At 39.4% G+C, this 60,948-nt stretch overlaps 1 protein-coding gene across 2 annotated transcripts; it reads left to right on the plus strand.

Annotated features, from left to right (window-relative positions):
• The first annotated feature begins 2,974 nt into the window (after positions 1-2,974).
• LOC134340424 (glucocorticoid-induced transcript 1 protein-like) lies at positions 2,975-49,163 on the plus strand. Of its 2 annotated transcripts, XM_063037641.1 has the most exons (8): positions 2,975-3,835; positions 12,769-12,917; positions 30,318-30,407; positions 37,996-38,112; positions 38,886-39,029; positions 40,226-40,445; positions 43,112-43,232; positions 44,683-49,163. In XM_063037641.1, the coding sequence occupies exons 1-8, from the start codon at positions 3,484-3,486 to the stop codon at positions 45,041-45,043; spliced, it is 1,554 nt and encodes a 517-aa protein (XP_062893711.1). In that variant the 5' UTR covers positions 2,975-3,483; the 3' UTR covers positions 45,044-49,163. The 2 variants fall into 2 exon arrangements, with proteins under 2 accessions (XP_062893711.1, XP_062893712.1); XM_063037642.1 differs by lacking the exon at positions 30,318-30,407.
• The last annotated feature ends 11,785 nt before the right edge of the window (positions 49,164-60,948 follow it).

Genomic DNA, 60,948 nt, shown 5'->3' on the forward strand with positions numbered 1-60,948 from the left:
AGTCCTGGTTTTGTGACCACTAATGCTAGGCAGTCAATCTCTGAAGAGTATTGATAATTGCTGGGGTCGCCTGTCTTGCAAAGACACTGTCCAGAAGAAGGCAATAGCAAACCACTTCTATGGAGCAACTTGCCAAAAATAATCATGGTCATGGAAAGACCTTGACTGCACACGTCATACGACACATCATGAACAAACAAACTGACTTTTCATCAGTTACATGTACCCTGTAGCAAAACAGTAACTTTGGGAGTATACTTGCTACATTGTGAATATTTGCATGTGTGTATTCATCTTTTGAATCCAAATATACTTCCTGGTTAATTATTATTTATTACAACAAGAGAAAATCTGCAGATGCTGGAAATTCAAGCAACACACACAAAATGCTGGAGGAGCTTAGCAGGCCAGGTAGCACCTATGGAAAAGAAGTACAGTCGACATTTCTGGATGAGACCATTCAGTGGGAGTAGAGAAAAAAAAGATGAGGAATAGATTGAAAAGATGGGGGGGAGGGAGAACCACAAGGTGATAGGTGAAACTGGGAGGGGGAGGGATGAAGTAAAGAACTGGGAAGTTGATTGGTGAAAGAGATACAGGGCTAGAGAAGGGGGAGTCTGGCAGGAGAGAACAGAAGGCCATGGAAGAAAGAAAAGGAGAAGGAATACCAGAGGGAGGTAATGGTTCTTTGTTATATAGTTTGGCTTCATCTTGATGACTGAACAATGTAAAATGTATATCGGGACTTTGTTTGAGAAAAACAAGTACAGACTTGGAAGTAAGATGATCAACTACTTACCTTCTGGGTAGGAGCTATGTATGGATGCTAGCTAGTGATGAAATAAAGCAATCACAGGGATTGCTGGCCTTTGACCAAGGAGTGCTCTGACCTGCACTCTGAACACAAACTCCTGCCCTGCCTCCCATTAACTTCCCCTAACCTGGCCCCCTAACTATCCACATTGTCCCCAAAACCTATATAATACCAATGATAACACTCTACAAAACTTCAGTTTGGTCAAACTTTAAGGTTCTCATTTGACTGTAGAGTTGAGTTTTCCCTTTCTTTGGTTGCTTTGGAGTGCCATTCTGTATAGCTCTACCAAATTCATTGTCACAGGGATAGAGTTCTAATCAGTATATCAATTGGAATAAATGTTCTATTAAGATTGGACTCAAATTATCCTTGCAGCTTTTGAACCAATGACCTTGAGCGTGTCATCTGCAGGCATCATCTGTCTGCAAAATAGCTCCGTCATCAGGTACCAGATATTTGGGCCATGCAACTTGTTCATCTTAGCTCAACTACTTTAATTGTGCTACCTTTAAATTACCATGAGCTTTTTGAGACAGACCAAGTTTTCTGATGTGAAGACTGTTCCAGGGATTACATTAGCACAATATGGATCAGAATCACTTTATTGGCAGTGTGTGAAACATACCAGAATTGATTGTGGTTCAGTGCCCAGTGTAAAACACAGGACAATCCCAAATCACAATAGCAAACCAACAATTTACAAGACAATAGCACAAACAGCCATGAACAATTAGCAGAATGGCCACATGTGCAAATGTCAATAATCAAATTTAAATAAATATGAACAGATTAAATAATTATCAACAGAACAGAACAAGGAGAGCAGGAAGGACTATGTAACAGATGTTGTGCAGGCACGGTTAGCTTATTACACCTGAGTGAGTTTGTTGAGAAGCTGGATAGCAACAGGAAAGAAGCTTCAGATATTACATGAAGTCCTGGTGGTGATGGATTTGTAATGTCTCCCTGATGGCAATTCGGTGAATCAGAATCAGGTTTATTATCGTGTAATGTGAAATTTGTTAATTTAGCAGCAGCAATTCAATGCAATGCATAATCTAGCAAAGAGAGAGAGAAAAAATAAAATAAAACATAATAATAAATAAACAAGTAAACCAATTATGTATATTGAATTGATTATTTAAAAATGTGCAAAAATAGTAATACTGTATACTAAAAAAAGTGAGGTAGTGTCTAAAGCTTCAATGTCCATTTATGAATCGGATGGCAGAGAGGAAGAAGCTGTTCCTGAATCACTGAGTGTGTGCCTTCAGGCTTCTGTATCTCCTGTTTGACAGTAACAGTGAGAAAAGGGCATGCCCTGGGTGCTGGGGGTCTTTAATAATGGACGCTGCCTTTCTAAGCCTATACCAATTGTTCATCGGAGCTATTCCCTGAAAAATGTCACTTTTATTCTATAACATCACAATGAATCTTAACCTCTTTTTGGGGTCACTTCTTTACCAAGATAACGAGTATTTTCGAGGTCAGTCAAATTGTTTATCATAGGGAACATGCATCCTTTATCATTAATGATAACTGGAACATGTTATTCCATTAACTAGCTACTAAATTCTGTAAAAACTAAATATTGTAGATACTGGAAATCTGAAATAAAAAAAATCTCGGATATACTCACCAGACCAGGCATCTAAGGAAAGAGAAACAAAATCAGGCGAGTGATATTTCATCAGAACTAGATATTTTCTGCAAAAGGAGGCTACGTGTCTCACAGATTTCTTGTCAGAAACCTTCACAATGACGTGATCCAAATGGCTCTGAAGGCCAGGGTTATCAGAAAACAGGGCCTGCAACCCGTGTATTTTTTTTGCAATGCAGAACAGATAAACAAGATGGGAACCCTGGGACTTCCACACAGCAAAAGGTGGCGACTGAAAAGCGTTTCAACTGGGTTTATACCCTGTACTAATAGTGACCTAACCATCAATTTATTGTACCTGTACTCCTTGGCAGCATTAGAACAATTTATTTGCTAATGTCAGCTAAGATGAATGTAAAGGAGAAAAACACAAATGCACTAACTGCATTCAAATTTATAGCAAATTGGCTTTTTGAACTACAATAAGCAAATAACAATGATTTCAGTCATTGAGCAAGAGAAAATATTTTTCATTATTTTTATTATGGTGATGACGTCAAAGTTGGTAGTAAAACACGTTGAGAAACAATCATGTGACTGATTTTGATTGTGACCTCACTCATTAACGTTGCTATGGAGCATTTTGTGACGCTCATCCAATCAAAACCAAAGTTTGACGACAACCGCCTGGAGCAGCGTCGACACATCCAGTAGCAGTAGAGCAAATGAAAGACGTTCCACCTCATGTCAATCAGCCAATAGGTGCTTGCAATCTTTGGCACCGTTCCAGAGACGGGCCACTACCCTCTTGTCATTGGCTATACTGGTTTCGAGCTGCGGGGAGGGTAGCCAATAGGAAATAGGAAAGTTGGACGCGCGCCCAGTGAGAGAGCGTGAAGGGCTGGTGGAGGCGGCCTTACCGTAGCTGAAGGAAAGTTAGAGCGAATGTGAACTGTAGTATCAGGCAGTGGGGAGTAGTGAGGGGAGCAGAGTTTCGTCTGTGCAGCTGGTTGCTGCCGCCATTTATTGTTCTTTAAATCCCACTCCCGAGTTCGGTCGATCGGCAATGTCATCGCAAGTGGCACAGCGAGTGCGGCCCAGTGGCTCCCCGACCTCCAGCCGCCCCCAGCCGCTTCGAGCCACCGTCCCCTTCCAGCTGCGAGCTGCTGCCAGCAACAATGCTCCAAGCGCCGTCGCCGGCTCCAGGCTGGCCGTCGGCTCCTCGTGCTCGCCGCCGGCTCCGGCCACCTCCGTGTCTGTATCTCCGCCGGCAAGCCGCAGCGCTTTTCACACCGTGGCCACTTCCACTAGCATTGCCCCCGGGCCGGGCGAGCAAGAGATGGCTTGGAGAGCGGTGCCGTCCGTCGAGAGGAAAGCCAGTCACTCTGCCTCCTGCTGCACCTCTCCCGTTAGTAAAGGTACTGCACCTGCTGCCAGGCACAACGGTGCGAGCCCTGCTCCGGTAGAGCCGTAGAGGCACTAACCCAGCCGTTTCAAACCGTCAATAAGTTGTGCTAACGGTGTTTAAATTTGTTATTTTTTTTCCCGGCATAACCATCTTGGGTCAACAGCTTAATTTATTTCTTCCCAATTTCACCTCTTCCTTTCTTTGTAAACATTGCAGTTTTTGCTTAGAAATCTCTGCCTGCATGATGTTTGATTTTTCCATTTATGTTTTTGTGCACTATCTTCGCAGAAGAGACTCCCCTTAATGACAAAGCTTGGCATTGCAATCTGCTGTCAGAAGTAGCTGCAAGTTCTGGAACAAATTGCACGCTTTTTTGGCGAATTTTCTTTTTCGGACTCTTAATATTCGTAATGAAAAGTCTGATCGATATCTTTAATTTAATAATATGTAAAGCTGTCATTTGAATCTCAGATTTAAACGTCTCTTATGGCTGCAGTCTACTGGAAGTATGGATGAAGAGAGCCAGAAAGGGGAAATTCATTTCATGTCAGAAATAAATTGTAATCTTACGTTAGATTTTGCGCTATTATGCAACAACTGTTTAAAGCTGCTGCTCTTTTGATAGCACATTTTGTGGCTCTGGAGGCTATGATATTTATTAAATTATACTCAACAGTAAGTTTTTAAACCTACAATCCAGTGTTGTGCAGTAATAGATCTGCCAATACAAATAATACAACTATCACTGCTTCATTTTTGAAATTCATTTAACCAGAGCAAAATCTAAATATTATTCCCTTAATGGTTTGGACCTTGTTTGCTCATTAAACTGTGTGTCAGATAAATGGGTATGAGTTTTTTTGTATTTTGGAAAATGATTTCAGATGGCATTTGAAAATTTTGATCAGTAGATTATAACTTGAGATGTAAATAGGTTGCACAAGTAATGTGCTTCCAACTATTAGAATCTGGATTTCACCATTTGCATCACTCGATGTGCACAGCTGTAGGTTTTCATAACTCTAGTGATCATCTTTCGAAATGATACTACGGGGTTCACTTTTTGTACATGCCTACCTAAAAGAGGCAAAATATTGGAGAGGATGTGGCCAGTTTAACTTTGGGCAAAAACTGATATTTCAGCTTGGTATTCCCTCAGTGCAGCAGAGAAGTATTGGCTATAACACTTGTGTTCCAGTCTCTGGAGTGGGATATAACTTGTAAACACTTGATTCAAATTTGCAGTTACTTTACAGCTAAAGTGAACTTAATTCTATTTCTCCATCTCTCACTATCTGACTGGAATTTGCATGTTCTTCCTGTGCCTGTGGGTTAATCTCCAGATGCTGTGGTTTCTCTATCCTAAAGATGTGCTGGTTATTAAATTACCAAAACTATGGGTGGCAGAAGAGTTGGAGATAAGCATGAGAAAGAAAGTAAGTGGTGAATGGTGTTGATGGAATTGCGCAGAGCCTGCATAAACTTGATGGGCTAAATCAACAATTTATTTTAACTTGGTTAACTAGATTATCATTAAAAGCAATCTGGGCATTGCTGGCAATTCTTAATATTGCTTATCTATTGCTGATTGGTCTTTTGGAAGATTGGGGTGAGATAGTGCTTTAAGCTGTATGGTCTTTTTTGGTGAGGGTGTTGTTAGGTCAGGAGTTTTGGTATCTTGACCCAGCAACAGAGTGGAATACACTTCCAAATCAAAATGTATGACCAGAGAAATGTAGTATTCCCATGTCCTTTTTGATGGAAACCATCCATGTGAAGGTTTCATTGTAGTGACCAAGGCAAGGAATTGCAGTGCATTTAGTAGATGGTACCACTGCAGTCAAGGCATATGCTGGATGGTATAAGCACCAACGATGCTGTATGGTGTTACCAATTAAACAGTTGCTTTTTCCTGGATGAGGTTTGTATTCGCTCTTTTAACAGGATGACAAGTGGAGCATACTTGAGCACACAACTGATTTGTGTTTTGTAGATGGTGGAAAGGCTTTGGAGCGTGTTTTGTTTTAAATGAGTCACTTACTGAAAGATATCTAGTCTGATTTGCTTCTACAGCCCTGGTGTACATGTTGATCCAGCTGACCTTGCAGTCAATGGTATCTCTTGGAATATTAAATGATTATGTAATTGAATGACATAACTTGTGTGGTTAAATGATATCCATTCCAGTTTTGGAGCTTTAATAATCTCACTATATCTGTACTATGACCAGATTTTCCTGTTTTGTGGCTTATAAATTCTGATTGTCTGCATTCCAAATACCTTTATAGATATAATTAGTCTTTAAACAAAACCCTGTACAGTTTACAAAACATTCTAATGACAGTGGGTAAATGATCTTTACTTGCAATGCTGCAAAAAGAGGAAACCAATCGTTTTTTGTTGCAGGTTTGTTTCACATCCAAAATCTAATGAACAGAAAAGTAGTGCTATCGGAATAGAAACTTGCAACTTCTATACTTTATTTTTTGCCAAAGTAACTAATTTGAGCACTTAGTTACAATCTTACTTGCAGGATATGAGATTAACCATCAACTTGTTTCTTGGTGGAGATTGGCTCATACCACTGAGGTGCACATGGGTAGGCTCGGGTTGTGAATGGCACACAGATGTTTCCATTTAGTAGCACAGTTCCATGCAAGGGGTGCCACCCTTCCTCATGAATTTGGCCACCATCTACTATAGTTTGTTTTACCGTACTAAATATTTGGTTATAATGCTTTGTTCTTTGTTCCCATGCATGTTTGCCACAGCTGTTAAGAAGCTGAAGGGCTGGGTTTTATGGAGATGAAATAGTCTGCCTATTGTGTTTATTGTAATATGACTTAATAAAATTAGGATGGCCAACAATTATGCTAATAATTTCTCTTAAGGGTAAGATGAGACCTCAAGTCAATATTATTCATAATTCTGGAATACAAAATTGGCCTTGAATGTATTCTGTAGAGTTGGCCTAAATAACAAATTTATTTTTAAATGAGGCTTTTCACAAAATGTATCTGAAGGTAAAATTATCTAGTTAGTTGTCATATAATCTCATTTAAGCTGCAAGTATAGAGATTGATGCTGCTTAAAGTGAGGCTGAGAGAAGGAATTAGCTGTGGAGGTTGAAGGAACGGTTCCAAATAGATAAGCAAAGAATTTAGAAGTGAAAGAACACAAAGGTCCCCTCTTCTCCTCATTGCTACATTCCCAAAGAGAAGGCTTGTTAGGAATTCATAACTTTGTCAACTTGTCATTTTAATGTTTCATCAGCTGATACGATATTTTTGTGCATTTTCTTTTGCAGGTAAGTGATCTTGTTTTAAATTGTGAATATACTAAAATGGAGGGCATACAATACATTTCTTCCAGCAATTCATTAGTTACCAACAGTTCCTATTGAAAAGATTTATATCAGCTGTCTAATCGCTGCAAACTCATTTCTGATGCTGGATAGCAACGTGAAACAATGTCCATCTCTTTCCCTCCATTTTGAAAGTAATGCATACACACATCTGTCAGTGATTTTTGCTACTTTTCTTTTTACCAATTGTGACTACTTTTTAGTTTAATTGACTGAAATTTTGATTTGGGGGGAGCGGAGCAAGAAAGCGTGGCAGGTATGAGTCAAGTGAGTCTTTAATAGAGGATGTAGAAGAAAACAAAGAAATTAGGAGTGCAAAATGAAGCAGAAACATTCTTGGCCCAAGATTAAGGAGTATCCTAAGACATAAAATCAGGAAAAGACTGGGTCCCATTAGGAATTGAAAAGTAAACAATGTGTACCATGGAAGTGTGGTGCTAATTAATTCTTTTCATCCATGTTAATCAAGACAGGCAGGGAAGATGGTGAGTTCCGGAAGGGGTACATGGATAATCGGGAAGAGGTCACTATTAAGGAGATATTGGATGTTATGGGACATAAAAGGTGTTAAATCTCCCAAGATCAAATGAGACCTATCACTGGTTTTATGAGAATAGAGGACATAACTGTGGCCTTGATAGGGCTGTGCTTAGCTTGTCACAGGTGAGGTGTTAAAAGACTGGAGGATAGCAGTGTTCTTTTATTTAAGTAGCAGTAAGTGCGGGCTTGGTGAGTCTTGCTGCAATGGTAGAGGAAGTTATTGAGGGAAATCCCAAAGGATAAATTTGTGTACATTTGGAAGGGCAGGGCATGAGTAGAACACTAAGGAATGGTGGTGAATAAGGGGATGTTGGAGTTCACATTTGTATTCCAGGATAGTCAGCATGGTTTTGTGTGGTGGAAATCCTGCCACACTAATTTAACCACTTTTGAAGAGGTAACGAAGGACATTGAAGACAAGGTGGTGGGAGGTGTGCGTGTGGACTTCAGTAAGGCATTTGACACAGTGAGCTGGTCCAGTAGGTTAAAGCACATGGGATCCAAAAATCTGGAAGGAGGCAGAGTTATGACTGAAGGATGATTTGGTACAGTGGTTCTTGGTGATGTATATTAACAAGTTGGATGTGAAAATTGGATACAATTCCTAAGTTTGTGGATGATAATTATTAAGGATAGCAAGAGTTGTTTGAGATGAGAACAGGACATACAGTGGATCAAATGGAATGTTTGCCATCTGTTGGCAGATGAATTTAATCCTGGCAATGCATTTTAAAAATCCAAGTAGAAGTCACAGTTTGAGGATAGAGGGGAAGCCTTTTAGGACCGAGATTAGGAAAAACTTCTTCACACAGAGAGTGGTGAATCTGTGGAATTCTCTGCCACAGCAAACTGTTGAGGCCAGTTCATTGGCTATGTTTAAGAGGGAGTTAGATATGGCCCTTGTGGCTACAGGGGTCAGGGGGTATGGAGGGAAGGCTGGGGCGGGGTTCTGAGTTGGATGATCAGCCATGATCATAATAAATGGCGGTGCAGGCTCGAAGGGCCGAATGGCCTACTCCTGCACCTATTTTCTATGTTTCTAAGTAGGACTAAAAGTTGTAAAAAGTAGAGCACTAAGGAATGTTGAATAGAGGGGGCTGTTGAGAGTTCAAATTTATAGTTCCAGCAAAGTGGCCACATGTAAAATAGGATGATACGTTTGGCTTTATGGGTCATGCCAATGAATAAGTTGAGATGCTCTGCAACTTTATGAAACACTAATTAGACCACACTTGGAATACTTCATGGTTCTGGTTACCGTGCTACAGGAGCGATCTTGTGCTGGAGAGTGCAGAAGAGATGGACCAGGATTAGAGGATTTTAGTTATTGGGGAAAAATTGGTAGATTGGGTCAGGAGGCTGAGGGGTGACCTGATTTAAGTGTATAATTTTATGTAGCTTGATGGAGAAGATACTTTGCCTTCCAATGGTGGGGGTATCAGAAAACAGGAGAGAACAGGCTTAAGGTGCAACACAAAATGCTGGAGAAACTCAGTAGGTCAGGCAGCATCCATGGAAATGTATAAACAATTGATGTTTTGGGCTGGAAAGGGGGAAGATGCTGGAACAAAAAGGTGGGGGCAGGGGAAGGAGGACAAGCTAGAAGGTGATAAGTGAAGCTAGATGGGTGGTAAAAGTAAAGGGCAGGAAAAGGAATTGGAGAGGACAGTTAGACCATGGGAGAAGGGAAAGGAGGAGGGGCACTGGGGGAATTGACAGGCGGGTGAGAAGAGGCCAGGGTGGGCAGTAGGCGGGGGGGTGGGGGGATTATCAGAAGAAATCTGTTTGCCATCAGGTTGGAGGCTACCTGGATGGATTATAAGATGTTGCTTCTCCCCCCTGAGAATGGCCTCATCATGGCGTAACATGTCAGAATGGGAACGGAGATGGGAATTAAAATGGTTGTCCACCGGGAAATTCTGCTTTTGGTGGATGGAATATTTGAGGTTAAAAGGGGGTATCTTAAAGGGGATCGAGGAGAAATTTTTAGTAGTTGATATCAAAAATATGCTGTCAGAGGAGGTGGTACTTAACAGGCACTTCAATGGTTAAGGTACAGAAGAGTATGGATCTAGGGTGGGTAAATGTGTTTAGTGTGTATGCTGTCTTGCTACTGTTGTGAGGAAGAAGGTACAGGAGCCTTAGGACTCCACTACCATGTTCAGGAACATGAACCATATGGGATAAATTCATTCAACTTCACTTGCTCAATCACTGAACTGTTCCCACAGCTTATGGACTCTTCATCTCATGTTCTCAATATTTATTACTAATTATTTTTTGTATTTGTACAGTTTGTTTTTTGTACATTAGCTGCTTGGTTATTTAATCTGTGGAAATAACAAAGATGTGTGGATTTGTAACTTAATTGATTGCTACGAAATGCCCCCAGCATGTAGGTGAGCAGTGCTGTCAGGAGAGTTGTTGGTATTTTGGGAGACAGAAAGAAGGATTCGTGTCAATGATTGCTTGAAGGTTGATGTGGACTCTGGGCTGAAAGTTTCTGTGACTCTACAAATTTTGCATCAGAATTAGAATGTCTCCACAGCGGGCCCAAAAAAATATGAATTAATTGGAACTTCACATATTGGGTCCATTTGATGAAAGCTTAGTCTTTATTAACAGTAGTGGAATTGTTCCTTTTAATGTTTCTCAGCTGAAGCACAAGTTTGTGGTACCACTCAACTATTTTGAAATTGCAAGTACACGTCCATACCCACTTTCTGCCATTGGGTTTTGCCACTAAACTTTTTAGATACAAGTATATTCAGTAGTCCTCCATATTCTTCCAAGGTAGGGTTGATGTCATTTATCATTCTGGCACATAGTCAAATTACTTGAGTTGCAGCAAATTCTAGCTGATTAGCTGATTGAATCTTATCTGGAGGAAAAATACTTTTTATGTAGCAACTTGTCTACTTGGGATGATTTTTTTTAAATAAATAAATTCCCCATCAAAGTGCAGTTTTTTGATATGGAGTGAAATATTCGTGTTTGGTATTCTATCAGTAATTTTTCAATCTGAAAATAATTGTGAATTAGTTGTAAATACAATTTGTAAATGCTGGGGGCGGGGTGGGGGGGGAGATGCCATAATGTAGGCTTCAGTTATGGCATTGGAATCATATTTAAACAGAAACTTGGAAATGCCTTTTTAGAAGCAAGTCCCTGTGGTAACTTGAAGCCAACTTCTGAGATCATATTTTGAATGGGTACCTAAATTATTAATGGGTGGGGGTTTTGGTGACTGGATTGCAAGTGGTTATGACATGGCACCACTAATCCTGAAATAACCAGTGAAAGTGACTAAATTGGAGCCTATGGAAAAAAGTCTAAATACCACTTTTTTTTTATTTATAAAAAAAACTCACTGGAGAAATTCAATTGAAAAGGCAGCATGTGTGGTGTGAGAAATAGTTTTTGGTCAGTAATCTTTAATGTGGCAGTCATTTGAGCGTCTTTGTATTTACAGACTTGGCATCTTTTTGATACACTTGTTCAGGGTATTTGCTGTTATGCTGTGAACACCTGGCATGGAAAGAGCGTGGAAAGAACAGAATTGAAAGAGGATGTGTGCAGAAACGGGTTAAAACTTCATGCTAGTGAAAACTTTTTAGATGGGTGTAGCTGTCTGTGGGCCAAATCAGATGGAGCTTGAGAAAAGGAGAAGAATAAGGGTGTCGCTGCTGCTGAAATGCACCTTGCACTGTTGCAGTCATTGTTCAAAAATACTTTTCAGACAAAGAAGGAAATAACAGTCCTACAAGGAATGTATGTTTGTGGTTTTCTGCTGCTGTAGCCCATCCACTTCAAGGTTTGACAGGTTGTGTTCAGAGATGCTCTTCTACACACCACTGTTGTAATGCATGGTTGAGTTGCTGTTACCTTTCTGTCAGCATGAACCAGTCTGGCCATTCTCCTCTGACCTCTCAGTTACAGGTGTTTTTGCCCACAGAACTGCCAGTCACTGGATTTTTTTTTTTGTATCTTTCCTTATAAACTCAAGACTGGTATTTTCGCGCACAACAGAAAATCAGCAGTTTCTAAGTTATTTAAACTGCCCTGTCTGGCACCAGTAATCATTCCACAGTCACTTAAATCACATTTCTTCCCCATTCACATGTTTGGTCTGAACAAGTGAACCTCTTGACCATGCCTGCATGCTTTGCATTGCTATCAGATGATTGGTTGATTAGATATTTGCATTAGGAGCGGGGTGCCTAATAAAGTGGCCACTGAGTGTAAATGCTAATATGTGGAGTATATTAATAATGAGCTATTTTTCTTAGTCTTGCTAAATAACTAGATTTTTAAAGTGAAGAATTTTTGTTGTACCGTGGAAATTGACTTTGAACACAAGCCTTTGTTTAATTTCTGGATTCACCACAACTTGCTGCAAAGTAAATGTTTGACTTCATTCTGCATCTCTCAAGATTACTTTGCTATCTACCTGTAATATTCTGCATTCCTTTGAATTTTGGGTGCTTTTGTATTATTACCTTTTCCACGGGAATTGGGGCTGTCTAAAATCTACTGGAGTAAGTTGTACATGGACTTTGCCTATGATGTTGACTTAAAGCCTGAGTTGTGGAATAAACTGACCATTCATATATCCATTGTATAGTCATCCACATAGCGTTTTTAAAACGTAATGCAGCTATGAAGGATTGGTGGTTGTATGACCATAAAGTGGAAGGAGATGTTTATTTGGAATAACTATTTATTGGGGTTTCCCATGAATGAATGGCTCAGAATCAGGGTCTGCAAATCTGAAGTGATGGGCAAAAGGGGTGGGTGGTGGCAGATTTGTGTGGGTGTGATGCTGGAAACAACCTGGACAATAAAAATAATCAAGCCTGTCAAAATGGAATTGCATTGTACAGGCACTTGGGGCGGGGGGGGTGAAATAATTGTGGGGGAATGAGACTGAATAGTTGCTCTTCAAGGAGCTAGAGTATAATTGTTGAATGACTTCCTTTTGTGTAATGATTGTTCTGTTATTTTGATGGAAATGTTTCTTTTTTCTTTTCCCCTTTTAGCTATTGAAAAGCCCAAACCTCAGAAGACACTATCTTGCATACGCCGCACCTCCTCTCTTGACACCATAATTGGACCTTACCTGGTAGGACAATGGCCTCGTGATGCAGATGTGCATTCTATATCATTGGAGAATGAGAAAGCTACACAGGTATTTTAATAAAAAGACATAATGGCTAATGTCTTAAATGCATCTTTTGGCTAGTCTTTAAGCAATATCTGAATGTATGATGACTTTTTAAAAAAAAAACACAACATAATCAAATGTGGATTTGAAATGCTTCTATAGGAAGTGAAGTTTAGCATTGCTTTCTGTTCTAAATTCAAGAACAGTTCACTTGATAGTGTACAATCTGGTTCCTGATCTTGAAATACTAGATCGGATTTATTTTTTTCTCTGTGGGTTGTGGAGCGGGGAGGGTAACTTTCAAAGGGTTAAATTGAATCTAAATGGATTTTGGAATATTGCTGGAATGAATAGTTTTCCAGCAATATTCCAAAAATTCATTGGAGATATATAGTTGGCATTCTAGTGGGCAGATGTCAAATGGGAATGATTTTTGTATTGCTGTTAATGCTATTTCCATTTTGTGCGCAATTACTTGGCTGTAGAAACCAGATAACAAAATGTCAAATTTACCACTGATGTATCGTGAAGATGGGATCTGAAAAGTCTAATGACAATGTATTTAAAATGTGTTAATATTTTAAGTTGCCTTTGTGACTAGTTTGAAGCTGTTCTCTAGATGTTTGTGCTGAACTTCGCTGTTCAATATGTTCGTGTCCAACAAATGCACAGCTGTTATCAGTAAAATCACCAGAATGCGGCTATCAGATAAGTAGATTACCTAATGTAAAAAAAAGTCTTGAATTAACCGAAGAAATTTGTATACTATACTGAAGAACCTTTGGGTCTCTGACCCCATTCTAGGATGAATTTTATTATATGATATCCCGAATAAAGATTGAGGTAAATGGTGGAACAGATCCACCATTGTGGTATCCTATCTGTTTCAAGATTCTATGGTTGATTTGCAAAAGACTAGTTTGCTTTTCATTTAGGAACATTGAAACATTTTTTCTTGGATTTTCTACTTTATTGTGGGGGTCTATTATGCATGATTTCTGAACATGATACTTCATTATGTCTTGCCTTTGGTTATTTAGATATTTGAGTGCCTAACTAGCATTTTGATTTCCTGTTTATTTGCAAATGAAGAAAATAAAAATTTCAATATTTCTATTGAGAAGGGTGCTGGAGAATGAAACCTAATTGGGTTCTTTGCATCGGATCACCTGGAAATTAAGGCTGCCCAAATGAACCATTTTTGATCAATTTAAATGTCTGGTAGTTATCTGATAAATCATCAATATCATAAAATCAAAGTATAATTTTTCATATTCTGTCCCTGTACCTGGCAGTTGAAGATCACAGCAATGAAATGCCCCCAACCTGTCTTCAATATATTTATTTTCTCCCCCTCAGAGGATAGTGAATAACATTATGCCTTTCTGGTAATGTTTTGCTGCTTTTCTTCTCTCTCTTCACCCCCCCCCCACTACATTTTTTTTTCTTCGACTGATTTTGTAGGTTTTCTAAAATTTTGCAGTGACATTTAATGCTGCTTTATGCTACTACTTGAAGTGTTTAAGGAGCTTTCTCTTGCCTAGTAATGCTTACTTTTAACTTGCGCCATATTTCCAGGTAAGTTTGTGACTAGAAGAACTCAGTACATTGTCCCTGGTGTATTTTTAATTTTTCTTCCCAATTGTTGAAGCTAACTGCTGCTTAAGTTCCTGTACTGTACCTCTGCAAAGGAAATGGCAAAGCAATGAACTTTCTTTGGGTGGTGACAGTGGGTGGAGAGAAATTAAGTATGTTGTAGTGCTGGGTGTTTGGTGAATGGTGCTTTAATATGCAGTTACATTTTTTATTTGAGTATCCTACTGTTGACAGATTGATTAGGGAACTGCTTCTTTATGTTCCTTAAATCCTTTATTTTGCTAATGACTTGATGTCACCATTTTGAGATTTTTTTTTTCCATTCATTTAGTTTAGTTTCTCCCCCAAGAATTTTGCGATCTATGCTTAAAATTTCTTTAGTTCTATTCAAATAGGATACTCATAATTTGGGAGGCTGGTGTTAAGAAGAAGGTGGGTCAGGGTGTGGAGCAAGTTCAACATTGGTTCTCTTTAGAACCAATGAGATCTCCATCTCCTTGCTTCAGCAAAAATTGTACATTTATGAAGGAAGGTGAAATGCTGTGAACCCTGTTAGATTGGACTCTGCATGTTCATTTCTTTTCATGGGGGTGGGTGCACTGCTGGGATCTGTATCCTAAGATTCAAAGTTTTTCCATTTGCATCTGTTCTATATAAATTTCATGCTTATCGATATGAGTAAGTCTCATGCTGGTGGGTGAACTGCTTTCCACTTTTGCATTTGATGTCTGCCTCAAGCTCTGCCAAATGTGCTTCAGCCATGTTCAGAAGAGAACAGTTGCTAACAGTGAGTTTCAATTTCCCACACCAGCTATCTTTGTCTTTGGACTGAAGCTGTCAGCTTAGTGCTGAATTATGAGCCCTTTTGCACTGTATGCTTGTGACCTCTAGGAACTTGGTTGAGGCTACTTGCTTAGAAGCTTTGTAAAAGCTGTCATACTTTTTTTACTTCAGCTGACTGGATTCAAAGCTAGATTCCAAAGGTGAACACATAATGTTCGAATTTACTAACCCTCCTGAGCTTTGAAATAACGATACCTCAAACTTGTGTGAAGGAATCAATTTTGGATTTGATGCTTGTAATCTGCACATTCTAATTTACAAACAGTCTTGTGCACATCTTCTCAATGTTGTCTAGGTGTTTAAATTTGTACAATTCAGTGCATAGCTGAATATAATCAAATTCAGTTTTCTTTAGCCTTATCAAATTAAGGATTTTTAAAATATCTTCTGTACCCAATAATCAGAAAGAAGTAAGGCTTTCATGCTGTTAAGGGAATCATTCATATAGGAATTTCAATGGTATGAATTTTTTTTATAGTAGCCCAATGGTTAAACTATTTCCTTTGTAAATAAAGAATATTAAGATGTTGGTTCTTGTTCATTAAACTTCATAAAAGTTTAAAAACAGAATAAAATATTCCAAGAATCTTACTGGAATTTTCTTGCATGCTCCCGGATGCAACTACTCCAAAATGGCCGGCATCTCACCTTGATTTTGGTGCTGCTTTAAGTGTGACTTAAAATTCAGAATCCTATCCCATACCAACTACTCTGCTTTTCTTCATAGATTTAGCTCCTTGGGTCTCCATTACTATATGGCTTATCTTTCCTTCTCCTGTTACCACCATTTTCTTGCTTCCCATTTACTTGCCATTAGTGGCTTTTTATATTGTATCTGGCCCACTGAGTTCCTCCAGCATTTTGTGTGTGTTTCACTACCCCTCATCACTTGTAAAGAGTTAATTTAATGATTTCTGCTATAGTGAAATGCATATCCAACTTCTAATTTACATTAATGAGGTGGCAGTAGTGGAGCATTTCCTGGATGCTGCTTTAAAATGCAACTACAAGAAAACCTAGCAAGACGTGTTTACAGTGAATGAATGGTCATTGGTATTGAGCCAAAAGTTTACATATGGGAGAGACTAAATTCCTTAGGTGTGGACAGTAGGGCTACCAATTATTATATAATTGCTTGCTGACAAATGTTGCCCTGAAGTGAGTGTAGATCTCATTAACACAAGTGTGAAACAATCTTAGGTTACTGAGCATACTTGTGCTTGGTTTGTCACCCTGTTGTGCTTGTTTTGCCTTTGATATTTTTAATTTAACTTTTACTCTTCCACCTATTCTATTTTTTTCACTCTACTTAAAAAAAACACTTTCCCTTTTAACATCTATATTGGAAGTGAGACAATTTGGTGGAAATCCCAAGTTTCAATTCACAAACCAGGAGAAGGCTCAGTACATCTTGAATCACTCTGCTATGACATACAGATGAATAAAGGTGTTGGTCTCAGGGTTAAAAGACTGCATATAGCTGTGTACTGCATTGTTTGCATGCTCCAAATAATCCAGTTCTCCATTATTCTGAAACTAGGATTGAGTTCAAGACCAGCGAGATAATGTTGCAGCTCTGTAAAACTCTGGTTAGACCACACTTGGAATATTGTGTTCAGTTCTGGTCACCTCATAATAGGAAGGATGTGAACGCTTTAGGAATGGCATAGAGGGGATTTCCCAAGATGCTGTCTGAACTAGAGGGCATATCTTATCAAAATAGGTTGAGTAAGCTCTAGCTTCTCTTTAGAGCGAAGGAGAATTAGAGGTGACTTGACAGAGTTGTACAAGATGATCAGAAGCATAGTTCAAGTGGATAACCAGCAACTTTTTTTTTACCCCAGGGTGGAAATGGCTAATACAAAGGGGCATAATTTTAAGGTGATTGGAGGAAAGTATGGAGGGACGTCAGAGGTAAGTTCTTTGCAGAGTGGTGGGTGCATGAAACGCCTTGCCAGGTGTGGTGGAAGAGGCAGATACACAAGGGGCATTTTAAGAAACTCTTTAATAGACACGGGGATAATGGTAAAACAAAGGGTTATGTAGGAGGGTTGGGTTAAGTTGATCTTGGAGTAGATTAAAAGATTGTCACAAAGTCATGGGCAAAAGTGCTGTAATGTAATGTTCTGTGTTCTGAAATGATCTGGTCTAAGATGATAGAGTAATTGGTAGGACACATTCATGGATCTATGTACTGTAACTCTAATATCATTGGAAATATTGTTTGGTTAAAAATAATGCTAGAATGGTTAACAGAACCCCTTCAGGGTGGCACAGTAGCATAGTGGTTAGTGTAATGCTTATAGCACCAGCAGTTGGAGTTCAATTCGTGCAAATTCTTTATAAACAATGGCATGTCTTCCCATGACCGTGTGGATTTCTTCCAGCTGCTGCAGTTTTCTCCCACATTCCAAAGACGTGCAGGTTATGGCTAGTAAGTTGTGGGTATGTTTTTTTTGGCGCTTGAAGCATGGTGACACTTGCAGGTTGCCCCCAGCACATATTCCAATTATGTTGGTCTTTAATGCAAGCCATGCGTATCACTGTATTTCAGTATTTGATAGACATGTGACAAGTAAAGATAATCTCTTTCAAAGGCTCTTGTAGAGTGTACAAATTTCTTTGGTTAATTTAAGACTTCACATGATGCAATGTATTTGTCTAAAAATTCACATTCTGATTACTTTCAGTGGGTAATGACTTCTGTAATACAGCATCATAAGCCTTCCAGAAGGCTTAAGTCAACAGCTTGTTGACGAAACTTAATCTGTTTATTTTCCTAATGTTTTGTCATAGTGTGTATAGGAATTTATTTCTAATCTTCAGTTTCCATCAACTGTACAAGAATTGGCATTTGTGTGTTAACAAATGCACTCTACTGAGATGGCTGAAACTTAGAAATAAAGTTGTATTCAACAAAAACTTTAATTTCAAACACATTTTAAGGAAGCCTCTTCCCATTTGTGTATGATTCTTGAGAAATCAGTTTAATGTTTCATAAGTATAGTTTCTCTTGTATGCTTTTTATCTAGCTTGTCTTCCAACATCTTCCAGGCCATCCTCTTTTTCATTTGTGAATATTTGCATATTTATTCTTGAGTAACCTTGGTCTTGAATGTTTTTTATCAGCTATGTCAATGACTTGACTTGTGACATTGAGTAGAATGTAATGGAGTCTGGTATATTTTTCTTTGGAGTTATTATATACTGCTTGATTTGATATCAACACTTGCAGAGTTCATAACACTTGTATAGTAAAATTTCTAGGTAATATTATATTGATCCATATTGTCTGAAATACATTTTGAGTGCACTCCACTTTCCCCCTACTGATTAATGAATGGTTTAGTGTTGTGCATTCTGCACAAGCTTTGGAAAGCTTGTGTTCTTCTAACCAAAGCCAGATCAAGATTTCTCTTCCCTGAGCTTTGAGAAAGCAAAAGATAATGGCTGCCTCATTGATGTTATGTAAGCATTTGCCAAGACAAGTACAAATCTCCAGCTCTCAAAGGAAACTGAGATGCACAAGAAGAAAACTTTATTGAAGTACCAGTGGATGTAAGCATTTTAGTCGTCAAATTTTTTACTTGGCATGGTTATAATTGGCAAAATCATTTTTTCCTTCTATGCAAGTTGTATTAAGATGGGGAAACTGTTTTGAGAGATTGTCTAAGAAATTGAAAGCAGATTTTGTAACGAAGTTGCTCCTTTACTGGCAACGATGAGTATTTTAATAGGCCTCTATGCTGTATCATTCTGTGCCATGTGTTGCAGAGCTGTGATTGAGATGCTTTGAAGAACAGATTAAATTCTTCTTGGTGTTAAATCATAAATCAGAAGTAGATTGATAAATGGCTTATTCAATGAGGAAAATAAGTTACCCACATTTTTTAAAACTTATTCATGTGATATGGGTTCATACCCTATTCATAGGAGCAACACACATCAAAGTTGCTGGTGAACGCAGCAGGCCAGGCAGCATCTCTAGGAAGAGGTACAGTCGACGTTACCTCTTCCGAGAGATGCTGCCTGGCCTGCTGCGTTCACCAGCAACTTTGTGTGTTGCTTGAATTTCCAGCATCTGCAGAATTCCTCGTGTTTGCGCTAAGAATAGGAGATTGGTTTTCCTGAATTGCATCAGTAAAGTAAACCAATATGGTTTTTATGGCAGTGTTATATTTGTAATTTAATCTTTTAAATTTTGCTATTTCATCTATTTTGGTGAAATTGGTGATTTTCCACATCAATTAGTGCTTCTCTGCCCAGATCACAATTCCAAGCCACTGGATTCTCATTCTTCTCACTCCTACATCCAACAGCCTTGCTCTCCTAACTAATTGGTTTTCCAATTCAAAACAAAAGCTTAGATAATCATAACCTTTTTCTGTTGTATTGTTTCAAGGCTGCTGTGCATCCTAGATAAGAGTCCTCCTCTTCATGCCCCTTGGTTGTCAGCATTTCTTCCTAATAGCCCATGGCCATCTTAAAATCATTTTGTATTAACTTGTGAGCAACTGATATGTTCAGTCAGGACTTAAAACTGCAATACATTTTCAAGCATGAATCGTTTGCATTTAATATAATTACATAATCCATTGTGAATTCTTGTATTTATTTTTCCAAAATGAGAGGTGAATGGGTTAATTAAATGATTTAATTTCTGAAAAATCAATGGTGAAAAAATTAGTTTGAGGTGCAGTATTTATTCCTAAGTTTGTCTACAAATTTAAACATGGGTTATTCATTTAGGCTACTGACAAAATTGGGGCTAGACTTGGCATAAATCAACCCTGAAACACAACTGTCTTATTTTTGTGTGATGAAGTATTGCCAAGAAATTTGTTCTGTGATTTATTTTTTTTTTAAAGAGAAGGATAGATTGCAAAACGTTTGCAACATGCAAACAACTTTCAAACACACCTTCCATGCGTGTAGTGTACATGTGCATGAATATCTGCCCACTTGGTTAACTGTTGATCCATAAATATCCAGTTGCCACAGATTCTGCTGTTTTAATGCAGGACCACTCAAATTTGGATATCTGGCCTTTTCTTTATTAGCAAGATGCAGTAGGTCCTCAGCCACAGTGGAAGTCAAAGTGGCCTACCACTCAGCCAGGATGAAGCATGAGGATGCTCATTGTGTTTGCGATAACACAGGTCAACATGAATCGAATTTCATAACTTGGTGCTGTTATTGTCAAGTAGTCCAACTAAGAAATTGCTCTGCAAAATTACTTGCAATCCTTGTACCATGCTGTTCTAATTTAATTTTTGCATTAGCACTTCAAGCTTAATTGGTTTATTTAGAACACTTCTTGAACTAGTAACAAAACAGGATGTCCTGATGTTTCATTTCTTGTGCAAATAGTGTCACAGTCCATGGATGGAAGAACATTTTGAAATCTCAGTAAGAGATGAACACTACTTAATTGCCATTCCATGTCTAATTCAATTAGCTATGTTTATTTCTGATTTGTTTTTAGTTATTTGTGACCTGTCACTTGTTATATTATTTTCTTAAAGCTGCTTGTGAAATGGGTTTTGTTTAGCTGGGTTTGAAATTAGTAATTGAGATGAGCACTCTACATTTTTGTATTCCATCATTCTACTTATTAATGCTGAAGTGCAAATACACTATTGCTTGAGAAATGTTCAATACATTTCTGAATTGTTTTTGTCACTGAGGCATCAAATATTTTCATTCTGTGGTATATAACTTTGGGGTAGCACGGTAGCATAGTGGTTACCATGACATTTTACAGTACTAGCCACTTGGGTTCAATTCCCGCTGCTGCCTGCAAGGAGTTTGTATGTGCTCCCCATAACCACGTGGGTTTCCTCCCACAGTCCAAAGACCTTTGTTTTATCTTGAAATGTTGGTGGGTTAATTGGTCATTGATAGAATTTTCAGTTTATCTTGTGTGAGCATTCAGACTCCTGTCTGCTCTAGTCACTTTTTAATGTGGTATGGAATTGTATTCTTAAAAGGTAAACTGAATCCTTTTGGGTTTTAAACCAGAGCCCTTTTTTAAGTTTAGAAAAAAGGTTGCTACTTTTCCAGTATTTTGACTTTTGATCAAGTAAGTTTTAATTTCAACAGATATTTACTACATTTGGGCCAAAGCAAAAGTAGTAGTAGTGTTTTTTGCTTTACTCCAATTCTAATCCACCACAATTTAAATTTCATAAAATTAGCCAGATTGTGCACTCTTGGAGGAATTGGAAACTTTGTCTGGTCAGTCTTGCTTTCATGATCACAAGAGATGCTAGAGTTGTTGGAAATCTTGAGCAACACAAAATGTTGGAGGATTAGCAAGTCAGGCAGCTACTTTGGAGAGAAATAAATCAGTTGGCATTTTGGGCTGAGACTGGAAAGGAAGCGGGCAGAAGCTAGACCAAAGCTTTCAAGATCATTGTTTGACAGATGATTTTCTCAATCTGGAGAAACTTCATCTGTTTGTCCATGGTAGCAACAATTTAATGTGATGTGTTGTGCTTTTCTAGCACACAGATGTATTAAGACTATTTTGTTATATTGTTCTTGTCTACTGTGGAAAGTTTAGAAAGATATGTATAGGACAAGCACTCTACCAGGTTGCAAGTTTTTTTTGTTGTTGCAGAGTGCATTTGTGGAGTCTCAGACTTTTTAAAATTATTGATGTCCCACTCAAGGCTTGGAAAATGAAATTCATTTTAGTTTTAATTTGCTAAAGTTGAACAAAGGAAGGCCAATGCCAGTACTGTAATAAAACTTGATACTGAATTTGAGCAAGGAAATGGAATGAGTATTTGTTCCACTTGTATTTCATTGCTTTTCATTAGAGCTGTTTATCTTGAATCCTTGATGAGGTACTCTGCAAAACAAAATGCTTTGTGGTACACTGCATTCCCATGCTACTGCAGGGGAGACGATGCTTATAATAACTACATCCTTTTCATCTTCCTAGGGCCCTGAGTTTCTCTAAATGAAGCAGCAATTCACTTGCATTGCATTCAGTGTTCACAATGTGCTCTCTTCCACTGGAAAAACCAAATGCTGGTTGAGTGATTGCTTTGCAAAGCAATTGCATTCAGTCAGCAGGAGCCACCCAGAGCTTCCGTTTGCCTGCCACTTTAATTCTCCATCCCACTCCCTCACTGACCTATCTCTTTGTGGTCTCCTGCACCTTTGCAGCAAGGTTAACTCAAGCTGAGGAATAACTGTTTGTTTTTCTTTTGAGGCACATTGAAGCCTTCCAGATAATGTCAAATTCTCCAACTTTGGCTAACTTGTTTTCCATCTGTAACAATTCCCATTTTAAAAACAATATAAACTTAATTAACCCAAAGTTCAACAGTATCAAAAGAAATGAGCCTAATTTAGATGTTCTTTCACCCCCCCCACCCCATTATAGCTGGTACCCCAATTTTAACAATATATGCAGAAAAAAATTTTTTATTGATGTACATTTTCCTTAATCTTCCACAATGAATTAGCTGAAAAACCTGGGCACCAGAAACAAGAAAGTTGAATTAAAATCACAGCTCTTAAAGAAACATCATAATTTGGGATTATAATTGTGAAAATATAGTACCTGTACTAGCTAAAATTTACTTTGTTTTAAGTTCTAACCAAACTTATGACCATCTTTTAATATCTCTGCTATCTATACAATTGCTAATTTTTCTAAATGTTTTTTTGGTTGAACTCAATCCTGATATCCTATCATGATGATGCAGTCATTTACTTAATGTTCTTTTGGGTTCCTTTTCATGGCAATCTTCAACAGGGTATAACTAAAGAATCCTCACTGAAATATTTCAGTAAATGTAAATTTGCTAGTGTTTATCATAGCAAGTCAAGAGCACTTGTGCCAAATGCAACTTCAAATTATCCATGAATTCTTGATGCTGAGTATTTTGTTGCATCAGTTTGTCTTGGCTTGCTTCACATAATTCACTGTATTCCTTCAGCATTATAGTATTTGCAAAGTTGCATCTGTGGGTTACTTCAGCCTCTCCATTTACAATGTGTGATGTACCAAAGGGAATTATACCATGAACAGTATTGGGCTGGGTGAACACAAAGGTAATGAGACCTACTTATATAAGAAAAATTTGGATAACTGAAATTGGCTAAGCAAGAGGTCTTTTGACCTGTCAAAAATGGCACAGCATGCTCTTTCTTCCCTGTTCCTATAGTAGCGAACTATATGAACCAGAGTTTAAAATTGCAACCGAGTCCGCAGGTGTGATTGGTGTGTTTTAAAGATTCCACTAGTTTCTCCATACTGCCTCCCTTTTTTTTTGGAAGTGCAGGTTAAAGTGGAAGACTGTTGCACAACAGGTGTTGTCATACAAGCTGATCCGTTTTAATTATTAATGCCTTTGCTTTCTGGTAAACCAATAAGATTAAGATAACCTACAGTGAGTTTATGTCTTCAGCACATTGTTGCCTGCAGGGGAAAAAAAAAACCTCCCAACGTCTGAACTGGCTGTTACTATTTTTGAAGAGATTGCTCGCATTGCAAAATAATACAAAATTAGCTTTTGTGCTGACTTGTGTTACTATGCATTATCAGGGCACATCAAGAGGTGACTGTTAAATGGCCTATTTAACCAAAGTTGATTTTTAAATACTGGCAAGCTCTACTTATTGCCCACATCCTTCAAAGTTGGGACTTTTCTGTGGTTTGTGTACTTTTTGCTCTTGCAGGCAGTTCTGAAATAATGAAAAATTATGAAATGCAATATTGCAATAAAGATGTTTCTATTTGCACATTAATAGAAAAATTAGGTATAATAGTTCTGCATTTGACAGTTTTTTCCACTTTCTCATAAATTGTCATTGCTTTAAAATATTCCCAGACCCTAAACTGATAATAGTGGGAAAGTAAAGTAATTAAACTGTTTCTTTTAGTCCAGGAGTTCCCAACCTGGGCCCCATGGACACCTCAGTTAATGGTAGGAGTCCATGGCCTTGAAAGAAAGAGGAATTGGGAGCCCCTGTTTTCAACCGAAAAACTTGTCAGATGTTCTGTAATTTTTGTTCCACAAGTGGTGTGATGTACAATACCTCAAGGGCAGCCAAATAGCTGTAAATATTTCTTCATGTGAGGGGTTGTAGTTGCCTTGCCACATAACTGCAGTACTTTTTGTCGATGGCATACTGCAGTTTCTGCACCAGTGGTGGAGGGAGTAAATGTTTACATCTACTGATAGTGCAGGAAGCTGCTTTTCAAGTTCTGGTAATTTGTTTTTGTATTTGAGCTGTATTTGTTAGGAATATGAAGAATATTCTATCTCATGATCTCCGCCATGTGGACTGGAATGACTTTGGGGTGTCAGGCGATGACTCATTCATTTGTAAGATGTCCAACTTCTGTGCTATTGTAGGCATAATATGTGGTTAAAATTTAAAAGCAAGTTGCAATAGACGTTCAATTCCAATGCTTATTACTCAGAAGGGTAGAACTTAAAACATTTTTCAACTGTTGAAGCACAATAATCACAAGCTTGTAGGTTTAGAAAGATGGTAACATTTGCTGGGTACACGGTCTTTGAGATCATTTCAGTTATGCCAAAAGGACTTTGAATTTTTTTTTCACTCTAGAAAATCATCGACCTACAATTGACTCATTAGGTTAGGTCTGTAAGTCCTGGTCATTTGCCTTGGTTTGTCTGAAATTTTTGTTCAAAGTGTTCAAATTTTTAATGTGCAAATCAAGATGGGAATATTACACATTCTTGAGCATATGTTGGCAGGCTTGAAGTATAAGGCTTCTTGTGATATAAACAAGGCAACATGTAGTTTGTGTCAAGCTGGAATGATGGAAGTCCCCAACATTTCATTTGCTTGAGATTGCATTTGACACAGCTGTATTTGTGTGGAAATTGATTTCAATTGGAGGTGTTATGTTCTGGGTACACTCCATGGAAAGTGTTTAAATGAGGTTTGGTAAGAAATGGATGTGTGAGTCCAGATACAAAACCATAAATAAGAGATTAATTAGAATTTTAATTAAAAAACTTGCATTCTAACCAAGTTTCTTTTATGTTAAGCTTCTCTTGGAATACAGCGAACAGTTAAAATTGGCATTGAAAGCTGCAAAAAGAAAATCTCTAGAGTGATAATCTGGCAATAGCTTTCAGAATCGGGTTTAATATCACTGGTATATGTCGCAAAATTTGCTAATTTGTGGCTGCAGTATATTGCAATGCATAAAAATAAAAACTAAAGCAATGTATGCATTTTTTAAAAAAATATGCAAAAAAAGAAAAAAATGGGGTAGTGTACATGGATTTCATTATCCATTCAAAAATATAATGGCAAAGGAGAAGCTGTTCTTGAAACATTGAATGTGTATCTTTGGGCTCCTGTAGCCGCTCCTCAATGGTAGTAATGAAAAGGGGGCATATCCTGGGTGATTGAAGTCCTGAATGATGGATGATGCCTTTTTGAGGCATCTCCATTTGAAGGTATCCTCGATGCTAGGGAGGCTGGTTTCCATGATGGAGCTGGCTGAGTTGACAACTTTCTGCGGCTTTTTGCTGATTCTGTGCAGTGGCCTCTCCATACCAGATGGTGATGCAGTCAGTTAGGATGCTCTCCACTGTACATCTGTAAAAATTTGCGAGTGTCTTTGGTGACGTGCCAAGTCTCCTGGAACTCCAATGAAATATAGCTGCTGTTAGACTTCCTTAGTAATTGTATCAATATGGTGAGCCCAGGATAGATCCTCAGCTATTGACTCCCCGGAACTTGAAACTGCTCACCCTTTCTACTGCTGATCACTCATTGAGGACTGGTGTGTATTCCCTCAGCTTTCCTATGCTGAATTCTGCAATCAATTCCTTGGTCTTACTGACACTGAGTAGCCATCACAACCTGGTATGGAAGTTGTCCTGTCCAAGACCGAAAGAAGCTGCAGAAGATTGTGAACACAGCCCAGCACATCACACAAACCAATCTTCCGTCCTTGGACTCACTTTACACTGCACGCTGTCGGAGCAGTGTTGCCAGGATAATCAAGGACACGACCCACCCAGCCAACACACTTTTCATCCCTCTTCCCTCCGGGAGAAGGCTCAGGAGCTTGAAGACTCATACGGCCAGATTTGGGAACAGCTTCTTTCCAACTGTGATAAGACTGCTGAACGGATCCTGACCCGGATCTGGGCCGTACCCTCCAAATATCCGGACCTGCCCGTCGGTTTTTCTTTGCACCACCTTACTTTCCCTTTTCTATTTTCTATTTGTGATTTATAATTTAAATTTTTAATATTGATTTGTACTCCAGGGAGCGCGAAGCGCAGAATCAAATATTGCTGTGATGATTGTACACTCTAGTATCAATTGTTTGGCAACAGTAAAGTATAAAGTAATGTAGCCGGTCAGTGATGTAGAGGCATCCGCACTGGATCTCAAAGTGAGTGGTCCCGGGTTTGAATCTGGTCGGTTCCTTAAATGCTTTCAATCCGTGCTGGGGACTCTGCCACTTTTTTAAAAAAGAAACAACAGCACAAAAAATGCTAAAAGTTGCTGTCTGATGCACCACAAGATGTGGAAAGGAACAACAACCGGTGTTGAGTGCAAGGTTGTTGCTGTGACACCACGCAACCAGTCTCACTCATGTACATCACCTCTTCACCATCTGAGATTCTGCCAACAATAATTGTCATTGGCAAATTTATAGATGACTAGGCACAGTGTAAATGCCACAGTCATGGGTGTAGAGAGTAAAGCAGTAGGCTAAGCATGCATCCTTGACATGTGCCAGTGTTGATTGTCAGTGAGCAGATGTTTCTTCTATTAGGAATTTGAACTGAATGTGACATTATGTGAAAAGGAGCTTGACAATCCTTTATACTATTGAAGTTGTTCTCTACTTTGGATGTGTGGGGAAACGTTTCTACTTGGAGAGGGAGACCAGAATTAGAAGCTATATAAGTATGACACCTGTCAAAATTCTTTGGATAATTTGGTAGAAACCTTCCTTTAACGAATGTGGAATTTCCTATCACAAGGATTTGAGGCAAATAATTCAAGAGGAAATCTAGATTGGTATCACAATAGAGCTAGAAATAGGATACTTGGTTAGCTTGGGGATGCCCAGCCTATAGATGCAACTCTTGAGGGCCTAAACATCATAATGAGCATGAAAGGGTTCTGTCAATTTGGCATATGGCTTCATTTCAGTAGTGCATGAATCATTATGCATCTCATGAGAAAATGTTTCCAAAAACTGTCCATTTTCTGCAGTGGGGACACTGGAGGAACAAAGTTGGTTTGACTGTGCTGGGAGATCCAAGAGTTTCTTCCCTTTTCCCTTTTCCCTTCTCGCCTTCCTTGGGCATAGTCCAGTTCAGCTCAGTGTTCGTTATCTGTAGGCCACCCTGATTCAAAATAGCCCAAAAGTAGTAACTAAAAAGAGCAGCTAGAACTATAACCCTCTTGAGAATGTTGCCTTTGGTAGTGTTGTTCACTGGCGCCATCTTCTTCCAGCTAAAGGTCTTGTGAATTTTCTGATGTCAGTTGTAGATAATCTGGTGGTAGGCCATGTTGAAGCTTTTTATTCCTGTGTGGGATGGACCGTTTTTGATAGTGACTTTGCTCGTGTTTTCTGTTGTCTTGGATCTGATTTGGAGTAGAAACAAAAGCTATAACTTTAAGCTACTAACTTAAGAAACAAGGCCTTGTGCTTTGATGTATTGAAGTTAGTTGTTCAAAATCAAAGGTGGCAGAACTAAAATGACTAAACTTCACTTTTTTCCAGTTTAAATATTTGTGTATCTGTAAAGTATTTTGCACAGGAATTGACTGCTATTCTGACTTTGACTTCACTTTTCAAAGCTGCCATTCATAACACGGTCTTAGTTTTTCATCTCAATATAATATTTGCCACACTTGAGGGTGTATGTTTTTTAACCTAAAACTGTTATCTATGCTATTGAGGATACTTTGTGGCCTATGTGCATCCTTCCTTTACCTTTCTCTTTAGAAATTTTCCATGACTCCATTATGGAATGTTCAAGTCTAACATGTGTAAATATCATTTCTGAGCAAATGTTCAAATGGGTGTGAACATAATCGACCCTACTTTTCATGGCGAAAAGATGGTTTGTTGATAATGTTGAACATTCCACCACATTAATGAGATATCAAAGAGACATTGAACTAGTGACTGAATGTTATATAAATTTGTAAGGTGTGAAAATCTGTCGAGTCTGGTGTACACACAAGCTGTAAAGAAATGTAGGCTAACAATGCTGCCTTCTAGTTGAAGCTTCAGGATTCTACTACAAAACTTGGGTGAGTGAATCAGCCTTGGACAAGGTAATGCAGTCCAATACTAATAATATTTTGCAAACTTAATAAATTATCTGAAATTGAATATACAGTATATTTGAATGGAATTGTAATTATATGAAAACAGATTTTCTGAGCTAACAATGATTGTGTCAAGTGTTTATATTTCGCCTTGGAGGTCAGTACCAAAATGTTTGCAGTACTGGCCTTTCATGATCTTCATGTGGATCAGCTGTTGTTGAATTCCATTTTCCTGGTCATTTTGGCAGTGGTCAAACACAGAATTACCCTCCAGGTTCAAACTCTGAACCAGACATACTACATGCATTTTTCAAGGAGTTCTTTTGGAGACTTTTAAATGTTCATTCAAATTTTTTTGAATAATTAAATGAATTAAACATGCTAGCAAAAATACTTGGCATTCTGTAATTCATTATTATTCAAATTCACTTTTAATTTCAGCCTCCTGTTCCCTCTGGCAGTCTAAATCATAATAAACTGCAGCAATGCAATTTTATTTCATTTTAGGTTATGTTTTGATGAACGTGGAATCGCCAGAAATGCAAATTTAAAGGGTTTTCTCATCTAGTGTGTACTGTATAACTCTTAAATGTTACAAACCACAATCCTTGCTTTAGTTCTGTCAGTTTTTCTGCTTCATACCAATCTTACTACAAAAGTGCACAAAATGGCAGAGGAAACTGAAAGCAAGTCCAAAGTTACTGCAGAATCATAACTAATATTGCAGTTCTTTCTCTCTTAAAACAGTGAAGCCTTTCTAGATTTCATTGTCCATGTCATAGTGGTTATGAGAGCCTATAGTAAAATTCCTTTTCTATAAAGGAAAAATTGAATTGATTGTTCATTCCACTCAGTTAAGCACATAAAGCTGAGCTGCTTCTGGCCTTGGATTTTGCGCTTCTGCTTGGATACTAATTTTGTCCCCTGCATATTTGCAGGACTTCATATTACTTCATTTCTTGCTAAGAAGCCTTTTGCAGCATGAATTAATATAAAAGTACAGTAAAAATAAATTCTTGTTCAATCAGAAATACCTATTTGCAGCTAAAAGAATAGTGCCCATCTTTTATTACGCTTGCCTTTGCCAGGCTTGCCATAGATTTTCGTGCTAAAATCTTCAACAATTAAGAATTATGTTGGGGATCTGAGATGTGAGTAAATATGACATGTAACAATCTCTGATCACCCAGTAGATTGCAGTTCGATAATTATAGAGATAGCTTCTGTTCTAGCTACCATACGATGTAGCCATCATTTAGAAATTCAACATTTATCCAAGATACAACCTGTGCTTGCAAAAATGTTAATTTTTAATCTTTTAAATAGTCTTTCAATTAGACAAACCAACTTTCTAGTTTATTTCCTGCTGGTTTATCACTAATCTCCAGGTTATTAGGGGGTGGAAAGTTACAAATTGCTATTAAAAGTTAATACAGAAGTTCACAAAATTTAGCTTAAACACTTGATTCCATTTCCCCTCTTAAGATCAAAATAATAGTGTTGCATGTATATTGTTGCTTCTGCAACAAATACTAAACATTTTTTTGCTTCATAGAACTGAATCCAGCTCTATCTTTAAATGCTGGTTATGGTGATGTTTTGCAAAAAAAACTAAATTTGGAAAAAAAGTAATACTTTTCTTTTGTTTTAAATAAGGGCTATTTGTGTTTACAGACTCCTAGTACTTGGCATGAGATAGGACTGAAAAGGAAGAACTCTCACAAACGTTCTGCATCATGGGGTAGTGCAGATCAGCTGAAAGAGGTAATGCATATGCTAAAGCAAATATACTGTGGAACCCTGGTTAAATTCCTTTATCCACCTACATGTTGTACAGCACCTAACTTAATTTGAGACAGATGGCCTGTGAGAAATTGCAGAGCAAATCACAGATAAAAGGTTGTAGCAGGTAAAAGAAATTTCAGCTTTGTGGGGAAACTAGTGGGCTCTCCTTTGCACATAGTCTGAAGTGGAGTTTCCATATGGGTGTCAGAGGTTTGTGAAATAAGTAAAGGAGGTGAAATTCTTTTGGGAGGTTAAGTAATTGGAAGATAAAGATTGAGGCACACTTTTTAAACCAGTGTGGAAACTAATTTATTCATATTTTATAAGGAAAATGAATAGATAGTGAAAATGGGGAAACTTCAGAATGAGCTATTAGTTTTTTCAGAGCTAGCTTAATGTCATCAAGTAGTCGGCTGTTCTGTATGATTGTGTGAAATGAACAGGATTTCCAGGTTCAGATAATTTTGCAAAATGGGCAAAAATGCAAGCTCTGTCCGAGATGGGTAGCCTGATGACTGAATCAGGTTTAATATCACTGGCATATGTCATGAAATTTGTAATGCGGCTGCAGTACATTGCAATACATAACTGTAAATTGTGTATATACTGTAATATAAAATAAGTAGTGCAAAAAGAGAAAATAGGTAGTGTTCATGGGTTTAATGTCCATTCAGAAATCTGATGGCAGAGGGGAAGAAGCTTTCCCTGAATCACTGTGTGTCTTCAGGCTCTTGTACCACCTATCTGATGGTAGCAATGAGAAGTGGACATATCCTGGGTGATGAGGGTCCTTAATGATGGATGCTGCCTTTTTGAGGCATTGCTCCTTGAGGATGTCTTGCATGCTGAAGAGGCTAGTGTCCATGATGGAGCTGACTGAATTTGCAATTTTCTGCAGCTTATTTTGATCCTGGGCAGTAGCTCTATCCCTGTCAGACAGTTTCATGCTGTCCATGGTACATCTGTAGACAATTGGGAGTGTCTTTGGTGACTTACTGAATCTCATCAAACTGCTGTGCCTTCTTTATAGCTGCATCGATATGTTGGGTCCAGGGTAGATCCTCAGATGTTGACACCCAGGAACTTGAAATTGTTCTCTCTCTCTACTGCTGACCCTCTGAAGACTGGTGTATGTTCTCTTGTCTTGCCCTTTCTGAAGTCCACCATCAGTTCTTTGGTCTTGCTGACATTGAGTGCAAGGTTGTTGCTGCTGCAACACCACTCAACCAGCTGATTTATCTCGCTCCTGTACGCCACCTTGTTACCAGCTGAAATTGTACCAACAATAGCTGTATCATCAGCAAATTTGTAGATGGCATTTGAGCTGTGCCTAGCCACACAGTCGTGAGTTTAGAGAGAGTAGAGCAGTGGGCTAACCACACATCCTTGAGTTGCACCAATTGAATTGGTATCTGCAATATTATAATGCTTTGGATAAACCAGCTACCTTTTGAAATTGAGTTGCGGAGGAAAGATGCACCATTTGGGAATTGTCTAATGTGCATTTAGAATATGAAGATGGTCAACATTTTTTTTGAAAGGAAATGGACTTTAAAATATTGCTTTGCCATATTTTTAAAAGCCAAAAGAATCCTTGCCTGTATTCTAGTTTTTGCGCTAAATATTTTTGTGATGATCCAGGTTTTGTCAAATTCTCCCAGTATTAATATTATTGCAAATCTATTATGGGTTTTGGGCTCCTAACGAGGCACAATGACCAAATGCTTGTACCAATACTTGAGTATAAAATTCAAATTCCTTCCAGTTGCAGATGGCAAGTTTGTACTTGTACAAAAATCAAAATCAGAGCCTTGGCTTTGTGATGCCACTCTGGCTTTTCAGTCATATTATTGTGGGATTAAGGTTCAGTTTAGAAACATAAGCCAATAACTGGAGCTGACACTTGAATGGAGTATGGAGCCACAGTTGAATACCAACTCCATCTGAAACATGTTTGTCTTGAGTGGAATTATGAAATCCCTAACTTGGAAATAAGCTCAGGAATTCCATGGTATAATTTATCAATTGAACCCTTAATTGAAATCATTAAATCATTATGTAGTCACTTAATGTCGGTTGTGAGAATGCAAGTCTTTTCATCACACTCTTAGAGCAACTATTTCATGAGTACATCATTGGCTTCAGTGCACTTTAGTACATCCTGAACTCCATTGAAGTACGATATACAGGAATCTGTATATGAATGCAGCTAAATGCAGCTGATTTTAATTTCTGGCTTCAATTACTGAAAACCATTTGTGGTCTTTCATTACTGATTGTCATGAGCATAAGCAAACTATTGTGGTCTATGGAAATAAGCTCTTAGTGAAGTCTAAACCTATGCTGTGTCGCTCTACTGCCTGGAATTGTAATTTCAAAGTTGAAATGGAAAGAAGATTGAGTGGCATTCCCTAGGGCCTTTGAGAAAGGACATTCATGTTAAGATTTAAAGTTGGCTCACTGCAAAAATATTCCCAATTCTACACTTTCACTACCCTTCATAGCTCATCCTCTAATATTAATGTGATTTATTCCATTAGATTTTTTAAATAGATTTGGAATGTGCCTCATTCACCTTTAAGTTGCTGTTTGCCATTACCTTTTATGAAGTACCTCTTTGCATATGAGCAAAACCTTCAAAGCAGGAGCATTTGTCATTAGTGTTAGATGGAAACAGTTTAAACTAAATATTGAATATAAAGGGGAATAACAAAGTACAGCATGTTTTGTAATAACTTGTCAATCTTACACAGATTTTACTTTAACTGAAAAATTCTCTTAAAACTCAGTCAATTTTATTATCAAAGTACATATGTCACCAGATACAACCCTGAGATTCATTTTCTTGTGGGCATACTCAGCAGATCTATAGAATAGTAACAGGATCAATGAAATATCAACCAGAGTGTTGCAAACACAAACTGCAAATAGAAATAGTGCCTATCAAAAGTATTCAACCCCCCCCCACCCCCAACCGGGAAGTTTTATTGTTTTACAACATTGAATCACAGTGGATTTAATTTGGCTTTTTTTGACACTGATCAACAGAAAAAGACTTTCGTGTCAAAGTGAAAACAGATCTCTACCTAGTGATCTAAATTAATTACAAATATAAAACACAAAACAATTGCATAAGTATTCACCCCTTCTAGCTAGTATTTAGAAGATGCACCTTTGGCAGCAATTACAGTCTTGAGTCTGTATGCATAGGCCTCTATCAGCTTTGCACATCTGGACACTGCAATTTTTCCCCATTCTTTACAAAACTGCCAGCTCCATCAGATTGCATGGGGATTGAGTGAACACTTTTCAAGTCCAGCCACACATTCTCAATTGGATTGAGGTTTGGACTCTGACTTGGCCACTCCAGGGCATTAACCTTGTTGTCTTTAAGGCTTCCTGTGTAGGTTTGGCTTTATGCTTGGGGTCATTGTCTTGCTGGAAAACAAATCTCTCAAGTCACAGTTCTCTTGCAAACTGGGTCAGGTTTTCCTCCAGGATTTCCGTGTATTTTGCTGCATTCATTTTACCCTCTACCTTCACAGGCTTTCCAGGGTGTGCTGCAGTGAGGCATCCCCACAGCCTGATGCAGCCATCACATGCTTCAAGAGGGATTGGTGTTTTTTGATGTGCAGTAACAGTATTTAGTCTGGCCAAATAGCTCAAATTTGGTTTCATTGGACCATAAAACCTTTTCCCAGCTGACTTCAGAGTTTCCCACTAGAAAACTCTAGCCAAGATTTTGTGTGTGAGTTGTTTTCCAACAGTGGTTTTCTCTTTGCCACTCTCCCATAAAGCTGCGACTGTGAAGCACCCGGACAACAGTTGTTGTGTGCGTAGTCTCTCCCATCTCAGCCACTGAAGCTTGTAACTCTTCCAGAGTTGTCATGGGTCTCTTGGTGACCTCCCTCACTAGTCCCCTTCTTGCAGGGTCACTCAGTTTTTGAGGACTGCCTGCTCGAGGCAGATTTACAGCTGTGCCATGTTCTTTCTATTTCTGAATGATTGACTTAACTGTACTCCAAGGGACATTGAGTGACGTGGAAATTTTCTTGTATCCATCTCCTGACTTGTGCTTTACAATAACCTTTTCACGGAGTTGCTTGGAGTGTTCTTTTGTCTTCATGGTGTAGTTTTTGCCAGGTTGCAGACTCGCCAGTAGTTGGACCTTCCAGATCCAGGTGTATTTTTACTACAATCAATTGAAACCCCTTGACTGCACACAGTTGTCCAAAAATAGAACTCCTTTTAACTAAATGTGTGACTTCTAAAAATCAATTGGCTGCATAAGTGATGATTTGGTGCTTCATATTAGGGATGAGTACTTATGCAATCAATTATTTTGTTTTATATTTGTAATTTAGATCACTCTGTAGAGATCAGTTTTCACTGTGACACAAAAGAGTCTTTTTCTGTTGATCAGTGTAAAAAGCCAAATTAAATCCACTGATTCAATATAGTAAAATAATAAAACATGAAAACTTTCAGAGGGCCAGGGGTGAATACTTTTTGTAGGCATTGTAGGTACATGGATGAGAGGGGTATGGAGAGCTATGGTTTGGGTGCAGGTCGATGCAACTAGACAGGTTAATAGTTCAGCACAGACTAGATGGGCCGAAGGGCCTGTTTCTGTGCTGTAGTTTTCTATGACTCTGACTGCCTAATTGGCAGAACTTTATTAGAATGAACATACGTTTTTATGGTGCCTCTTACAACCTGAAGACGTCACAAGCTCTTTGGAGGTAAAGTAGTATACTTCAAAGTCATGGTCAAGTTTATTGACAATTGCAAAGATGCATGTAAGCATTGGTGTGATGAAAAACTTGCTTGAAGTAGTACCATAGGCAGGTAGCATTAGAGGAACAACATTCACAAGAAAAACTTAAATATGAATACACAATAAAGAATCTTAAAAAGTTCATTGTTGTGTAAAATGGTCAGACTTGCTATACAGAGGCTGTGATTAAGGTTGTGAAATATAGTTGCTGTTGTAATATAGGGAATTTGTCTTGTATTTGCCCATAACTGCTTTATCACCAATCAAAATATGCATTCAGTTACATGCCAGTTGAGGCCTCGCCACAGAATTGTACTATTTTGAGACCTATGATTTTGTCTAGCTTCAAAGTAAATAGTAGTGACTCTGTCTTCTGGTCCAGTTCCTGGAGAGCAGAGGATTTAATGGAGCCTGCAGCTGGAGAAGGGGTAAGCCACAGTGAATATGACTGCTTAAGCTCTGCAAGATCGCACGAGTATTGGGAGTGAACAGCCCTTTTCAATTTCATCCATAAATTCTCAATTGGATTCAGGTCTGGACTCTGACTTGACCACTCCAGGGCATTAACTTTGTTTTTAAGCCATTCCTGTGTAGCTTTGGTTTCATGCTTGGGATCATTGTCTTCTCCCAAGCTGTAATGCTCTTGCAGACTGCATCCTGTTTTCCTCCAGGATTTTCCTGTATTCATTTTACCCTCTATCTTCACAAGCCTTCCAGGGCCTGCTGCAGTGAAATATCCCCACAGCGTGATGCAACTACTACCATGCTTCATGGTACAGATGGTGTGTTTTGATGTGCATAGCATTTAGACTGATGGTCAAAAAGCTCAGTTTTGGTTTCATCAGACCATAGAACCTTCCTGCTGAATTCAGTCTCCCACACGCTTCTGGCAAACTCTAGCTGAGATTTCATGTGAGTTTTTTTTCAACAGTGGCTTTTTCTTTGCCACTCTCCGGTGCGGCTACAAATGGTGAAGCACCCGAGCAACAGTTGTTGTGTGCGCAGTCTCTTCCATCTCAGCTACTGAAGTTTGTAACTCTTCCAGAGTTGTCATAGGTCTCTTGGTGGCCTCCCTCACTAGCTTCCTTGCTTGGTCACTCAGTTTTTGAGCTCTAGGCAGATATACAGCTGTGCCATATTCTTTCAATTTCTTGTTGATTGACTGAACTGTACTCCAAGGGATATTCAATGACTTGGAAATCTTCCTGTATCCATCTCCTGACTTGTGCTTTACAATAACCTTTTCATGGAGTTGCTTGGAGTGTTCTTTTGTCTTCATGGTGTAATGTTTGCCAGGATACTGGCTCACCAGCAGTTGGACCCTCCAGATTCAGGTATATTTTTACTACAATCATTGAAACACCTTGACTGCAAATGGTAATCTCCATATGTGACTTCTAAAACCAGTTGGCGGTACCAGTTATGATTTGGTGTGTCATATTAAAGGGGGTGAATACTTATGCAGTCAATTATTTTGTGTTTTATATTTGTAATTAATTTAGATTTTAGATTTGGATTATGAGGACACAGTCCTCTTTTATTGTCATTTAGTAATGCATGCATTAAGAAATGAAACAATGTTCCTCCAGAATGATATCACAGAAACACAACACAAACCAAGACTTTAAAAAAACTGACCAAAAAACCACATCATTATAACATATAGTTACAACAGTGCAAAGCAATACTGTAATTTAATAAAGAGCAGACCATGGCACGGTTTAAAAAAAAAAGTCTCAAAGTCTCTCGAAAGTCCCATCATCTCACGCAGACGGTAGAAGGAAGAGAAACTCTGTTCCTGCCATGAGCTTCCAGCGCCGCAAACTTGCCGATGCAGCAACCTGGAAGCACCCGACCACAGCTGACTCTTGAGTCGGTCCGAAAACTTCAAGCCTCCGACACCAAGCACCATCTCTGCCGAGGGCTTCGGCCCCGGCAACAGGCAATAGGCAAAGCCGAGGATTTGGGGCCTTCCCCTCCAGAGATTCTCAATTACACAGTAGCAATGGCAGCAAAGCGGGCATTTCAGAAGTTTCTCCAGATGTTCTTCCATGCTTCTCACGTCTGTCTCCATCAAATCAGGATTGTGCATGGCCCCTACTTACAAATATGATATCATTTTGGAGTGGCCGCGCGCACTGCGTCGCGCCGCCATCTTCTCCTCCCCTCTGACTTAGATTTAGATCACTTTGTCAAGATCTGTTTTCACTTTGACACGAGAGTCTTTTTCTGTTGATTGGTGTCCAAAAAGCTAAATTAAATCCACTGTGATTCAATGTTGTAAAAAAATAAAACATGAAAGCTTCTGGGGGAGGGGGATGAACACTTGCAGGCACTGTAAATAGCAATAAATAATGAGAATCTGAGATAATGTGATAGTCCTTTAAAGTGAGATCATTGGTGTTGGAACACTTGAATGATGGGGCGAGTGAGTGTAGCTGTCCCCTTTATTCAAGCGTCTGATTGAGGGGTAGTAACTGTTCTTGAACCTGAAATGTTTCAATAATTATATAGTTACTTCAAGGTAAAATAACCATGAAACCTGTGGCATTTTGCCAATAATGACTTTTAAGATCTTTACCTTTTTATCACTTGAACTTTGGAATTTTTAATTTTCAAATGATATTAAGGTACTTGTAATACAGTATGAACACACTAAATCATTAAATTCCTTGAAGCTGTTTTTTTCCCCCCATAAGGTTATAGCTGACCTTCTGCCCTAATTCCCTTCTTACTTGTGTTCCTTTGTAATGAAGCATTCTAATAATTTCCTTTATGACATCTAACCAGATTGCAAAGCTCAGACAGCAACTTCAACGCACCAAACTCAGCAAGCGGCACAGCAAGGACAAAGAACGTCAGTCACCTCTGCATGGAGATCATACTGCTATGGGTTTGGTACAGCAAGTAAGATGCAGTTCCTTGTCATGGATGGACTTTGTTCATATCATTGTGGTTTAGCATGGCAGTACATTTTAAATGTAATCTAGTCTAACATCAATGTTCTGAATCTCCATGGATGCTGAGTGGCTCTATGCCTTGAGTTTGACTTGAGTTTAGTTCATGCTGATCTGCTAACATCTTGAAAGACCTATAGTAGAGCAAACAATGTGTTTGCCAAATTTTGTATTTTGAATACTAAAATAGATTGCTTTTTTTTGGGCAGGGCATTGGTGTGTTGGGTAATGTAAGCACCACAAGGGAGACGTGCACTGATGTGCCTCATTTTTATACTTTCTCTGCAGTAACTTTGCGTTTCCATATCACTCTAAGAATTTCATTTTGAGTTTTAAGTGCAATATTTTGCTGAATTTGGAAAACAATATTTATCAATTATGTATTGAAATATTTTCCTATGGTATTATGGATTATTTTGAATATCAGTGGTTGAGTGAATATTTAAAATCTGGAGGAATTGTTTGTATTTGGCATGAAATGTACTACACAATCTTAAAGCTGGTATGATAATATTTTGTAAAAAGATCAAATTTGCCAATTTTGTAAGTTAAAATTGTTCATTAAAAATTTCCACAGATTTTAATTTGCCTAAGGATTTTGGATTAGTGGTATAGAATATATTTGAAGAAAAACTAAACATTTTATTGCCATGTGCATTTAAAACTATAAACCTTTCATCAAATTTTATTGCTTTTTTAATAATATTGATATATCTTTAAAAGGGAACTTCCAAGTTTGTACCGATTTTGCCAGCCAATCTTGCTTTCACAAAGTTAATTCCACGACTTAGGAACAGCTTGGAAGCAATAAATCAGGAAATTGAAGGGATGTTTATAAAGGAGCCTGGAGATAAAGAATTACTGAGGGTATGTGTTTTTGTAATAAGCCATCACTTGAATAAATTGTGTTTTTAAACTTGCATATAGGTGATCCTCATGTTGTAACCATTTGGGTTTCAGAAATTAGTCCTTGCAGAATTCACTAATCATGACCCATTAGCCTGCAGGTCACCCTTGGGCAAAGTGTAGCACCTACTTAGACCCACGATCAGGATCACGTGAAGCCAGGGGGGGTGTGGATGGTCATGTGAGCAACTGGTGCATATCACAAGTCCTGGTTATGGAACCACTGACACCAGACAGGCACACTCTGAAGAGTGATAATGGTAGGGGTCACCCATCTTGTAAAGACACTTGTCAGAAGAAGGCAATGGTAAACTGCTTTTGCAGGAAAATTTACTGAGAACAATCATGGTCATGAGACCATGATTGCCCATGTCATACAACATGGCACCTAATGAACAAATTTGTACAGTTTCTATTGCAACAGCAACTGGGCTGCCAGAATGCTTTCAGCTATGAAAAAGATTAATTGGCATTTAATGAAAATTCAACTGGTTGATATTAGAGATTTACAGGTTAATATTTGGTCAGTTAATAATTAAATGTAATATTGGTGCAGCTCAGCATTCTTTTGTGCCCAACTTTTTCAAACTTAAGTACCTGCAGCTGGTATTTTCTCTTCACAAGAGCTATACATTAATTTGAGTAGTTAAATCATTTCTGAAATGGTTAAGGAGAAAATATTGTCTTTGATACCAGTAGTCCTTCAGATAATCTACTTCAAAGCCAGGTATCAGGTAAAGCCTTTATACCAACAAATACATCACTGCCTTGCTGCAGTTTCTCATGGCAGTTGTTTGGAATCTTCAGCTGTGTGTCTGTTTCCACCAAGCTGGTTTTCAGGGATGGATGAGGGAAGCACTTTTTCTGGGAGGATCTTGCAGCTTTGGACAAGTGAACCATTCTTAAATGGTCTGTTTTTGATGGCTTTACTTGTAGAGAGGAATTTACCTATCCTGAGACTATGTACATTATGCTTTGTTTTCATCAAGGTATCATGAGCACTATTGGTCTTGCGTTTTATGTTTAAAGTTTGTTAAAACATTTTTAGTCAGCAATTATCTGTGAAACAATGGTTTATTGTATTCAAATAATTTTGTGATTTGGATTTTCCTAACTCTCATTATTCTCTTATCCTCTTTCTTGCTTCTATCTTGTAGATTATGGATGCACCGGATGGGCATAGGGCACCCTTCCCTTCCCAGCAATATAGCAGCATTTCTCAGAATGACCTCTCTCCTGTACCTCTTGAACAGACCAGTGGCTATAGTAGTCCCTCTCTATATCCGTCCCCATCCCCATCTCCTTCATATCCAAATGGAACCCAAGAAGAAGGTGCTTGTATTATCGAAGACTTATCATTTTTTATTCGTGATAAAGGTAAGATCTTGGGCAACATTGAGGTTTTCCAGTTTGCATAGTTTGTAGTAAGATGCAACTTAATTTTTTCTCTTTCTCTTCTGCCACTGACTTGTGTATCATTGAAACAAATTTTCATCTTAAATTTTCATAGTATGTACCAGAAAATTAGGATTATTAAGTCCTATAACAAAGTGTGGGCAAGCATTGTGCGGGCATGTGGCCAAGTGGTTAAGGCATTGGTCGTGTGTTCGAGCCCCAGCAGAGGGAACGTGTTGTGTCCTTGAGCAAGACACTTAATCACACATTGCTCTGTGACGACACTGGTGCCAAGCTGTATGGGTCCTAATGCCCTTCCCTTGGACAACATTGGTGTTGTGGAGAGGGGAGACTTGCAGCATGGGCAACTGCTGGTCTTCCATACAACCTTGCCCAGGCCTGCGCCCTGGAGAGTGAAGACTTTCCAGGCGCAGATCCATGGTCTCGCAAGACTAACGGATGCCTTTACTTCCCACTTTGGAAAAAGTTGGTGAATGAATTTAACTCCAGCAATCGTTTGAGTATTGACCCTTCCCAAAGACATACTGATAAGCCGGTTGCTTATAGTCAAATACTGCTTGTCATATATGTTAATAGCAAAAATAATTGAGGGGAGTTGATAGGGATGAATGAAAAAAATTAAATTGCTGGAGTACAGAGAAATGAGATGAATGGGATTGTCCACTGTAGAATTATAACATTTCCCTTGTTATTAAATTCATTTTATTTTTATCCCAGTATGAATGATTACTTTTAATCTTCCAGAATGTCTTTAAAAGTTGTTCTTTTTTGTGGTGGTACCAAAACTTTCTTTGCATTATAGGCACCTAATTGTTTTTAATGTTACTTCTATAAGGGTAAATGAGACCATAAGATATCGGAGCAGAATTAGGCCATTTGGCCTATTGAGCCTGCTCTGCCATTTCATCATGGCTGATTTATTATCCCTCAATCCCATTCTTCTGCCTCTCCCTGTAACATTTTGCCTAGAGGTTGGTGACCAGTGGTGTGCCTCAGGGACCCCTACTCTTTGTGATTTTTATAAATGACCTGGATGAGGAAGTGGAGGGATGGGTTAGTAAATTTGCTGATGACAGAAAGGTTGGGGGTGTTGTGGATAGTATGGAGGGCATTGATAGGATGCAAAACTGGGCTGAGAAGTGGCAGATGGAGTTCAACCCAGATAAGTGTGAGGTGGTTCATTTTGGTAGGTCAAATATGATGGCAGAATATAGTATTAATGGTAAGACTCTTGGCAGTGTGGAGGATCAGAGGGATCTTGGGGTCAGAGTCCATAGGACATTCAAAGCTACTGCACAGGTTGACTCTGTGGTTAAGAAAGCATACAGTGCTTTGGCCTTTATCAATCATGGGATTGAGTTTAGGAGCTGAGAGGTAATGTTGCAGCTATGTAGGACCCTGGTCAGACCCCACTTGGAGTACTGTGCTCAGTTCTGGTCACCTCACTACAGGAAGGATGTGGAAACCATAGAAAGGGTGCAGAGGAGATTTACAAGGATGCTGCCTGGATTGGGGAAGCATGGCTTACGAGAATACATTGAGTGAACTTGGCCTTTTCTCCTTGGAGTGACAGAGGACGAGAGGTAACCTGTTAGAGATGTATAAGATGGTGAGAGGCATTGATTGTGTGGATAGTCAGAGTCTTTTTCCTAGGGCTGAAATGGCTAGCATGAGAGGGCACAGTTTTAAGGTTGCTTGGAAGTAGGTGCAGAGGAGATGTCGAGTTAAGTTTTTTTTACACAGTGGTGAGTGCGTGGAATGGGCTGATGGTGGTGGTGGAGGCGGATACGATAGAATCTTTTAAGAGGCTCCTGGATGGGTACATGGAGCTTAGAAAAATAGAGGGCTATGGGTAACCCTAGGTAATTTCTAAGGTAAGGACATGTTTGGCACAACATTGTGGGCCAAAGGGCCTGTATGTTGCTGTAGGTTTTCTGTTTCTATGGAACCTTTGATGCCAATATTAATCAAGAACCTATCAACCTCCACTTTTAAATGTATCCAGTGACATGGACTTCACAGCCCTCTGGCTATGAACTCCACAGATGCACTAACCTCTCGCTTAAAAAAATTCATCCTCATCTCTGTTCTAAATGGACATCCTTCTATTCTGAAGCTGTGCCATCTGGTCCTCGACTCCTCTTCCTCCTCTCCCCCCTCCCTCCCAAACTATCAGAAACATCCACTCCACACCCATTCTATCTAAGCCTTCCAGTATTCGATAGGTTTCAATGAGATTTCCCACCCCCCTATCCTTCTAAACTCCAGTGAGCTCAGGCCCAGAGCCATCAGACACTCCTCGTATGTTAACACTTCCATTCCTGGAATAGTTCTTGTGAACCTCCTCTGGAACCTCTCCAATGTCAGCATATTTTTTTTCATATTTAAGTCTCAACACTCCAAGTGCCATCTGACCAATGCCTTGTAAAGCTTCAGCATTACATCCTTGCTTTTATATTCTAAACCTCTCGAAATGAATGCTAACATCACATTTGCCTGCCTTGCCATTTGCAAGTTAACCTTTAGGGAATCTTGCCAGTTATTAATTATGTAAAAAATGCATTAATAAGTTTCCCATAACCAGTTTGTAATATTGCTCACAGTTTTTCCACTGTTCTTTCAAATAGATAGTGGCACGAACTCTCCTCTCCTGAAATATGCTTCCTCTCCCAAACCAAACCACAGCTACATGTTCAAACGGGAGCCTCCAGAAGGTTGTGAGCGGGTGACTGCATTTGAAGAAACCCCGTAAGTAAATGATTTGCATCCAAACAATTCAGTGCATTCTCTTTCATAGAAAGATATTTGTGTATGTTGTAATAACTTGGTTGTTATTTCAACTAAACTGAAGGCAATCTGTACTCAAACTTTCCAGTATTGCTATCAGTTGACTGTTTGGCTTGTAGCATACATCTGTTATGAATCAGTTTGCTCTCAAATTAATGACTAATAGCATATCCCTGTTTTGCCATTGGTGGTGTTTCAGCCCTTGGTTCTATTAGTTTTATGAAGCAACAAATGTAGATTTCTGGACTCTTTCCCTATTAATTATATATAGATATAGCTTTGTCACTCTTAAAAACATTTTTCTCCTGGTTCAGACAAGTTTGACAAATGATGCTACTCTAGCCATGCAAGGGCTGAAGCCAGCATAACCTATTTTGAGGCATAAAAAAATTTTGAATGATCTCTCCTTTCTCACTAGTGTTTGCCTAATTTTCACAGTGAAGCTAGGATGGAGCCTTCATTATGTTAGTTAAGTGGAGTTGGCAAAAGAATGAAATCTAGGCCAAGATGAAAAGCTGAGGGCTTTCTATTCAATATTGACAGCCACGTGCTAATTGGCCTACTAGTGTTGGGTTTTCTCTCTTGTGATGCTTTTTTTAAAAAATTAGGCTGTGGCATTTAAAAAGAAAATCAACCATTTTGATGATTATTATACTCCTCAGTCTGGCTTATAAGAATTAATATTTCAATGGAACCTGAATGAACAAAACAAAATCCAATGTGCGGAGTACATAGAACAGTAGGCTGATTGATTTCCAGACTATAACAAGGTGCACATTGTAGCAAAACGGTCACTGTGACTGCATCTTTTACTGAGCTAGATTTGAAAGGCTGAATTAGTTCTGTTAAGACCTGTTTGCACACTATTCAGTTTTATACCTTGCCCTCTGAGTAGATTGTATGGTGTTCAAAATCAGAAGAAGTGATATGCATGTTGAGTATTCCCAAATGTGTTGAATCAAAGCTTATGGGAATTTTCACTTGAAAGGCGATGCATTTGAAGTCATCTGATAAACTGAAACCAGTTCTTGAATTAATTATAATATTATAGTAAAGCAGTACAAGCTGGGAAACAACATGCACAGTGTTTTGGGAGTGGATTTGAGTAAAATGCACAGACAAAATGACAACTTGGTAAAACAGTGAATATGTAAGGCAGAGGGGGTTTGGGAGCAAACTCTAAATTCACTATAAAACAGAAATTTGCAGCAATCCAGTTGTAATTCATTTTTAAAACAAAATCCAAAGGCAAACTTCTAAAAATCCCAGATAAAATTCTGATTTATTTTTCAAGTTTATAATGTTGATGTGTCAGTTATCAACAGGTTTTATTACAAAAACTCAGTAGTACTGTCTGGTTTAAAAATACTTTTCCAATGAAATGATTGTGGATTATTTTCTTTCTCCCCAGGGCTGTTTCCTTCGAGCAGGCCCTGCTGTACTCGTGTCCAGATAAAAACAAAGTTAATTTCAATCCTACCGGATCTGCCTTCTGCCCAGTCCATATTCTTAAGCCTCTCTTACCTAATGTTGACTTGATATTGAGGCACTTACCAGCATCTGTTTCATCACCCCCCCCAAATACTGGGGTATCTTCGAGCACTTTGACTTCTTGCCAGTCTACAACTCAGGTCTCATTCCAGCAACCATTGGAGAATTCAGGGACCACAGACTTTGCTGAGCTTTCTAAGGAACAACCTCTACAGTTTGATCCTTGGAAACTTGCTCAGACAGAAGAAAGTGCCTTTTTTCAGAGCTCATTAATAATTTGAACTGGTAAATCCGCAAAAGTTAACAGCTGACTGGAACTTCACAATTAACAAATTTGTGATGAGTACTACAGATTGTGGCTGTCTTAGCTGTTGATGCATTGTTACCTGACTACAGGTTTGTTTCGTATGTTAACAGGCCAATAATTGTAAAATTATTGAGATTTGTAAATATTTATGCTGAGCATTTAATTCATTAACTTGGCACCAAACATCTGCTTGTGTGAATCCAAATTCTTAGCATATATACATAAATGTTTGAGTCCATGGTAACAAATTTTGGAGATGCCTTCTAGTCTTTCCTGCATCTTTTTAATTACAATAGTACATTTTCTTACTTGGCCTGAGTGGAAATGTTGAAAGTGCAGTCAAGGTTTAAAAACAAGCTTAAACTGAAGTAAAATATAAAGACATGACACCATTCTGTCCTGCCACTATCTAGAAATTTTGCTGGAGTACTTTCAGTCAGCTTTTAACCTTGTCTCATACCTGGTGTTCAAGATTGCTACAGTATTTTGAAAATAAAATTGTTTATACATTGAAGAATGCACATTGGAACTTTTTTCTCAAATAACTTTTCTTGCTGTTTACTTTATGAAACGTGTTCGTTTTGCATTTTTAAGCAGTGTAGAGCAATGAAAGGTGACTTGTGTAACTGCTGTTGATTTAAAGGCTGTAGAATATAGTTGGAGCAGAATTGATGCACAGACAAGTTGAGCAGAATGAAATACTGGTATACTCTAGCAGCAAGTACACTTCCTGTCAATCAGACACTTTTTTTTAAAAACTCAGCTGCAAAAACGAATTAAATGGTGTTTGATCTTTATTCTTTCTGTAGGTAAAAGTATAATGATGTGGCTTAAGCCCATTAATGGAGATGCCACTTGGGAAATGAAATTTCTGTTTGTTCAATACTGAACAAAATTGTAATTTCCACAAATTATTTTGCTGCAAAGGAGAAGGAAGGTATTTAAAAATCAAAATTTTAAGTCAATCTGGGTAACAAATAGAGAATTGAATTAAAAATAGATTAAGCAAATTAAAAATCGACTTCATACTCAGTTTCAAAATAAATAATTGACATTGAGGTTATACTGATCCTAACCTGTGCAATGAGATAGCAATACAATTAAGTGTCTTGATACAGTGCACAAGTGTTTTGTAATGTATTGAACATTGTGTTTACACAATGGAATACACTTGCTGTCCATTTTTTTTTCAATATCACAAGTTTCTCCATTTTACTCCAAGCAAATTAACACCATAATCTGGAGTTTGCCTACACCCTGGTAGAAAGTATTTTTCCCCCTTGGTTAGCAATTCTAAATGCAACCATTGAGAAGTTCAGTTACTTCTCAAATTATTCTGCACTCAATTTCTATTGACTTTTTGAATCATTTAAAACTTCTGTACTAAAGTGTTTAATACTTTTGAAATGAATACAAAGAAAAGTTCTGTGCCACCCTTTACAATCAGAGATTGTGGTGTGGGGGGGGGGTGGCAGGGAGAGAGAATGGCTTAATTCAACAATTTGGTTGCACCATAATAAAGTTTGGTTCTTCGATGGGGGAGACAAAGAGGGAACAAGCAATGAGCACAAGGTCTATTTGCACCTGTTATGTCTAACAGCAATTTGTATTTATCTTTTTACTTTCTCATTGTCACTGTTTCAAATGCTTTTTATACTGAATTGTATTTTTAATTTCTAATATAAATCTGGGCTTAAATATACAAATGTTTTTTTTTGTATTTATTTAAACAATGTACCCATCTAAAGGGCTAGCTTCATTAAGTTCCAACTTGGGTATTAAAAATAACTATTTGAAGCCTCTAGCTTAAAAGCAAAGTGTATAGATTTTTTTTTTAAAAATTAATTCCTCTGCATTCCAGTTTAATTTACAGGTATATTTGGATACATAGCCTGTGAAGAAAATAGCACCATCATTTCAACTTTTATCTTGATGTCTCAAATTTAAAAGATAGTGTGGAATTTTTTTTTCTGGAACAAGTTTAAAATTTATTTCTTAAAACTATTGTTATGAGCGTGTACTATGTGCTAGCATTTTAGGTTTTGATGTAATTTTTTGCTGTATCATGCCTTTTCCATCTCTACAATTAAGCTGTAGGTTATATCATATTGGTCTACAATTAGTGATCTTCAAAACTGCTTTGAAAGAAGCTTGATACCCTGGATAATGTAGTGCAATTACTAAATTTGTAGTTGAACTATAGCTCTGGCAAATCTTAGTACTTAACCCTATATTTCTCACCATGTCTTTCTGCCACCACAATCCACTTTTCTCATTCCAATTTTAATTCTAGAATGCATTTTGTACCATTTTAAAGTACTTGCCAGTTTATTAATAGTGAGGGTGTGAAATGTAATTCAATTCTTATAATTGACAATCTTTGCAGTGAACCAAATATCTGGATTGCCATTTTATTTTTAGTTTCATTTGAAAATTGGCTTTAGATATACTTGGCTCTGAAATCTATACAGGCCAAAGTAAAATATTGTGTAACTCTTAAATGTAGTTTGGTCTACACGTTGTCCCATTTAATTCTATAATGTAGCTTTGTGTGTTTTGTATTGTACAAAAAGTAACATCTGCAAAGAAAACTGGTTTTAACAGATTTCAAACTCTATTCTTGGTAATAATTGGGAGGTAGGATTGGTATGCCTTCTGAAGTGGTCAGAAAATAGTTTGGTGTTTTGCCACAGGCGAAGCTTGGATTCAGCAAAGTAACAACCATCTCTAAACAAATTCTGGTGGCTATGTGGAGCCTAATATATGTTTTAATTCCTTTTGAAGAGATGAGTGCTTTGGAAAGGTCAGTATTTAGTGCTCATCACTTTTGTTGGTGGGCTGCTACCTTGGATTGTTCTAATCTTTGTAATGAAAGTTTGGCTTTGTGCTGCTATCTAAGGAATTCCAGAATGATCAAGAAACAAGGCTTATGTCCAGGGCTCTCCCTACTTTAATAACACATCTATCCAGAAACAACATTTTGCTTTCTATTCCGTCTCCCACTTGTACTGTAGTCAGTATTGTGATACCACCTCCATAAATGCAAGTATCCCTTGTTCCCCACCCTGCCTTTTTTTTGGTTTGTGGAATGGATTGGTAGTGAGACTCCCAACTCTTAATGTGTAGTAAAGTGAGACTTTAGATCTGGCTGAGTGAAAATTTGAGTATTGAATTGTACACTTGCGGTAGCGACTGGGATTTGGACAATTAATGACTTTGGGGAACCTGATTTAAAAGTGCTGTTGCCTTTTGTTAACCAACACCATCTAGCGGTAGAAATGCAGTACTGTAACAGTTACATGGGCAGGTCTTAACAGCTACAAATATGTACAAAACTTCTTTCCCTCCCTCTTGTTGAATTTAAGATTAAAACTTGCTTTTGATTTAGTTTACACTGCCATGTGTTTGTTAATTTACAAAAAAGAGAATCCAGCACCACTTGCTGTGTTGCCTCAGAAAAGAGAAAACTTTGCAATTCTCTACATGTGTATAACATGTTCTTTCCAAGGGAATCAAGCAGTGGAAATTTTCAAAGCAATTTTCTGTATGATCTTTGTAAATAGTAAATTTGAGTGAAACAAGATGAAGTTTAAAGCCTGACATTGCAGCTTAACCATTCATTTGTCATCAAAACACTATCAGACTCTTCTCTCTTCACCCCCCCCTATTAAATATTAACTGTCCATTCACATTCAGAAACTATAAGGGTATCTGAAGAATTCTGATTGTATTGTTTACTTTTGTAGTGTATTTGATCAGAAAAATCTATGCTAACTGAAAATAATATCACATGAATGTTATGAGTAAAGGAAATTGCTGGCCAAGTTAGTTAATTGAAACACCAGATTTATATTTAAATAATTGAATTGGCCTGAAAGCATATCTTTGTAGAGTTATTTTGTTTTTATAGACACTATTGAAGATTTGGTTATCAATTGTATACATGTTTTGGAACGTTAAGGTTGGACAAATGTACACCACATGAGCTGTGTTTAGTTTGTGGATTTGTGTGTTTTTAATAGTTTGAGTTTCAGAAAATACCAATAAAAGCGTTAATTTTCACTGCAGACACCTTTGTGTTGTGCATAAAGGAGATGATGAACTTTGGTGTAACTCTTCAATTGATTTATTTCATAGAAACATAGACATAGAAAATAGGTGCAGGAGTAGGCCATTCGGCCCTTCGAGCCTGCACCGCCATTTATTATGATCATGGCTGATCATCCAACTCAGAACCCCGCCCCAGCCTTCCCTCCATACCCCCTGACCCCTGTAGCCACAAGGGCCATATCTAACTCCCTCTTAAATATAGCCAATGAACTGGCCTCAACAGTTTGCTGTGGCAGAGAATTCCACAGACTCACCACTCTCTGTGTGAAGAAGTTTTTCCTAATCTCGGTCCTAAAAGGCTTCCCCTCTATCCTCAAACTGTGACCCCTCGTTCTGGACTTCCCCAACATCGGGAACAATCTTCCTGCATCTAGCCTGTCCAATCCCTTTAGGATCTTGTACGTTTCAATAAGATCCCCCCTCAATCTTCTAAATTCCAACGAGTACAAGCCCAGTTCATCCAGTCTTTCTTCATATGAAAGTCCTGCCATCCCAGGAATCAATCTGGTGAACCTTCTTTGTACTCCCTCTATGGCAAAGATGTCTTTCCTCAGATTAGGGGACAAAAACTGCACACAATACTCCAGGTGTGGTCTCACCAAGGCCTTGTACTACTGCAGTAGTACCTCCCTACTCCTGTACTCGAATCCTCTCGCTATAAATGCCAGCATACCATTCGCCTTTTTCACCGCCTGCTGTACCTGCATGCCCACTTTCAATGACTGGTGTATAATGACACCCAGGTCTTGTTGCACCTCCCCTTTTCCTAATCGGCCACCATTCAGATAATAATCTGTTTTCCTATTTTTGCCACCAAAGTGGATAACTTTACATTTATCCACATTAAATTGCATCTGCCATGAGTTTGCCCACTCACCCAACCTATCCAAGTCACCTTGCATCCTCTTAGCATCCTCCTCACTGCTAACACTGCCGCCCAGCTTCGTGTCATCCGCAAACTTGGAGATGCTGCATTTAATTCCCTCATCCAAGTCATTAATATATATTGTAAACAACTGGGGTCCCAGCACTGAGCCTTGCGGCACCCCACTAGTCACCGCCTGCCATTCTGAAAAGGTCCCGTTTATTTCCACTCTTTGCTTCCTGTCTGCTAACCAATTCTCCACCCACACCAATACCTTACCCCCAATACCGTGTGCTTTAAGTTTGCACACTAATCTCCTGCGTGGGACCTTGTCAAAAGCCTTTTGAAAATCCAAATATACCACATCCACTGGTTCTCCCCTATCCACTCCACTAGTTACATCCTCAAAAAATTCTGAGATTCGTCAGACATGATTTTCCTTTCACAAATCCATGCTGACTTTGTCCGATCATTTCTCCGCTTTCCAAATGTGCTGTTATCACATCCTTGATAACTGACTCCAGCAGTTTCCCCACCACCGACGTTAGGCTAACCGGTCTATAATTCCCTGGTTTCTCTCTCCCTCCTTTTTTAAAAATTGGGGTTACATTAGCCACCCTCCAATCCTCAGGAACTAGTCCAGAATCTTAACGAGTTTTGAAAAATTATCACTAATGCATCCACTATTTCTTGGGCTACTTCCTTAAGCACTCTAGGATGCAAACCATCTGGCCCTGGGGATTTATCTGCCTTCAATCCCTTCAATTTACCTAACACCACTTCCCTACTAACATGTATTTCACTCAGTTCCTCCATCTCACTGGACCCTCTGTCCCTTACTATTTCTGGAAGATTATTTATGTCCTCCTTAGTGAAGACAGAACCAAAGTAATTATTCAATTGGTCTGCCATGTGCTTGCTCCCCATAATCAATTCACCTTGTCAGCCACGGGTGCACTACCTTCCTTGATTTATTCTTTTGCCAAACTGGGATGAATAATTGTTGTAGTTCATCCATGCAACCTTTAAATGCTTGCCATTGCATATCCACCGTCAATCCTTTAAGTGTCATTTGCCAGTCTATCTTAGCTAATTCACGTCTCATACCTTCAAAGTTACCCCTCTTTAAGTTCAGAACCTTTGTTTCTGAATTAACTATGTCACTCTCCATATTAATGAAGAATTCCACCATATTATGGTCACTCTTACCCAAGGGGCCTCTCACGACAAGATTGCTAATTAACCCTTCCTCATTGCTCAAAACCCAGTCCAGAATAGCCTGCTCTCTAGTTGGTTCCTCGACATGTTGGTTCAAAAAACCATCCTGCATACATTCCAAGAAATCCTCTTCCTCAGCACCTTTACCAATTTGGTTCACCCAGTCTACATGTAGATTGAAGTCACCCATTATAACTGCTGTTCCTTTATTGCACACATTTCTAATTTCCTGTTTAATACCATCTCCGACCTCACTACTACTGTTAGGTGGCCTGTACACAACTCCCACCAGCGTCTTCTGCCCCTTAGTGTTACGCAGCTCTACCCATATCGATCCCACATCTTCCCGGCTTATGTCCTTCCTTTCTATTGCATTAATCTCTTCTTTAACCAGCAACGCCACCCCACCTCCCCTTCCTTCATGTCTATCCCTCCTGAATATTGAATATCCCTGAACGTTGAGCTCCCATCCCTGGTCACCCTGGAGCCATGTCTCTGTGATCCCAACTATATCATAATCATTAATAACAATCTGCACTTTCAATTCATCCACCTTATTACGAATGCTCCTTGCATTGACACATAAAGCCTTCAGGCGCTCTTTTACAACTCTCTTAGCCCTTGTACAATTATGTTGAAAAGTGGCCCTTTTTAATGCTTGCCCTGGATTTGTCGGCCTGCCACTTTTACTTTTCTCCTTTGTACTTTTTGCTTCTACGCCCACTTTACACCCCTCTGTCTCTCTGCACTGGTTCCCATCCCTCTGTTGTGAACTAACCTCTTCACGCCTAGCCTCTTTAATTTGATTCCCACCCCCCCAACCATTCTAGTTTAAAGTCACCTCAGTAGCCCCTGCTAATCTCCCCGCCAGGATATTGGTCCCCCTAGGATTCAAGTGTAACCCGTCCTTTTTGTACAGGTCACGCCTGTGCCAAAATAGGTCCCAATGATCCAAAAACTTGAATCCCTGCCCCCTGCTCCAATCCCTCAGCCACACATTTATCCTCCACCTCATCGCATTTCTACTCTCACTGTCGCGTGGCACAGGCAGTAATCCCGAGATTACTACCTTTGCGGTCCTTTTTCTCAACTCCCTTCCTAGCTCCCTATATTCTCCTTTCAGGACCTCATCCCTTTTCCTACCTATGTCATTGGTACCTATATGTACCACGACCTCTGGCTCCTCACCCTCCCACTTCAGGATATCTTGGACACGATCAGAAATATCCCGGACCCTGGCACCAGGGAGGCAAACTACCATCCGTGTCTCCGGACTGCGTCCACAGAATCACCTATCTGACCCCCTTACTATCGAGTCCCCTATTACTACTGCCCTCCTCTTCCTTGCCCTACCCTTCTGGTAATATCAACATTCCACATGTATTAATGACTATCTGTATGTACATAGAAGCAAAACAGTCCAGCTTTTCTCCTTGGTTTTTCTCAAATCATAGACTTTAACATGTTTATCTGATCTCACCAACCTTTTGTGCAATCAACCACATTTCACATTTATTGTGCATATGAACTTTTAAAAAAAGAGTCCAGCATTTTGCTGGAATGTTATTGAACAAAACTTGTCACTGAGCCATAAGTAGCAGCCTCTGACCAAGCTTGTGGGTTTTCATCATGGCAAGTCCATCATTCTGTTGAAGGGAGGAAAGATCGATTACTTCACATGCTGTACATTTTGACTATACGGACTTGAGGGTGATCTGAAATTCTCCATGTTGTGCTGACTTTTCTGTTTCCGTTGTGCCGTCCATCCATTTGCTTGTCATTCTCCTGCTACCACTGTTTCAAAGTATTTTCTTTGAGGTATGAAGACTTTAGATGTAAGATTTTTATGCTTTCAATTTATTTGAATATTCTGAGTGACTAGAAAGTGGACATTAATGAAAATTGACCTAGCATCAGCTCTGGAATGGCTTCAGGATGACTGCCAAGTTCCCAAAGATGTTTATCTTGAGCACCAAATATCTGGGGGGGGAAAATATATATATTTATATGTACATACACACACATACATACATTCTGCATGAATGTGGTCTGGCCATATTTTGGGGAGGATTTTATGGATCTAAATATCCATTTTCTTTCTACCCCAACCTGTTCTCAATATCTGCTTTCTTTTCCTAAACATAAACTACAGTAAAACTCTTGATCTGCTATTCAATTATTCAGAAGTCCCAAGTTCAGTGTTGGACTCAATTATGAGCTGTTTCTTGTGCTCCCTCCCTTAACTTGTCAGTGTACCATTTCTCATGTTTCCTTTAAACTCACCAGGTTCTACATTTTTAAGAAAGATTAAATATGGGCAACACACATCAAAGTTGCTGGTGAACACAGCAGGCCAGGCAGCATTCCTAAGAAGAGGTACAGTCGACGTTTCAGGCCGAGACCCTTCGTCAGGACTAACTGAAGGAAGAGTTAGTAAGAGATTTGAGAGGGGGAGGGGGAGATCCAAATTGATAGGAGAAGACAGGAGGGGGAGGGATGGAGCCAAGAGCCGGACAGGTGATTGGCAAAAGGGATATGAGAGGATCATGGGACAGGAGGCCCGGGGAGAAAGAAAAGGAGGGGGGGGGGACCCAGAGGATGGGCAAGGGGTATAGTCAGAGGGAGAAGGAGAGAGAAAGAATGTGTATATAAATAACAGATGGGGTACGAGGGGGAGGTGGGGCATTAGCCTGAGAAGTCAATGTTCATGCCATCAGGTTGGAGGCTACCCAGAGGGAATATAAGGTATTGTTCCTCCAATCTGAGTGTGGCTTCATCTTTACAGTAGAGGAGGCCATGGATAGACATATCAGAATGGGATGTGGAATTAAAATGTGTGGCCCCTGGGAGATCCTGCTTTCTCTGGCGGACAGAGCGTAGGTGTTCAGTGAAACAATCTCCCGGTCTGCATCGGGCCTCGCCAATATATAGAAGGCCACATCGGGAGCACCAGACGCAGTATATCACCCCAGCTGACTCACAGGTGAAGTGTCGTCTCACCTGGAATGGCTGTCTGGGGCAATGAATGGTGGTAAGGGAGGAAGTGTAAGGGCACGTGTAGCACTTGTTCCACTTACAAGGATAAGTGCCGGGAGGGATGGGGGGGGGACGAATGGACAAGGGAGTCGCGTAGGGACTGATCCCTGCAGAGAACGGCGGGGGGTGGGGAGAAGGGAAAGATGTGCTTAGTGATGGGATCCCGTTGGAGGTGGCGGAAGTTACGGAGAATTATATGTTGGACCCGGAGGCTGGTGGGGTGATAGGTGAGGACCGGGGAACCCTATTCCTAGGGTGGTGGGAGGATGGAGTGAGAGCAGATGTGCGTGAAATGGGGGAGGAAGGGAAGCCCCTTTCTTTAAAAAAGGACATCTCCCTCGTCCTGGAATGAAAAGCCTCATCCTGAGAGCAGATGTCTATTTTTGGGAGTAAAATACAATGATCTCGGACATATACCAGTTCAGCACCACCCAAGGCTTGAGGATTATTGGCACTTTGTAGTTTTAGTGGAAGTTCATTTCTGACTGTACCTCGGGGGAAAAAGAAATCGCAGGTCATATTTAGAAACATAGAAAATAGGTGCAGGAGTAGGCCATTCGGCCCTTCGAGCCTGCACCGCCATTCGGTATGATCATGGCTGATCATCCAACTCAGAACCCTGTACCAGCCTTCCCTCCATACCCCCTGATCCCTTTAGCCACAAGGGCCATATCTAACAAATGTAGCCAATGAACTGGCCTCAACTGTTTCCTGTGGCAGAGAATTCCACAGATTGACCACTGTGTGTGAAGAGGTTTTTCCTCATCTCGGTCCTAAAAGGCTTCCCCTTTATCCTCAAACTGTGACCCCTCGTTCTGTACTTCCCCAACATCGGGAACAATCTTCCTGCATCTAGTCTGTCCAATCCCTTTAGGATTTTATATGTTTCAATAAGGTCCCCCCCTCAATCTTCTAAATTCCAATGAGTATAAGCCTAGTCGATCCAGTCTTTCTTCATATGAAAGTCCTACCATCCCAGGAATCAATCTGGTGAACCTTCTTTGTACTCCCTCTATAGAACCATAGAAACTACAGCACAGAAACAGGCCTTTTGGCCCGCATTTACCACCTCGTCTGGCAGCTCATTCCATACTCCCACCACTCTGTGTGAAGAAGCCCCCCCTAATGTTCCCTTTATACTCCCCCCCCCACCCTTAACCCATGTTCTCTGGTTTTTTTCTCCCCTTGCCTCAGTGGAAAAAGCCTGCTTGCATTCACTCTATCTATACCCATCATAATTTTATATACCTCTATCAAATCTCCCCTCATTCTTCTACGCTCCAGGGAATAAAGTCCTAACCTATTCAACCTTTCTCTGTAACTGAGTTTCTCAAGTCCCGGCAACATCCTTGTAAACCTTCTCTGCACTCTTTCAACCTTATTAATATCCTTCCTGTAATTTGGTGACCAAAACTGAACACAATACTCCAGATTCGGCCTCACCAATGCCTTGTACAACCTCATCATAACATTCCAGCTCTTATACTCAATACTTTGATTAATAAAGGCCAATGTACCAAAAGCTCTCTTTACGACCCTATCTACCTGTGATGCCACTTTTAGGGAATTTTGTATCTGTATTCCCAGATCCCTCTGTTCCACTGCACTCCTCAGTGCCTTACCATTAACCCTGTATGTTCTACTTTGGTTTGTCCTTCCAACGTGCAATACCTCACACTTGTCTGTATTAAACTCCATCTGCCATTTTTCAGCCCATTTTTCCAGCAGGCTCTGAAAACCTTCCTCACTGTCTACTACACCTCCAATCTTTGTATCATCAGCAAATTTGCTGATCCAATTTACCACATTATCATCCAGATCATTGATATAGATGACAAATAACAATGGACCCAGCACTGATCCCTGTGGCAAGGATGTCTTTCCTCAGATTAGGGGACCAAAACTGCACACAATACTCCAGGTGTGGTATCACCAAGGCCTTGTACAACTGCAGTAGTACCTCCCTGCTCCTGTACTCAAATCCTCTCGCTATAAATGCCAGCATACCATTCGCCTTTTTCACCGCCTGCTGTACCTGCATGCCCACTTTCAATGACTGGTGTATAATGACACCCAGGTCTCGTTGCACCTCCCCTTTTCCTAATCGGCCACCAGATAATAATCTGTTTTCCTGTTTTTGCCACCAAAGTGGATAACTTCACATTTATCCACATTAAATTGCATCTGCCATGAATTTGCCCACTCACCTAACCTATCCAAATTACCCTGCATCCTCTTAGCATCCTCCTCACTGCTAACACTGCCGCCCAGCTTCGTGTCATCCGCAAACTTGGAGATGCTGCATTTAATTCCCTCATCTAAGTCATTAATATATATCGTAAACAACTGGGGTCCCAGCACTGAGCCTTGCGGTACCCCACTAGTCACTGCCTGCCATTCTGAAAAGGTCCCATTTATTCCCACTCTTTGCTTCCTGTCTGCCAACCAATTCTCTATCCACATCAATACCTTACCCCCAATACCGTGTGCTTTAAGTTTGCACACTAATCTCCTGTGTGGGATCTTGTCAAAAGCCTTTTGAAAATCCAAATATACCACAACCACTGGTTCTCCCCTATCCACTCTACTAGTTACATCCTCAAAAAATTCTGAGATTCGTCAAACATGATTTTCCTTTTACAAATCCATGCTGACTTTGTCCAATGATTTCACCGCTTTCCAAATGTGCTGTTATCACATCTTTGATAACTGACTTTAGTATTTTCCCCACCACCAATGTTAGGCTAACCAGTCTATAATTCCACGGTTTGTCTCTCCCTCCTTTTTTAAAAAGTGGGGTTACATTAGCCACCCTCCAATCCTCAGGAACTAGTCCAGAATCTAACGAGTTTTGAAAAATTATCACTAATGCATCCACTATTTCTTGGGCTACTTCCTTAAGCACTCTGGGATGCAGACCATCTGGCCCTGGAGATTTATCTGCCTTTAATCCCTTCAATTTACCTAACACCCACTTCCCTACTAACATGTATTTCCCTCAGTTCCTCCATCTCACTGGACCCTCTGTCCCCGACTATTTCCGGAAGATTGGTTCTGTCTTCACTAAGGAGGACATAAATAAAGTAGTTATTCAATTGGTCTGCCATGTCCTTGCTCCCCATAATCAATTCACCTGTTTCTGTCTGTAGGGGACCTACATTTGTCTTAACCAATCTTTTTCTTTTCACATATCTATAAAAGCTTTTACAGTCAGTTTTTATGTTCCCTGCCAGTTTTCTCTCAATCTTTTTTCCCCTTCCTAATTAAGCCCTTTGTCCTCCTCTGCTGAACTCTGAATTTCTCCCAGTCCTCAGGTGGGCCACTTTTTCTGGCTAATTTGTATGCTTCTTCTTTGGAATTGATACTATCCCTAATTTCCCTTGTCAGCCACGGGTGCACTACCTTCCCTGATTTATTCTTTTGCCAAACTGGGATGAACAATTGTTGTAGTTCATCCATGCAATCCTTAAATGCTTGCCATTGCATATCCACCGTCAATCCTTTAAGTGTCATTTGCCAGTCTATCTTAGCTAATTCACATCTCATACCTTCAAAGTTACCCTTCTTTAAGTTCAGAACCTTTGTTTCTGAATTAACTATGTCACTCTCCATCTTAATGAAGAATTCCACCATATTATGGTCACTCTTACCCAAGGGGCCTCTCACGACAAGATTGCTAATTAACCCTTCCTCGTTGCTCAATACCCAGTCTAGAATAGTCTGCTCTCGAGTCAGTTCCCTGACATGTTGGTTCAAAAAACCATCCCGCATACATTCCAAGAAATCCTCTTCCTCAGCACCTTTACCAATTTGGTTCACCCAGTCTATATGTAGATTGAAGTCTACTTATAACTGCTGTTCCTTTATTGCACACATTTCTAATTTCCTGTTTAATACCATCCCCAACCTCACTACTACTGTTAAGTGGCCTGTACACAACTCCCACCAGCGTTTTCTGCCCCTTAGTGTTATGCAGCTCTACCCATATCGATTCCACATCTTCCCGGCTTATGTCCTTCCTTTCTATTGCGTTAATCTCCTCTCTAACCAGCAACGCTACCCCACCTCCTTTTCTTTCATGTCTATCCCTCCTGAATATTGAGTATCCCTGAATGTTGAGCTCCCATCCTTGGTCACCCTGGAGCCATGTCTCTGTGATCCCAACTATATCATATTCATTAATAACAATCTGCACTTTTAATTCATCCACCTTGTTAGGAATGCTCCTTGCATTGACACACAAAGCTTTCAGGCTCGCTTTTACAACACTCTTAGCCCTTATACAATTATGTTGAAAAGTGGCCCTTTTTGATTTTCTTGGTTTAAACACAACATAACCTAATATTTCCATGGTTACAAATTTTCATTGTCCTTCAATGAGATTTTTGTTTTTGTGCTGCAAAGTTACAAAAATGTAACTCAACCAAGTGTCAGTAGTGATGAAATAGTTACCAACTACTTGGTACTTTTAGGCCGGGGGTTCCCAACCCTTTTTATGCCATAGATCCATATCAATAACCAAGGGGGGAGGTTGAGAACCTCTGCCCTAGGCAGATGGCCTTGCCTTGCAAAATGTGTACTTGAGTTCCTGAGCAGATGTGGGAAAAAGTAACAATTTTGTAGTAGAGGTGATGGTGGCTTATGCCAATTTTAGTTAACATCTTCTCCAACTGAAAAATGTTAAATAGTGGGCCTTTGAGGATAGTGTTGCCACCTCTACTAGTTAGAACGAGAGTCTTAGATGCCTGGTCCTTTTTGCCTGAAATAAGTCAGCTACTTAAACAAAAAATGTTGAAGTAGTTTTCAATTTGATTTCCAAGAACGGAGGAAATACTGCTGCAGTTGTTCTGAATTGACTTTATTTCTTATATTCTTCACAGACACGAGGAGTAAAAATCTTAACGTTACCTGTCTAAATGTGCAATCATAGTAATTTATAATAAAACAGTCAATGTAACATAGAAATACACTCAAATCAGTGCAAGTTAATTAGTCTGATGGCCTGGTGGAAGAAGCTGTCCTGAAGCCTGCTGGTCCTTGCTTTTATGCTGTGGTGCTGTTTCCTGGATGGTAGTAGATGGAATAGATTGTGGTTGGGGTGACTCGGGTCCCCAGTGATCGTACAGGCCATTTTTTCACACCTGTCTTTGTAAGTGTCCTGAATCATGGGAAGTTCACATCTACAGATGTGCTGGGCTGTCAGCACCATTCTGCAGAGTCCTGTGATTAAGGGAGATACAGTTCCCATACCAGGCAGTGATGCAGCCAGCCAAGATGCTCTCCATCGTGCCCCTATAGAAAGTTCTTAGGATGTGGGGGCCCATACTAAACTACTTCAACTGTCTGAGGTGAAAGAGGTGCTGTTGTGCATTTTTCACCACACAGCTGGTGTGTACAGACCACGTGAGGTCCTTGATGATGTGGATGCCGAAGAGCTTAAAGCTGTTTACCCTCTCAACCCCAGATCCATTGATGTCAATAGGAACCAGCCCGTCTCCATCCCTCCTGTAATCCACAACCAGCTCCTTTGTTTTTGCAACATTGAGGGAGAGGTTGTTTCTTGACACCACTGTGTCAGAGAGATGACTTCTTCCCTGTAGGCCACCTCATTGTTTGAGATAAGGCCAATCAATGTAGTGTCGTGGGCAAATTTAATTAGCAGATTAGAGCTGTGGGTGACACAGTCATGGGTATAGAGGGAGTAAAGGAGGGGATTAGTGCACAACCCTGAGGGGCTCCTGTGTTGAGAGTCAGAGGGGTGGAGGTGAACGAGCCCACTCTTACCACTTGCCAGTGATCTGACAGGAAGTCCAGGATCCAGCTGCACAAGGCAGGGTGAAGGCTGAGGTCTCTGAGCTTCCTGTCGAGCCGGGAGGGAATTATGGTGTTGTATGCTGAACTGTAGTCCAAGAACAGCATTCTCACATAAGCATACTTCTCCAAATGTGTAAGGACAGTGTGTAGAGTCCATAAAAACTGTCCATCAAAGGCTCAGAAGCTCAATAGCAGACACCTATGTTGCAGCAGCAGTTTTCAGTAGATTAGAAATTTTTATCTAATTTAAAAACTCCTTCCCCTGGTGTAAATCTTGATTTTGCACATAATAGTGTTGACAAACTGTTGTTTGTAGCTCTACTTCAGATAATCAACTTCCTAACAATCAACACTGGGGCACCTTGGGTGTGTGTGCTTAGCCCACTGCTCTACTCTCTATACACACATGACTGTGTGGCTAGACATAGCTCAAATACCATCTATAAATTTGCTGATGATACAACCATTGTTGGTAGAATCTCAGGTGCTGAAGAGAGGGTGTATAGGAGTGAGATATGCCAACTAGTGGAGTGGTGTCGCAGCAACAACCTGGCACTCAACGTCAGTAAGACGAAAGAGTTGATTTGAACTTTAGGAAAGGTAGAAAGAGGGAACACAAACCAATTCTCATAGAGGGATCGGAAGTGGAGAGAATGAGAAATTTCAAGTTCCTGGGTGTCAAGATCTCTGAGGATCTAACCTGGTCCCAACATATTGATGCAATTATAAAGAAGGCAAGACAGCGACTATACTTCATTAGGAGTTTGAAGAGATTTGGCATGTCAACAAATACACTCGAAAACTTCTATAGTTGTACTGTGGAGAGCATTCTGACA

Source organism: Mobula hypostoma, chromosome X1, assembly GCF_963921235.1.
Source record: "Mobula hypostoma chromosome X1, sMobHyp1.1, whole genome shotgun sequence".
Classification (NCBI taxonomy): Eukaryota; Metazoa; Chordata; class Chondrichthyes; order Myliobatiformes; family Myliobatidae; genus Mobula; species Mobula hypostoma.

Coding starts and splice junctions, on each gene's coding strand:
- LOC134340424 (XM_063037641.1), top strand. CDS start 3,484: ATGTCATCGCAAGTGGCACAGCGAGTGCGGCCCAGTGGCTCCCCGACC. Junction 3,836..12,768: donor CACCTCTCCCGTTAGTAAAG/GTACTGCACCTG, acceptor TTCCCCTTTTAG/CTATTGAAAAGCCCAAACCT. Junction 43,233..44,682: donor ACTGCATTTGAAGAAACCCC/GTAAGTAAATGA, acceptor CTTTCTCCCCAG/GGCTGTTTCCTTCGAGCAGG.